Source organism: Styela clava, chromosome 1, assembly GCF_964204865.1.
Source record: "Styela clava chromosome 1, kaStyClav1.hap1.2, whole genome shotgun sequence".
NCBI classification, from domain to species: Eukaryota; Metazoa; Chordata; class Ascidiacea; order Stolidobranchia; family Styelidae; genus Styela; species Styela clava.
In genome coordinates, this window is record NC_135250.1 from 26473786 (window position 1) to 26534733 (window position 60948).

Below are 60948 nucleotides of genomic sequence, written 5' to 3' on the forward strand. Positions count from 1 at the left end.
ATTCCATTGAACCCTATTTGTGCGTGCGGCCTTTGACGAATTATTAATATTTTGAAATTTGTTATACAGGGTGTCCATAGAGGCTTTTTACAATTCAAAAATTATTTTAAAGTGAAATGATGAGGTATCGTACTGAGGGTTGTTTTATGTTAATCGACATTTGATAAAATTTTTATTGACAGTAGAATTTATTGTTTCAGATAAAATTTCTTAGTTAGAATGTCTTATGTTCAATGATTGAAGAATATGAACCAAACTCCCATAAAATGTCTACTTCTCAATAAAATTGTGTATTGTGTATTCTGGTTCATTGAGACAAAATCACATGTTGAGTTCCTGCAAAACTACAGACTTAAGTATGGAAAGAGACCCACCATCACGTTTATGGCATAAGAAATTTATGGGGACAAGGAGAGTATTCGATACGATACGATAAGGGCGATCAAAAATATCCGAAGAAAACGTCGAGCGTGTAACGCAAGCCTTTTAGCGTTCTACTATGAATTCCATCCATACCGCTGCCAGACTATTGAAACTACAACGTTCAACAGTGTACAAAGCCCTATAAAAGAATTCAAGAATTTGCACGCTGCAAAGAGTTTCTGAGAATGAAGCATTCCTAAAGCGAATCTGTTTCAGTGGTGAGGCAAATTTTCATGTTTCTGGAAAGTTAAATAAACACAATGTAAGAATTTCGGGATCGGAATCCCCCATGCGAGTAGAGAACGCCAGCGAGTCCAAAAGTTAATGTTTGATGTGGAATCATGTGCAATGGAATAATTTGGCATTTTTTTAACAAGGCAACCATCAACCTTTCAACCTACCACTATATACCAACAAGATGGTGCACCACTACACTGGGGACTGCATGTTCGTGAATTTCTCAACGAAACTTTTCCCGACCGATGGATCAGAAGGGATGGGCCGATTCCATGACCACCACGTTTACCAGACATCACTCCCTGGGCTTCTTTCTTTGGGGTTACGTAAAATATATTGTGTATCGAGCAAAAGTACGGTACATGACAAACCTAAAACAAAGAATTCCCAATGCCATTGCCATCGTTGATAAGCTATGCTACAACGAACATGGCAGGAAATTGAGTACCGTCTAGATGTGCTTTGTGCAACTAAAGGTGCCCGTATAGAAGTGTATTAAATAAGGTAGTGATATTTTTAAGTAAACGTTTATAAGTGTATTAAATGAGTCAATAAAAACTTTATGAAATACTGATCAACATAAAACAACCCTCATTGCGATATCTCATCATTTCACTTTGTAATAATAATTTTTAATTGTAAAAAGACTTCATTTGCACCCTGAATATCGATAATCTGCTTCATATCCCACAAAAGACACACACGGAAAAATATTTATGGATTTTAATTTAATGGTAGTTACAAATATTGAAGTCCCAAAACAAGTAATTGGAAAATTATTGCAAAATTATATATGTAAGTGGTACATTAATAAAGATATTATTATAAAACAATAAATTACAAAAGCACATATATTATCCCAATAACGAATCGGAATCAATATCACATTATTGTCCTTCAAACAGATATGAATGATTTAACCGTTATTTCACATATAAATCCAAGATAATTTCGGGTTGCAATGAACAATTGGTTTGTACATAATATGTACGGTCGTTTCACGCATTATCTACTTAGCATTACACCACCAAAACTATAGTTTCGCATCTTGAAGTGAAAGATTTAGTCATACGTTGACGATTTCACAGCATATATAAACGGACATTAATTAAAATGTGAATTATATAATCCATTTTATTTAGAGCTGATTTCCAGCAAAGATTTTACGAACACAAATAAAATTTCATTAATGTTTACCCATTTAAAAAACATAAAAATTATTAAAATAAAAATTATTAAAATACATATATCGCCTTTTCATTTTTCATAATGTCTTTCTTGAATTTTATTTTAAAGCTGATTTCCAGCAAAGAGATTACGAACACAAATAAAATTGTAATAACTTCAAACTCTTTTGAAAAAACATGCGCAATATATTTATTAAATTATATATTTTTCCTAATTATTTTTTTATGTTTTACATAGACTGTGTCTCTTGAAATATACGAACCCCCAAACTTTGACCGTCATAAAAAACTAACATTTAATAGAATAATATTGGGCGCGTTTAGAATTGTCGTTATCAGCAGCATGGTGAACTATATGAGAGAGCGCACAATAATCCGATCGACAAAGTTTAAAGTTTACAGAACAAAAATTTTCTTAAATTTCGAATATTTTCTTCCGATAAAATTGAGTTTTCTAGTAATAAAAATAATCAAAAAAACTAGTAAATAATATTCGAATAAGTAATATTGATTTTCGACAAAATCTACAAGTAAAAACTTATAAAACTAAAAATAAATTGAAGTAAAACCTTATACAAAACTCAATAAGAATAACAGCAAATCTAAGTTTGATGTTTTTAATCAGAAGAATTAACAAACTTCGATTTATAATAAGACGATTATCTTATCATATTAAATTCAAGCATTGTATTCTTTGTAAGCTAACTCCACGTTGGTTTGAATTCTTGTTAAAGGAAGTGGTTGCTCATAGCCAACCGTTTCTTGAAGGGTATTTGATCCCGGCATTTGAAGGTGGTGGCTGGGATTCGGTGCTATCAAAGTATTGCAACAATAAGATGAAGTTAAATGCAAAGGTGATTGCATTAATATATTGTGTTCGAATGTTATTATATTTTCTAAATTATTGAGAACTATATTGAACTATATGAGATAGCGCACTATAATTCGATCATCAAAGTTTAAGTTTACAGAACAAAAATTTTCTTAAATTTCGAATTTTTTCTTCCGATAAAATTGAGTTTTCTAGTAATAAAACTAATCAAAAAAACTAGAAACGAGAATATCGGTTGGAAACCGAAGACTTATCGATCGATAGTTAGAGGATCCCCCAAAACAGAAACTGCAGTTTCGATTCATCCGCTCTTGTAACTTGGGCACTGCGCATCGCACACACACACTCGGCGGGTTTCAAAATTCTCTCGCTTTACAAAAATCTAGATCACTATATCAATAATTGATTGATAACTCGCTGATTATACGACATAATTCGCCCAAAATCAATAGGCTTCTGGTCCGAGATAAGATGAATGCACATGCAAAATCTGGAGCAGATTCAATCTCGCTTTCGTGAGATATCGCGTGCATCTAACAGACACACACACATACACACAGACAGACATACATACAGACAAATACCTATCAATATACTTACCGATCTTAAGATCGATAAGTAATAATATTCGTATAAGTAATATTCGTTTTCGACAAAATCTACAAGTAAAAACCTCTTAAAAAATTAAAAATAAATTGAAGTAAAACCTTATACAAAACTCAATAAGAATGACAGCAAATCTAAGTTTGATGTTTTTAATCAGAAAAATTAACAAACTTCGATTTATAATAAGACGATTATCTTATCATATTAAATTCAAGCATTGTATTCTTCATAAGCTGATTCCACGATGGTTTGAATTCTTGTCAAAGGAAGTGGTTGCTCATAGACAACCGTTTCTTGAAGGGTATTTGATCCTGGCATTTGAAGGTGGTGGCTGGGATTCGGTGCTATCAAAATATTGCAACAATAAAATGAGGTTAAAATACATGCAAAGGTGATTGCATTAATATATTGTGTTCGAATGTTATTATATATTCTAAATTATTTTGTTTACCTCCTTATCTTTAATCGTTTCTCTAGGAAAATTATTTATTATCTACAATTACATATTATCAATGTTCTGAAAAAAATATGTATATCTTGCAGGAAGTTCAAAATCCGTTTTTGACATACAGTTTTGCTTTAAGTAAAGTATATGCGTAAGAAACCATTATAGAAGCCGTGGAATAATTTTCATAAGATTTCTTACCTTCATTGGATACGTTTTCGTAGTTGTGGTCCTTTGCAATTGCAGATCTAAATAGGAAAATTTAGTATTAAACAATAAATTTCTCATGTAAATCAAACTTAAAAATCTACAATTTTTCAAGCAATTTATTTTTGCAGCAAAAAATATATAAATTATTCGCCAAACTGGACATACATTAACTAAATTTAGTAATATAATTATTCAATTGTCCTAACTAAAGTAACTAAAATAACTTTAATTCGATTTAGTTGTCTGGTAATTTGATTGAAACAGTATGCCGCCCCATAGTCAAGTTCACTTTTCATAATTGATTATTGGCTTGATAAACAAACTTACTCTTTCAATTTGTTTATCTTCTGTTTCATTCGACAAATACATATTGTTGCAATGACGAGAAGCAGAAGAGGAATGATAAACCCGATGACAAAACTCAGGATATCAAAGTTGAATGACGTTTTTGCTAATATGAACGTGCAAAATAAAAAGTTGAGGAATAAATAAAAATATATAACGTTTTACAATACAAGCTAGTCTGATAATTTAGTTTCAAAAGACTGAGTTTTAATCCATTCAAATCATATTGCTGCTGAAGTTTAAATAGTTGGAATTTTTTTGAAATAGAAAAGTTTGACCGGATTAAAAGTAATTAATTATATCAAACGGTAATTAATGGTACAAAATATTGGAGTTTGTTTCTTACTTTTAGAATCTCTAATGCAAGAACCAATTGCTTCAACAGGTGGACTATTGAAATAAAAAATTAAGAAGGAGGAGTGAAAGAATTATTTCCTGTTGATCCTTTGAACCATTCATCAACGGAAAAGCGGGATTTTGCAACACATTTGTGTTTATTTGAATGGTCGTTATTTTCAGTTTCTGGTGTCCTTTTACTTCTTTAAAAATAGTTTTAATTTAGAACCATGGCATAATCATAGTTAAGTTTAGTCAAATATATATCAGGTTTTGATATTATTGTATATAAGTTTTACTTCTCTGACAAATGAAGTTGTTTATGACAACTTTGATCAATCAATCAATCAATACGTCAGTTGAATTTCAAACAAAAACGAAGAATTCGTGCAACAAACCTGTCTGACAAATATAATTTAACTCTTCGTTACAACTATTGTCTACCCATCGATAAGTTTCTCTTCCTACTGACATTTTTTATATTTTGCCTTTTTTATTTTTTGGTAAAGTAAGTTGTCATATCTGATGTGCTCACATATATATATTGATACATTTTGCTGGGCTGTTGTTATTGTTGTTGGAACAAAAATCCTGTTTCTCTTTCGGCTTGATAATCGCCAGTATTTGAATATCAGAGGCTCCCATAAAGCTACTGCTATCATACCATTGGCTCCGCGGTTGGCGCGTTTGATTACCATGTGCGGGTTTGGATCCCGTTACTATGTGTGAGAGGATTGCTACGTATCGTCATAGATAACCACTGGACGGTTACGACTTCGTCCGCCATCAAGTTCATGAATGTGGCACGAATAACTGGCTAACTAACCTTACACCCTGTATAAACTGATCACCGGACAGGAGCAAGTCACATGTTTATTTTTTCTTTTTCGGGATATTATGTCCTTGTATAAATATTATTGCATGGTATCGTTCACCTGGCTGCAAAAACTTACTACATCTAGTATTTCAATTTTGTTTAGTACTACTTTCGTGCCAATTCTCAGCGGCAAAGTTAAAGCATGAACTGAGTAAAAGATTTGATTCATTTCTGTTTCAAAAATTTAGTTTACCTTCAGGTTTTCCAACGCAAAAGCCGTTTGCATACACTGTCTCGCTTTCTCCTTCGCATCTTAGAACTTCTATCGATACAGTGCAGTTTCGATTTGGTATCGGAATAAAAAAGTGCGGAGTTGAAACTAACTCGTTTTCAGTTACAATTTCTAAGTTTGATGTATTTGTGTTTTCTCTGGTCGCAATTCTTCTACAGAAGCCCGTCATCTGTGATAATGTAGTTTTTTGATCGAATTCCTCCAGTGTGAAACATAAACTATAGATGTTAAAACACACCGAATATACCAAGCTACACAACGGCCCACAACGACTAAACTTTAAATCAAATAGAGAGTGCACTTTTACATTTGTGAAAACGCGTTTAATAGTTGAGAACAAATGAATACATAACAAAACGGGCTCTAGTCCCATCTAATGTTTTGCTCAGTGCTAATTAGACTCAAAATAGTGTTTAAATATAAAACAACAGACCAATGCTCAAATATTTGGAAACGAGGGTCAAGGGTGATATAAAAGTGGTCTTCATTTTCATATAGAAGAAATCCCACAAATCTGTAAAAATATTTGGGTGAAATACGAACCCGATAAGACTTGGATGAAATTTGAAAATAAAAATAGAAGTAGAGTTATACCACGATTCATAGGGTTCGTGTCCACTAATTGTCTCCTTACCTCCCATTTTGTAGCAGTTTCCGGTATAATATTGTTCTTCCATGCCCATTCGATAGAACAGTTCTTCAACAGCCGCGCAGAAAACGCAGAATCTGTTTTTCCGATTGTTCTTGCAGTTGCATTAGCTGAATACTCATAGCCTTCAACCTGAACCTGGTGTGCAATTTCAAGTCAACAAAGTCGTTTAAAACGGGTACTCCTGTAGTATGTGAACCAAGATGGTGGACACTATATGTACCAGGATAGGGTTAGGCCATAATGTTGGCTACAAATACAACGAGAGTCACTTGACTAGTATTCGAACTCATAGTAGAACTAAAATGAGGTAAATTGGAATCAATTTATAGCCTAATTATAACCTGGTGCATATACTACGTTTATGCGACCAAAGTTTGGTAATTTTACCAGACGAGTTTCCGGTTATAATTATTAATGAGTAGAGGCCTATGGACCCCGAGTTTCGAGTCGAGTCAATTAGTGAGTTTGTTGAGGATTAGCCCGAGTCATTTAAATTAGATAACGCGAATCAATTCGAGTCCAACTCTAGTCGAATCAATCTCTCGAGCTTTCCTAATACTTGAAAAAATCGCTTTATTTTTATTTGTGCATTCAGAAAGAGTTATTACGAGTTTTGAGCGTATCACGTTTTTTTTTCTATGTTTATTATTATTAATTACGTAGGGTGTATATGAAATATAGTCTTTCCCCCGTTGACCGTTTTGAAAACATATTGATACTTTTTTACCCGGTAGTTTCCGAAATCATAGGGGGGGCATGCAATGGGACTAATTCAAAAGAAAAACGAAGCAACGACGTACTGTTACAATGTATTCCGTCCCAGACTCTAATCCTAAAACTTCGGTAGTTTCTGTTGATGTGGATTGGGACTTGAGAGATACAATTGCAGTCCCCGATTTTGTGGCAGAATTTACCGCTACAATTCTAAATGAAACAATGTTTTTGACAATTAATTGAGGACTTTCGCATTAAAACGATTTGAACTAAAAAAGGTCCCTTACAACTTTTTCTACGTGACCCAAATTAAAAAAAAAAATGTAAAATATTCCGACCCAAAAATATACTTAAATACTGAAGATTGCTGCAAAAATTAGCTGCTAAATTACTATTAAAAACATTAATTCTTAGATAACATTTATTTTATCAGAAATTATCTATGGCAGAGCAGCTAAGTAAAGCTTTGACTCATTTTCAACACAATTGCGCAGCATCACACCAAGAATTTAATGAATAGGATAAAATATGTTAAACGTATATAAATTCCAATTTTTTTTCAAAAACTCAACTTGTCCCCAGATAGAAACAAATAGCAAAGCTGCCGATTATCTCAGAAAAAAAAACAGAAGAATCAGAAAAATTAGGAAGCATTTACTTGTGTAGAAATCCTGTTGCGAATTTACTTGGTCTCCATCTGACAACCAAACTTCTGCTACATGCAGAATTGTTAAGTGAGATGATTGTTGGATTTCCGTCCACTATAAACAAATCCAATTGCGAATACAATGAGTGTGGTTTTTAGCCAAAGAAAGTGATTACTCTAACGAACCGGTGGGCACCCAGGATCTCTGATCATAGTTGAAGCTTGCACTTATGCAACCGGTTACCACCCATAGAAACTTGCGGATTGCAGCGTGATTTAGTGAGCGGGTTACCTAAACTTCCAGTTCATTCAAGCGCTACGCGTTCATTGGACACTTTTGTGTAAGTGATATACTCAAGCTAATAATAGTTAAAATATTGTTCATCAAAATCCAAAGACTTCCCCAGTTATTGAAGTATCGAGACGAAAAACGAATTTTTTGAGTATTGACACACAGACAGACAGAACGACCGATAATAAGGTGTCTTATAGCGGAGATACAATTACAAGTAACGCAACTCTTAGCTAACCCACACCTCCATCGAATTCAGTTTTATCATTTATAATTGTTAAAATAATGAGACAACTCAGACCTTTAGGTCTATTTAAGTTGTATAGCATGTTAAAAAATATAATCAATTCTCGATTCGAGCATGTTGTCACCGAGCAATATGTTACATTGAACGGTTTTTGTAGTGTTGAAATTGAATGTATGTACCCTTTTACCTTTAAATAACGAAGGTACAGTAATATTGGATTTGGTGGAAGTACAATGATATATCCCTGCATCCGAGATGGAGGCTTTCTTCAAGTACAATGTCGAACTCCTTTTAGTTATAATTTGATATATTCCATTTTCTGCAACTCCTTCCGTAATAGGTTCCAGAGGAGAGTTTTTATACCATTTCACTGTAGCATCGGAGCATTTGTTAACTTGACACACTTTTTTGGTGCTCGAGGGAGCATTGCCTTTGGTGATTCGCTGTTTTATATTATCTTAAATGAAAAAAATTGTTTAAGTCATGACTTGAAGTCTTAAACTTGTCGAAAAACATCAGTTTACTTGAACATTGTGATCGCTTATAACAACTTGTCAGTTCGACTGGACAAATATTCAAAATATTTAATTGAATAGTTGAAAGCAATTTTGCAGCATTTTAAACGAAACACAATTTGTATGTCTCTTCGAAGTTTTTCAGAAATATTTTGCTCTATTTGTGAGCTTTTCTCTGATAACCAGACGATTTAGTGTGTAGAGTCAACTCGACTCGGTTCATCAAATCTTCGAGTGTAGTACCGTATTGAGGACCACAAGGCGCACAGAGTTATAAGGCGCACTGTCAATAAATTGCTAAGGTTGGGGTTTGATTCATATACCGGGCTATAAGGCGCAACGGGTACTGTTACTGGTTTTGACTGTAGGCATTCTGACATAAGCACAATCTCATCCAGTGGTTCCCAACCTTTCTACCCTAGCGGACCGGTAAAATTAAATAAAAATACTCTTGCGGACCGGCAAAAATTGAAATGAGTGGAACAGAAAATAATAACTGTGCAATCACTATGCTTTTAGAGAAAAAGGGTACACTTAAAAACATTTCACATGAGGAAAAACTATCAAATAATGTGCCGGCCAAAATTGAAATGGGTGGAACATAAAATATTAACATATATTTGCGCCAAAAATGCAGTGCTGGGCACCCAGTATGCGTAAAAAGGGCACACATATCACATAAAAAACATGTATATACATGCCAAATCATGTATAGAAAAACAAGGCAAACGAGGCATCAAAAATTGTTTTGCAACACGTAGCTCTGCAGCCGCTCACAGTCAATTTATTTGCTTTGTTTGAATTAAAGCTACAAGTAACTGTTTGAAAATTCGGACAACAGCTTGATTGCTCGATTACTTAGCGATGGGTATTTGTTATCAAGAGAGCTCAAGAATGAATTGTGAATTTGATTTTTAAACCTGGACAGTAGAGTACAGGTTTCATCGGGTTCATCATATCAATCCCTCTGCAGTTGATCGACGCCCCAAACAAAATGAATTTATATTACAATGATAAAGTCGTTGCTAACTTGGCACCAGGCTCAAAATTCTGCTGTACATCACCCGGGAAATATCGCAGCGGCACCCGCGTTTGTTGCGCGTCTCGTTACCACCTGCAGGGTCGCAACAAGTTCATATCTCGCTGGGTGTCATGGTGAAGCTCTCGAGTATTACACTGTTCTTGACAGTTTGCTGGTTTGAACAAAGAAATATTCATAACTTTTTATTTGGATGGAAATAATTATCAAGAAAAGCACGCAGAACGGAAAAATCACGCATGCTGATTTTTAGGTTTCTGAATCTTGCGAGATTTGACGGAGCGCTTTTGCGATAAATCGGAACCGAAAAAGCAAAAAATGTGATAACCACCTGATCTAATCCACGCATTATCCTTATGAGGTGAACGATCGACTTTATTATATTGAATATACTTGAAATGCACCTTATGGTCCGTAAAATACGGTTTCTATAATTCCAAACCAAGTCGAGTCCTTTGACCTTAACGTACTTAAAAATTATGAGCGAGGGTGTGAATTAGATCGTGATTTATTGCATCAGTTAAAAACGGTGCCCACATTATTGTTTTATAAACAAACCGCCGTTTTGCGTTTTCGTCGAATAAAATACAAAAACCAAAAAAAGATCGAGTTTTTTTTTAATTAGTTTTGTAGGGTTTAAAACCATACTCCTTTAACCATTGCGTCATATTATATAACGCGATCCGCTTCATGGTCCATAAAATACGTTAGTAAATTTTTTAAACAGAAACAAAGAATGTTTTCAACAAACCTGTTTGACAAATGTAATTTAACTTCTCGTGACAACTGCTGTCTACCCATCGATAAGTTGTTCTTCCTACCAACATACAATCTTCGTCTCCACCAGCATTGTTCGGCTGATTGGATTTCCTTAAAATTGTAATCACAAACGTTAAACAAATAAACGTTTAGCGCAAACGTGACCTATATATATTCCATGCAATGACCTGAAATGACCTGTTAGGTTCATTGGTTTGCTTTGAATAAATTTTACCAAATAAATTTCATCAAAAAACGATGAAAGTAAAAATGCAGGAATTCCGTGTTATTTCGTTATTGATTAATTGAATGTTTATATTACATTGAAACAATAATATGGTTGTTTACCTCGCCTTAGACATTGTATGAAGTATCAAATACATGTTGAATTTCAAGTCAATATTTTCTGTAGAGTAATCAGAGTAATTGACCGTCTATATTTATTTGCTTAGTTTGCACAATTTATTTGATCCCTTTTTCCCTATTATTCAGCCATTTCAAACCACTGTCAATTGAATTTTAAAAACTACCAACCAGTTTTGATATCCTTCTTCGTCTCTCATTATCACATCAGTGCCATCCTGCCATTTCCAATCTCCTTCCTTACGTATATCATTTCCTCCTATGATGTAGGGATGTGTGTAGTTGATTCTAAAATAAAATTGATTCAATTAGTTGTGGAACTCTGGACAGACAATATAAAAATCCCGGTTTTCTGACGATGTTTTACGTGACATGTTAAAAAAAATTCCTAAATGCCCCTATTCAACGTTTTCCAACTGTGGAAGAATTCTTTCTCAGTTGAAAATTCTGTTGCGTTTGGGAGGAAACATTATTTTGTATTTTGGCTATAGTTTCACAGCGATTGTTTTATTATTTAGCATTGTGTTCACATTTATGAACACATTATATTCAAACTTCACAAAAGCTAGTGTGTGACTTGTGCATATTGCCCTCTTGATAGAGGAAACGGAGTTTTAGTGTATTCTGAGAAAGGAAAAAATGAATCAAAAACATGCTGAGGGAGGAATTTCTCGAATAAGGTTTGGAACCACGGCATTAAATTTTTACCTTTACGTTCTGAAGCCAACAAAAGTTAATCGAGACAATATTTTCTGTTACCCTATGGTTGAAACTTACTCTATAGTTTCATTGATAACGTCTGTAATTTCTTGTCTATCGACTTTCGCCAAGTAACCTCCTAATGATTCGCAAAAGTATTTTGCTTCGTGGTAAGCTTTTTTTAGTGTCGAATTGTCGTTATGTTTGAAGAATTTCAACTCAAAATCGCCGACACATCTTGTCCGCCACGGTTCTAAATCAAAATTATTACTTTTATTATTTCAGTTTCATTTTGTTAAAGAATATTGTGCATGACGCAAAATATGATGATTTTTTATGCTGAATTGTTGTTGGCGTTGTCCTTGTTGATGTGGAAAATCGATTTAAAATGCTTTGAGTATGAGAGTGTGAGAGTATGAGAGATAAAAGAAGTCACATTTGACCCCATTTTTAGAAGCTTATGGATTCCGATATCCCACCCATGCCTTATATATATTTTAATTCATGGAAACACTGACAAACTTTGTCATGTCCATATATTTAGGCATTTCTATAAACTTGCTGTATGCCCAAAATGTACAATACTGACGCTCCAGAAGGTAAGGAGGTAACTAATTATGTTCGCCTATTTTACATCAAGTTGTGTAACGAGGCTGAAACCTATGGAAGGAGATATATTTATTTGGATAAGACCGACGGTCCCTGAACTCGTAAAATAACTAAGTTAGGAAAAATCGGAATAATATTGTAGACTAACCCTGACTTAGTACACATACTACGGGAGTACCCAAATTCGAAATCTCCACACACAAACTTTGTCGAATTTAACCATCGATTTCAATACCTAATATATTTGAACAATGCCCTCCTCTATATCAGCATCACAATTGAATTTCAAACTAAAAAAACTTCTCACCTTGTGCGGAACATCGCGTGACTGAAATCGTTGCGATAATCAAGGGTAATATTCCTGTGAAGTACATTTTCAATATAGCTCAGTCAACCTGTAATCGTATTACATGCTCTAACTACTTCTAAATCTTGAAACAAAAAATTTCAAAAAATAATTTATTTTTCGTTTCTATTATACAACTGTTTTAGATACGCCGAGCATTGTTTATTGTCCACAATTTTTTGTTCAACGTAATACCAATGAAAGGCTAGGCAAACCTCAAAGGCGGGAAATTTTGTGCAGCATTGTTTTTGCTGCAGATCTGGCTATCGATTACCCGGTAAGCGAACAATTTTGCGTGGTTAACAGAAGTTCGTTCACTGATATTACCATCACTGATAACTGACTATTTGCTTCTAGTAGGACTGTCCTTTCGGCCATTTGTTTATACACAAAAAAATAGATTTGCAATTCAATACAGTTGTGTTATGTAAGCCAGACGATAATACAATATTCAATTAATTATGAATTCAGCATTTTATCAATTGGCTTACATCTCATTGCGCATTTGAGTCTAAACCTTATTCCTTACATACTAGATTTTAAAATGTGAACATACTCGATAAATTTTTCAAAACATGTTATAAAGGTTTCAGATAAATCGACATTTTATTATTATTATAAAATAATGGTTTTAAATCTTTCAGAATTTGAAGACTTGGTCAATGGCAAACATAAATGCAAATTTGCGAACAGTTGCTCAATTACGATTAAATTATCAGACATTGTATAAGAACGAATTAACATTAACACCATAATAACAAGTTGATTAAACGGAAAAACATTGCTGAATGTGAAGAGATTGCACTCTTTCTCAAGACGCAGGATAATAAAAAGAAAGGAAAAACATTTTGATGGAAGCACACATACTACGCTCCGGTGTCCCTCATCTAGGTTCACATATTTCGGGAGTACCCAAAACTTTGCATAAATATCATCACCGTGAAGATCATTATGACTTTGCGCGATAAAAACAAGTAGCTAACTAATTTATAATGTCCAAATTTACTGATTTTATGCGGATACCCACGGCTGCCAAAAAATGAAGTAGCCTACTCCACGCGTCAGAAACCTTCAGCATCATTTGAAAAGTCATTTGGAATTCTTACCGTCAAACTCAAACCTATTTGGAGCCACACATCTACTCTAATGTCAATTTATATTAAAACTTTCGGAAAACAGTTTATGATGCAGTATTCTAGTTTCGATTCATAGTGCTATAATGTGTAATTGGTGAGTATTGACGGCTTTATGCCCTAAATTCATTGAATCCCCACTGCTTCTAACATTACAGTGCTGTAGCCACTTTGATTTACGGGAGCAAGAGATCCGAGAACCAGAGCTACAGGTTGCCGATCGCTGACCTACTCGATCATATAATGATCCTGTTGAACTCTAAGCAGTCAAAAAATAACCATTCATAAAATGTTATTTACGTTTCGAAACTCTGCTTTTGCGTTTTGGGTAAAGTATTTTATTTATAGCGCCCACGTCTTCGTCTTCCAAATGCGTCTGCTAGAATTCGGTCAGGGGAATTTTATTCTCATCACAATGAACTGGAATATGAGAAGTCATCAAAACAGCATACAGTGTAGTATTGCCGCAGCTTACTCATGTCCGGCATTGCCGATTCCTGACTTACACGAAATGTTATACACAATAAACAAAAATCTTGCAATTCTGTCGTTTATAATCAATGAAGCTGCTCGCTCAATCGAAAGACACTTTGTTTGCCTAATCGAAAACATTCAATTTGCATCAATGTTAAAAATTCTCTGATATTGTAAAGATGCGATTGCGTTATGAAATATTTGAGATCAAACAAAATGAATTATTAATAAAAATTGATTGCTGATTTTGTGTACTTAAAACTCTTATATTACTTTTTTCCGTCTTTATTCCGTTTCTTGGACGGGTTCACTTTTTCTCCCAACGTTCCCAAGTATTAGGGGCGACGGAAATAAAGTACTCGGAATTCAAGAGGTGCTGGGAATAACAGCCTGAATCTTGCGTGTTCCATTTCTGAAATGCTTATCCCAGGTAGCTCTATAATAAAATTCTCACACTAATATTTCAATGCACTATTAAAAATTACATATTTACATGTTTTTATTTTTTATTTTTTCTAGGATAAGGAGGGCAAAAGATTATAATATAAAGCGTAGACTGATGTTCCCATATTGGGCTTCTTGTGTTTGGATAATAATCCCGGATTTTCACATTTATTCCGGGTAGGAATAATGCCAATAAGATTCCCTCAACATCAAGTCCCTGCATCTGACACTTAAAACTGGCCATATGATTAAGACCCCGGCCTTCGAGATAAAAAATGATATTTTATTCTCATATTAATCAGAGGTGCGATGGCAACAAGTGTATTAACGCCTTGCACTACGCACCAGCCGCCGAATATATAAGTTTTGAATTGTACATATTGTATTCAACGTTGGCTCTGCCATATATATATAATACTGGAATATTTAATACTGTTGCTTCAAAGCCTTCTGTGAATATATATTTTGTGGGTGCATAATTGCACAGCGTAAACAGTATGCAGGTTTACCAGAAAAAATCCTGAATTCGACCGCTATATTATGTCTGTTATATTCAGTATATAGTGATTGTTTATATATATATATGATAAAAAAATACGCAATATGCGATACAATCATTATATACTGAATATAAGAGACATAATATAGCGGTCGAATTCAGGATTTTTTCTGGTAAACCTATATATATATATATATATATATATATATTCGTTCTCATTTTCTACGATGTAAGTGATGTCGATGACTTGACTTGTTTAGATAGCGATTATTTTGCTATAAACACGCATGAAGCTGGTTGTTTCGGCACACACAAAATCATGAGCCTTCCAGACAAATTGTCCATTTTCTAAACCAGGGGTCACCATCCGGCATCCGGCCCGCGACTGCATTTTATCCGGCCCGCGGCGTCATTTTATCCGGTCCGCAATAACACGCAAAAATGGCTAAATTTTTTTCCAAGGAAGATTTTCACGAGCATCGTCGTCCTTGTTTATTTTGTAACATTGGCCAATCGGCAAGATGCAGAAAAGTGACGTAATAATAGGACTTTCCGCATCCGCTCAGACGCTTTTGTCACCCTGACAGATTTTCAGTCGTGGTTGTAAACAAAACTTCGTTTTTGCGACTTTGAATGCTACCAGTACGTAACGTTTTCTGCGATACACTTGTACACTTGTGGCGCTTGCTTTCGACGAAACTGTTTGTTTTTCGTGCTAAAATAAACGTCGAATGTGCATTTTGTGCTAACAGTACTGTAATCCCTCGCGTACTGCTCCAATTTCAAAAGCCACACTAACTTTTGTACTGCTTTAATGCGGATATTCATGTAGGTATGTTACAAAAAAATTGAAGTTCATCCGATTTAAATAAAAACTAACGGAGATATCGGAATTTTAGCAACGCCTGACAGCCAATTTTTTCCATAATGTTTGTATTACTTTTTTGATAAGAACTGTACTAAATATGGAAAAATAACACATATCAATCACTAACCTTTCGATGTGCGTCACATCTATGGTATATTGAGATAATTTCAGGATTTTATTCTGGCAACGGTCATTGACACCGCCGAAAGATCGTCGCAAATAAACGCTGGAGTTGTGCATGATAGTTTGACAGTGGTTCATTGTGGGTAATAATTAACGATGTTCTGATTGTACGAACTTCATAAAAATTGGTAAGTATCAAGTTAGACAAGAAATACACACGTCCATATAAATTTCATTGGTGTCCATAGACAATATCAATAATTTGCACTACGTATAACTGGAGCGTAATTTTTAAAAGCGTCGAATGTTGGGAAATTTATGCGCTAATGAAAAAATTCAAATACCAGATAATAGTTGTTTATTTTATCTAAATTATGTCAAAATTTCATAGAATTCCAAGCTACAGCAGGCAGTCGTTTTTATGAGCGGTATTTCAACACGGCGTAACGGTACATAGCAGACGTGATGCGTACATTTTTTGCCGCGGATTTTGTAACATTTCTAATTCATGACAGCAACGTTTTGATAACAGCTAAACTCAGGATAGCTGTCTAGATATAGAAATCTTGTTAATTTTTTTTTTTCCTCAGGATTTTCTCGATCTATATTCTGCGATATTCCCAACATTTGTGAATTTATTGTATTGCATTGACAATAATATTCATCCGGCCCGTTTCAACACAGTTTGAGTCATACCTGGCCCGCGGTCAAGAAAGTTTGGTGACCCCTGTTCTAAACATATCATTGAAATGTGTGTTGCAGGCATACACTTTTCCGGAATTCCCTAGCATCTACAGTGCGTCAATAGGCATACACACAATGCAGGAGCAAAATTTCGAATTCATTGTTTTTTTGTTTCTGTGCATTTCAAAATGCATTATTACACTGGTATTTGAATGACGCCAGATAACTACGTGCCTTTCTTTCATTCTATTATAGCAGGGGTCACCAAACATTTTTGACCTCGGGCCGGCTATGACTCAAATTGTGTTGAAACGGGCCGGATGAATATTTTTGTCAATGCAATACAATAAATACACAAATGTTGGGAATATCGCAGAATATAGATCGAGAACATCCTAGGAAAAAAATTAACAAGATTTCTATATCTAGACAACCATCCTGAGTTTAGCTGTTATCAAAACGTTGCTGTCATAAATTAGAAATGTTACAAAATCCTCGGCAAAAAATGTACGCATCACGTCTGCTAAGTACCGTTATGCCGTGTTGAAATACCGCTCATAAAAACGACTGCCTGCTGTAGCTTGGAATTCTATGAAATTTTGACATAATTTAGATAAAATAAACAACTATTATCTGGTATTTGAATTTTTTCATTAGCGCATAAATTTCCCAACATTCGACGCTTTTAAAAATTACGCTCCAGTTATACGTAGTGCAAATTATTGATATTGTCTATGGACACCAATAAAATTAATATGGACGTGTGTATTTCTTGTCTAACTTGATACTTACCAATTTTTATGAAGTTCGTACAATCAGAACATCGTTAATTATTACCCACAATGAACCACTGTCAAACTATCATGCACAACTCCAGCGTTTATTTGCGACGATCTTTCGGCGGTGTCAAAGACCGTTGCCAGAATAAAATCCTGAAATTATCTCAATATACCATAGATGTGACGCACATCGAAAGATTAGTGATTGATATGTGTTATTTTTCCATATTTAGTACAGTTCTTATAAAAAAAGTAATACAATCATTATGGAAAAAATTGGCTGTTGGGTGGTACTAAAATTCCGATATCTCCGTTATTTCTTGACCGTTTATTCCAAACTTGGTATTGTTTTCTATTTTTACTCAGATCTTTCCAGTGGAGCAGTTTTTATTTAAATCGGATGAACTTCAATTTTTTCGTAACATACCTACATGAATATCCGCATTAAAGCAGTACAAAAGTTAGTGTGGCTTTTGAAATTGGAGCAGTACGCGAGGGATTACAGTACTGTTAGCACAAAATGCACATTCGACGTTTATTTTAGCACGAAAAACAAACAGTTTCGTCGAAAGCAAGCGCCACGAGTGTACAAGTGTACCGCAGAAAAAGTTACGTACTGGTAGCATTCAAAGTCGCAAAAACGAAGTTTTGTTTACAACCACGACTGAAAATCTGACAGGGTGACAAAAGTGTCTGAGCGGATGCGGAAAGGCCTATTATTACGTCACTTTTCTGCATCCTGCCGATTGGCCAATGCTACGAAATAAACAAGGACGACGATGCTCGTGAAAATCTTCCTTGGAAAAAAATTTAGCCATTTTTGCGTGTTATTGCGGACCGGATAAAATGACGCCGCGGGCCGGATGAAATGACGTCGCGCCCCATCTGTGACGATAATGTCATATATATATATATAAATATGTATATAGAATCTATTAAGACGTTGTGATAGACCTTTCACGAAAAAGGTCTTATGATGCCACAAAACAAATTTAAATTTTTTGAACTATGAAAAATTATTTACACACAAGATACATACGCTAATCACTTAAGTAGATTCCGTAGTAAGTTGAATTTAAAGTACTTTGGGAGAGGGTGGAGGATTCGTTGTTGCTTAAATAAATTTGTGTATCTGCATATTGATATGTTCTTAACCCAAAAATCACAAAATTAATTCGGTAAAACTGTTCTACAAGTTTAATTAAAATATTTTTCCCTAAAGTTAACAATTAAAGTTGCTTAATTTTTTTAGAGATTCATTTATGTTCAATTTTTGACTTCTTCAAACTTCTTGAAACGACTAAAATGTGAATAATAATTTGAAATTCAAAGCTGAGGCTCAGTTCCGGACTTACCAATAGGCATGGTAGGCTGAAGGTATTTCCAAAACTCAGGGGAAATTAGAAACTCACGTGGAAAAATCAGGTGCGCGATGGCAGGCATCTTGTTAACGCTCAGTACAACATTCGTATTATTGAAAATAATTCAATAATAAGGAATAAACCCTAAAAATTATATTCAAATGCTTTAAATTTCTATAATCTCCACACAATCGTCAACATCCAAGCGCCAATTTCTTGCCCCAATATAATGTTTTACTAATTATTATTATCTATAATTTTTTTCAGCATTTAAAGTTAGTTAATTCTCCGAATATTATAAACTATCTACTGTCAACTATCGTTTAATCTTGAAACGAAATCACCAAAAGCTATTTATTTACGTTCAACGTAAAATATATTTAAATATAAAATTGAATTTAAATTATTTAAAGTATATCCACGAAAAGTAATAGTAATAGACGGATCACGATACATACAAATGAAAATATCTGCTCTTATAAACGGGGTCCAAATCAAAATTCATTTTACCATATTTACAAAAAATATTTATCATTCTGCTCACATTTCATGTGCTAAACGGTCTATAATCAAAGCTCGATGATGGCCATGCGACTGCAGGCGATATTTTTCAAGGTATTTGATGAAATTTATATGTGAAAGCCGCTCTTTCTGGTAAATCCTACTGTCATTATCATTCATCAAAAAATTTTAATTGTTATACGACATATTGTCTGAATATATGTACATTTTTTATACATAGAAATGTAAAATACAATAAACAGTAAGATGTCACACTTAATGGAAAAGATGGAATTTTTATTATTATGAGCTATCAAAAGTAACTGTGTGCTCGAACTCAATGATATGAACTGCTACCTTCAAGCCTTTTCTTTTTGAAACAGGCAAATAATTTATATTATGACGAATAAAATGAAACGAGAATGACAACGGGACTGCTTTGTCATAATTCAAGAATGTCTAATCAGTCACTTCATTTCATAAATATTGCCATTTTGATTGTTGTCACCCTGTTGGTAAGTTGCTATTTGTTCTATTTTTAAAACTGGGTCAGTGGACACTTTTACCATATTGCAAATTGCATTCTTTCAGTTTATCAATATTGTCAATGTCACCGACTTGGTGGTATAATAACTCAAACATGTTACATTCTACTGAATATCATCTAAAAAAGATTCAATGCATGGTGTTAAATAAATATTATAAATTATGTTCAAACATTGCTGCAAAGTTCTTTTTATATCTTGCTCGCGTACATGTTACCAAGTATGTCATAATCTTGTATGAACATTGTAAAGGAACGTTATATTTAGTAATATCAGTATATTCAGTTTATTTGAGCCCAAATTGAAACTAGGTTGTTTTTTTGAATTGGGTTGTAGACAGTTATTATTATTAGAATAAATTATTTTTAGAATGGAAATGAACTGTAGATGGATTTACGCTGATCGAATTTGGAAATCTGGTAGTCTACGAACAGCGCGATGACACCCTGTCAGTAACGATACTTCTTGCTCATGTATGTCAGTAATACTGCAAGGACCATTCATACTTGTACTACGTTGATAAGTGTATTACTCGTCATCCATACTTTATACCTATACAACACAACTCATACTCCCAAGAATGAAATTTTTGTAATATTAGCAAGCAATAAATCATTTCCTAAGACTGAAGAATATTCCGGAAACATGATTTCACCCGCACGATTGAAAACGAGCGCATTCAATTTAGGAGTTAAAAATCTAGTTTATTAATTGAGTCGGCGTGCAACAGACTCGATTCACTGCAAGTTGTTTGAAGCTATCAGTATCATTTGTGTTCTTTGGATTTTTATCTCAATTGCTGAGACGATTCAAGGTAGGAATATGTTCAAAAATAGAAGCTTTTCATAGGATAACATTATTTTTATTTTTATTTATAATTCAGATGGAGTCTGTGTAAGAAAGCTGGTGAACGGGAAACTAGTTTCTGTTTGTGATTGGTGATTGCAAGGCAAGACAATATAAATTTTGCTAAATATTTTTTATTACCTATATGAAAAGATTGAACCAGCTATTGTATTAAAGAAGTTATTTTATACTAAGTACTACTAGTATATATCATTTTTTATATTTCCACAAAGTTAATTTTTGATTTCATTCACAGAAAGACGACGGATCAGGTAGATACTTTTCCTAATGTTTTTTGTTCCAAAATTAATTTGCTGTTCCAAATATTTAGGTAATATAATAATATGCTATGAAACAAAGATTATATGCTCTGGTATATATACCCTATCTATTTTACATTATTTTATCTTTTTTACTATTCAATTTATCCGCGTAGTACGTAAAATGTACAAACGCATATATATCATTTTGACACTATTTCTTGTGACCAGAGGAGGGCCACAAGGGCACACCGGGCAGTACGCGGTAGAGGGCAGCAAATATATTAGTTTGATCCTATAAATGTGTACATACATGTGAGTTTGTTTCTCAGTTTGATGATTCAATGAATAATTCAAACATTTCACTATTCCCTTAATTTATATATTCTCAAGTATACCCCAAGATATTTTCAAAATTTATGGTATCAGAATCATTATTAACAGATACCCCCTCCCAGGAAGCAGTAAAGTTTTTGCACGCTTCTGCCTGGAACATACCTTTGAACTAATCTTTTGCTATACTTGAAAAGCAAAAAGTTCTCCATTCAAAATTAATCTTGAACTAGATGTATATTCAGCCAGTATCTATTAAATGTTTTTCAATTCACATGTTTTTATCGAAGGAATCGCAAAACAGATAAGATTGAATCTTGAAAAACGTCATCGCGGTATTGTATTTTTAGTTATAGTAGTTTAATTCAAACAAATGACTTTTTATTCAAGTCAATGATACAAGGTTTCAATATCTTTATCCCCATGTATATTTGCATCGTTTATTTATAACCCAATGCTGAACCAGAATTTTAAACCTAGATAATTCTCACCTTCAGGCAATTCCACTCACGAACATTTGCAACCATACATATATTTGGGTGCAAATGTGATGTCCCCGTTCAAAGTCAGTGTGTATGGATATTATAGCCCAAAAAATAGGAGAATCATATTTCTTAAAAACTATATACTATTAAATTTGATGGAGTATTCGGATATTTGAAGATCCTCCTTGAGCTGCGGTCATGCAGAAATTGATCCCTGACTTTCATTTATACATATATATATATATATTGAAAGGATGCTGTGGCCGGAATAAATCTTTCTCTTTTTATAATTTAGTGGTCGGACAAAATTACATAAGTTTTTATTTTAAATTAATTTTTATGAAATTTTCTATTTTGATCCAAATTATTATTTTGTCAAATCACAGAATATGAAAAACTAAAAGATACACATTTTTCAGAACATTGCGAGATAGAATACCAAAATAATTGTTTTCGAGTAAAAATAACCAGAACCAACTCTGAATTTGAAGAAGGCAAAGCGATCTGCGATCAATTAGGGATGAAGTTAGCAAATATTTCTGACGTTACACACCTAAACATGCTGCGAGAGTACTTTCGATCAAAGATGAATCCTGAGTCGAGTCTTCTACTGTGGACAGGAATGTCATATGCTGTAAGACTGTATTTGTGGATTGAATGTTTACTAGAACCAAACACTTCACCTACGTGTTATTATGGCTTCTAAAATACTTTTACCAGCAATTTCTTTTTAAACTTTGAATTGGGTTGCGCGGGACTAACTCCACATTTTTCTCTATGCCTTTATGCTAGGGGATCCGTATGCGTATACTGCAAGGATGCTGTATCTGAAATAAACATGCTTATTATATCCAATTAAAGAGTTCAGCTGCACACTAACACAAATGTATTCCTGTAACGTTTCGTCCGGCCAAAGTCAGCCAACCTCATACGTTGTAAACAGCTTGTACGAGGAAGTCTGAAATACAGAAATACATGTGTGTTAGTGTACAGCTGGACTCTTTAATTGGATAGAATTTCTTTTTCGTTTGTTATATTTTATACGGTGGACAAGAGTTGACTGAAATGGCATCCAACCCTCCTCAAGACGAAGTATGAGAAATACATAATTCAATATTGTCGTATAGTTGAGGTAGTTTATATATATTGAAAACAAATTAGTTCCGAACGAGGTATCTTAGACTTACTGAGGAGAGAAAGTAATTCACTTCATAGTAAAATCACGAGCGGTCACTGAAATACCAAGCGCTATAAGTCAAAAAATACACAAAATTAGTGAATTTAAAACAAATGAAATTTTTCTTACTCGCGGCTCATTTTAGTATGCTCAATTATTTCGTTATTTAATTTTAAATCTATATTCAACTTTGAATTGCATTTGAACTTTATTTGATTGCACTTTAAATTGTATATGGTCTCTTTCATATAACAACTTCCACACCCATCACCCAACAAGGCTCTGAATTTAAGCAAGTTTTCATTATTATTTTTTTATGTATTATAGCATGGAAAAGTAATTTCGATAACCGGAATAACCATCTCTTTACCTTCCGAAGTGTGGTATCCGTCGTCCCACAATCTTGGAAGAATAAAATTGCTGGTTCTCAAAGATTCTGCTGATATATATCAAGGCCTTACAACCGGGTCTCCGGCTGCTGAAAACTATGGTGTCCTGTGTGAAATAGCAATACATACGACAATAGGTTAATATATGATAATTTAATTTATTCGATTGTATGTATTTGTAACTTGGTGTTATAAAAAAATATTATTGAACATTTGTTACTTGGTAAATTATATTGTTACCGAATGATTCATTGAATAAAAAATAGTTTATGGAATATAGAATATACTAATTTTACTTTTACCGCTTCTTAAATACAACTTTAAAGTCAGGTGGCTGATAACAAGACCTCCAGATCACCTCCAGTATGAAATTAGAGAAAGGGTCTTGTTATGATGGCATCACTGTTTCACAATTTCCTAGATGATAAATGGACTATTCGTGCCAGTTGTTTTACATGCGTTATCGAAAAACTGAAAGAAAGCGAATCCCTTAATTTGATTTGATGAATTTAGTATCGGAATCTTTCTGATCGAAACTTTTTGGAATTTTCATAATATTTGGAATCGTGAAGAGTTGCCAAAATATCTGAAAAGATGAATTCGACGAAACCAGTGCATATGCAAAACGATCGCACCAATAAGATCAATTTTATCGCGTATCGCTTTCGCAAATGCAAACAGGACAGATAGAAATAGACCAATGCTTATAACTAAGAAATTTTAGAATGTTACAATTCTATTACGTTGTAATGCGGTATTCGCAATATTGGAAAATAAACAAGTTTTTGTACTAAGCTTATATGGTTAGTTGTATTTTTGTCGAGTTCATTTATGACTTAAGAATGGAAAAGCTATTGTTTCTCTACTGCCACCTGCTGCGGTACATCTCGGAAAAGAATAAAACAGAGATAGCAGGCAAAGTGTCGCAAATTTCCTTCCTAAGAAACTGATTTTCCAGCTAAAATTAATTTTTTGTTGCGAAAATTATTAATTCCACAGCATTCCACGGTAGTCGAACCTCTAAAACGTAATAATAATTGCATTCGACGTAAACGCGCAAATACGTTATCATATAACGCTTTTAACTCAGCTACATCACAAATACTGCAATTTATTTAAGTAATGTAGATAATAGATTGAACACACATCAGAATTTATTTCATTATGATCTGGAATAATCCCTCAAGAGTAATTTCAATTAGACTTGCTTAAAACTCAACATTTGAAAGGGTCTTTTATTGTTTCCATTGGTAACTGAGCATAACAAGCAATTTTTGCGATCCACAATATTCAAAATAGCTTTAACATAACATTTTTTTATCTGCCCCGAAGGCTCTAATCTCCTCAACTTATTAAATGAACAAAATGCGCAGCCCGGATTTTATCATTTTTTGCAACATGTTCACTAATATCCAAATCCCGCAGTTGTTTTTTGTTTGATTTATGGAGTGTAGCTAAGTCGGTCATTTGACACAGAAGATAAGCCAAATTAACGAACCTATAACGCAGTTTGTCTTGGCAGTCGGAAAATTGGGTTGCGGAGTCATGCAGTAGTAGCAGGTTGGGCAATCATTATATTAAATGGAATGTTTCGTTATGCCTATATGTTGAAAGGATTATCAAAGGGCGGGGAATAGTCGGCTGGTAAACTAATTTGAGATTTTGAGTATTAATTTCATAATTAGCGAGAAAGTAATCCCGCCCTCCAGAAAAAAAAGTGTTTAATCAAAATGATAAAAAATCACAAAAAATAGATTTTGACAAATAGTATATATATCAATAACAATGACAGACTAAAAACAAATTAAAAAACGCATATAATTGAACAAAAAATTTGAAAATAAAACAGTAAACAAAGCGTTGCTTGACTGTGATAACACTGTGGATCTCTGAGAATTTTAATAAATTTCGATATCGAAACAAACCTAAACTTACATATAATGCAATATCAACTAAATGTTGAAATCACATCAAATATCATACGAAGGTGTTCTTTTGGATTGCAAAAAAATATGGTTAAACAAACAACAGAGGTCTAATAGTAATTTAACAAAAATAAAAGTTGTACCTTCTTTTGCTACTTTCTTCATATTTAAATACTGCAAATTTAAAATTAAATGATTGTAGTAACAATTTAGTGATATCAATTTATAGGTCCATATGGATTTCCAACACTTATAGCCAAATCTATTTATTTAGTATAAACATTGCACAATCATATAAAGTGAATTTCAATTGCTAACTCCCTATCTTTCCCCTATGCCTTTATGCTAGTTGATCCGTATGCTTAGACTGCAAGGATGCTGTATCTGGAATAAACATGGTTATTCTATCCAATTAAAGAGTCCAGCTGCACCATAACGAAAATGTATATCTGTAACGTTTCGTCAACTTCAATTGCTGGAATTTCGAGATAGATTGATTTCATCATTATTTGAAGAGATAGATTGATAAAATACCTAATTTATTTTGAACTTTGAATGTTACAAAAAATGCAATACACAAAGACAAGAACGAAAAATTACAAAACACAGAAAAACGTTTTTTTCACGCAAATACAGCAAGAAAAACCCCAACAACAGAAACTTAGCAAAACGATGTACACTTCTTGTCCAACAAGCTGTGTGAAAGAAATTTTGGATAAACGATATAAATATTTATTTAATAATAATAGTTCATGGCTCAGATATAAAGATTGTAATTGATTGAAAAAATTGAATACAGTCAGAAGATGACAATCATCTAATCGTCACTCAGGTAATGTCGTTAAAGTCCAAGCAGTCAGTTACTTCCTACTTGTTCCTAGAAGACTTTCTGGAGCCTTTGCATCAAACTTGACTTCTGTTCCAGTCTCTTCTCTACTTTGAGTTGTAGTATTGTCATTGTCTTCTATAACAACGTCTTTTCCTAGAGTGCATTATTTAAATTAGTGACAAAATAAGCATAAGCACAACTTATCTTCAAATCAAAAATTGTATGTAATCCGACTAGAACTCAGAAATTGGAAACTAACAAAGTCCAAAAACTACTGATTGAACAGTGCCATATATCGGTTATGTATCTACATAGAAAGAGCTGTTGGATGGCAGAATATACTTATATACAAAACTTATTGAAACCGAACTTCTTGCTAAAAATCTAATTAAAGTGCAATTTTGACACAAATAAACACTACTATTGATCAACAGGATAAAAGGTCCTTAATCCCATTTTCACTTAGTGGCCATTTTGAATTGAATACAGATACAGTACATAAGGCAATAACCAAATATTGACAGTCGACAAAGCTGAATGGGGTACTTTCCATGTTCCGAGTTTGACAAGGAGTGAAGAAGAGAAAAAAAATTGAGTAATTTCTTACAGATGCCAGGCCGTACAAAATATTTGTTAGCAGGTATACCATGCTGGAATTTGTGTAATGTGTGTCTACAATTTCTTGTGTTTATACCTACCATCTCACCTAAGGTGTACTAAATTAATTAGAAAGTGCCTAACTAAAGAAATTTCAACTCTTTCAAAAATAGCAGTTCTGTAGATACCAGTGTCTGCATGCACAGAGTCTTGTTTGGCGTCAATTTGTAAAACACCTCATAAAGAAATAAATTTTTCCTAATGCTATGAGATCTTCATTTTTATTTTTTTGTATTTCACCCTGTATATAATCTTTTTGGAATTCCAAAAAGCAACTTTTACCGGGAAATAGTTATTTTTGTAAAGTTTTGGCATATTTTCACCGGTGAAGGTCCAAGTGAGGCTTCAGTCAAACAAAGAACAAGTGAATACCTTATTAACTTATCTTCACGTTTAATTAAATAGAAATACAACGTTTAATAATTCTATCGCGATAAGGTATTTGTGATAGTTCGATTTTTCTTGTTGGAGACGGATTTGGGATTTTTTCACCCGCATGCAAGGTTACATACTATGCAAGGTATACCAAACTATTTCTATCCCAAAACCCAAATTGACATTTTTCTCACAGGCTGGATTCATCCAATTGATATTGAAATTACTAAAGATGACAAACAGCCTCCAAAGAGTGTAAAACAAGCATGGGTGAATCCCTCTGGAGCTAATTGCTTCAAATTGAAAATTGATAAACAGGAAACATCACTAACTGAAAATTCTACTATTTTGACCATGGAAAACCTGGACATACTTGCACAGCACAACTGTCCTGCGGATTTGATAAAAAAATTACGACAACAAATGCATCACCAAAATATTCAACATGAGTGAGTCAACAATTCGCTAAACTTTATATTAGATTGCTTATTTTATAAAAAATACCATCAAGTAAACAACTTTGTTTGATATTAGTGTAGTATTGACTGGTTTGGTAGAGCATACCTAATATGGCAGTGGTTGGCAAACTATATGTACTTACAGGCCAAATATCCATTCTTCCATGAACAACCACCATATTAACTTGCAATTTATGGCGCACTCGCACCTCCTATTGCTGTGTTAGACGCCTTCAACAATGAGAGGTGTATGAGTCCTTTTTCATATATTTTATCAAACAAAGCATTGTTTTCATTCACTTATTAACATTGTGAAGGAGGATGTTTTTTCTGTGTCCTGGCCAAAGCAGCCACTTCGTTGCCCCGCTGTACTATATTAAGTTAGCTGACACAATTTTTGAAATACCGGTACTTGAATTAAGCAACAAAAAAAGTATTGTCAAAAGACCCTTTGAAGTTGATATATAAGATATTTTAATTAAAAATATTAAGGGACCTTTTCACTCAGATTTCACAGCAATAAAGGATTTATTTTTTGTTCTAAATTGATGAATTTGAATACAAAATTATAACCAACAATGGATACATGGATATTTGAATTTTAAAGACTTTTATTGTGACACAGAACAATTTTTTAAAATAAGTTGTATTATATTTATACAGGCAGAATAACAAACTACTCTAAAACACCCTCTGGATATATTCAGCAATTTTTATTAGAAAAAAAGAATGGGAAAATAAAAATCATTGCAGTTGAAAAATGTGCAACTCAAGGCAGTACGTGTCGCATTTGCTGGAGTGTAATCAAAAAATCGCATTCGGTGTTGTTTCGTCATGAAAATAACCAGAAAATTTGTTGAAATCTTGTTACATCACTGATATCAATGAATTGTGTGGTGTCACGGCTCGCTAGAGGCACTTAGCGAAGTGGAATAATGTACTTGTTTAGTCCAAATTGTTCACTGGCTTCTTATCTTTTTGGTGAGAATGTATGCTATCAATATAATACCTACGGTAATTATGATAACTAAATATTGATGTTATAGCCCAATAATATAATTCCTTTGGATAATTTTTTTCAACCAGTCTAAACAGTACTCCAAAAAAAGCTTATAAGCCAGAAAAGCTGGTAATTACTTTCCTGTACTCCACATTTAGTAATCAATCAATTTGCAGTTATGAAAAAAAATAATCTCAAAACGCCATTTTCAATCATGTGAGCAATGAGCATTTCCCAATTTTAATGGATTTTTGTTCGAGAATCATATGGATGTTTGAAAGCAATATCACCGTTATGAAGAGTTTGAAATCTTACACTTAATGTAGACATAAAAAAAACTTTTGCATGTTTCAATGATTATATTGGTGTTTTTTTGCATGTCTTATCTTGATACATTACAAGTAACGATAAATGTATTTGCACAGTTTTTGTTTTGTAATGTTTTGTAATAATTTTGTCGCCCTCGAAGCCGAAACCCTTGGAACACCCCGGAATAGAATATATATATAGAAAATATGTCTGTCCAGATTGAAGAGTTCAACAATTCTCATGAATGTAATTATTACCCACTAGATTTTAACCTGCAAACCGACGTATGGTAATCAGAGGTGCGATGTCGATCATTTTCCCAATGCTTAGCACGATGCGCCCCATTGCCATTATGTGTTCAGAGCACAATACATTTTTTTGAAACCAGTATATTTCTAAAATATACACTGAACAGTCTTCACTGGAACCTGTATAAGTGATTTGTATGACTTAAGTGATTGGGGCATAATTTGAACTAACTATACATCACAGGTTCAAGATTTCAAGTACAAATTTCCACAGGTCAGATCCCACCACTTCGCACACAGTGTAAATTTGAAGCCTTGTTTAGAAATAAGACATGACAACACCTAAAACACAAAGAAAAAAAAAGGAAAAAAAATGGCATTTTTCGTAATTTGTTCTGTTTTATATTCTGTTTTATTGATTCATGTATTTGGCTGACTAATTGAGTCTAAAAGTTTGAAACAATGTATATATTTATACTTCTTTCATTATCCAGTGTATACATGGGTCCATCTTGACAGCAACATTATTCCCAAACAAATCACATGAAATTAGTAATTGACTAGGCGCGGCTGCTTCATTTGTAATATATTTCACAAACTGCTTAACTTCGCGAAAATCAGGAAGTCGTCATCAATTAAAAACTCAAATTGATGATGTCGAAAAGGAATTCCGTTAGGGTGAACGCAATTAATTGTTATAGCTATCCCATCATTTTTGTGTGCGAAAATGATATCAAAGCCAGTTTTAAGATAGCCTATATTGTATTTTAAAATAAATGTTTCTCAATAACCGACTCCTATTGTTGAAAACTATTCGAAACACATTTTCAGGTTTTGTGTGAACACGACTGTCAATCAAGTATGTGGGACAGAACTGTTCAAAAACTGTGAACAGTAGTCAGGGCTATTGGAACTAAACATACTTTGGCTGGTCAAGGGCTGGGTGGTTATTACTTCCCATTCAGATTTACCGTCTGGGAGATGAAGGACATCAACTGCAATTTTTTGTTGAAGGCAATCACTTTTGCACCAAGAATCCGTTTGTACAGTAATTGGAAATTTTGCTGGTATTTCAGATTTTATAAATAACAATGGAGTGATTGCTGTGTAACCGGGAGGCCATTTCAACGAATCTATTTCTAGTTTTCCATCTACTAATATTGGTAAATTAAAAGAACCTGGGGGAAATGTGACCAAACAGTCACAGATCTCAATGTCTCCCCATCTGGACCAATTTGGGCCCGAAATTCTTTTTCAATTAGAAAAAATGAAAGAAAAAAAAATATACAGGATAGTTTTCTATCTCAACGATGACTTAATTATACAACAACCTAATGTTACAGTCAAATATGAAAGAGTATTGAGTAAGTCATTCAATCTTTGTTTAACTTGAAGATAAAATGGCTAACATAACAATGAAGTTCTACTTCGCGAAATCTTTTTACGTAGTTACTGGCCGAGAATAACAATGTTTTCAGCACTTGATTTATTGAACAAATAAACAGGAATGACATTTGTGACCGCAGTCATGAAAAGTGTTTTGAAATTGTCAATTTCATTCACCTATATTGGCTAAGCGATAATGGCCCATCATGCTCAGCGTTATGCTTTCCACCTCTGATTACACTTCGTGGGCTTGCAGGTGCGAATCCTGCGGGAGATGATTATGTGCAGTGGTTTTCAAACTGTGGGTGACGTGAAGATTTTCCGGGGTCGCCTAATAATAATACAAATATAAAATAAACAACAAAATTCACCAAATAAAATTCTCTCTAAAACTCTTAGGTTTTGCTTAGTTAAACGTATGTTGTCCATCTTCCTTATTCTCTATTTATTTTATATAATTTTGGCACCTTCCAGGACATACAACATAACGTGACATTGAGAAACACTGCTCTAACCGACACATTGCCAAATTTTCTGAAGGAGGCTCTGTTATCCGGGTGATTGTGTTTTTACCACAAGTGCAGTGAGTATGGCAATTAGAGCGGTAGTATTTTATTCCGTTAACAATGCAAAATAATGTATACATTACGTACATTCCTTTATATCATTGGTTCTCAAACTGGGGTCCGCGAAGCGATTTTAGGGGGACCGCGAGACAACTCGGCACAAAAGCACTGTGATTCGAAGTAAAATGTTGATGTCACGCTTTTAGAATGTTTCTCCAAAGCACGACACCGTCTACAGAAGACAATATTACATAACAAACGTTGGCGAACGTGGCCAGTACCGTAAACCAGAGCGTATTGTTTACGAAAGGCAATAGGGTAGTTTGAACATGCCCCACCCCCCCCCCCCCCCTCCCATTAAAAATAAATTTAGATATACCGATTCATATGTGAAATTTGATTTTGCTGTGATAAGTTCTGGAGGAAAAATAACCACTGTGGCACCGTACAATCCCGATCTCGCTAAGATGGCACTAAAATAGCGCATTCCATTTTCAACAGCTTACAAATATGAGGCAGCCTTTTCTACATTACTCGCTATTAAAACAAAATGTTGTTGAAACAGAATAAACGTGAGACACGATATGAGAGTTGCAATATCCAAGGAGAACCCAATGTAGAAAAACTAGGGGGAGCCAAGCAGGCGCACCCATCTCATTAAACTGCCATAATGTCATTCAGTAGATGAATGCTTGATATATATACCTCGTTGCTAGTTGCTTTCATTTCTTTAGTGGACCGCGAGCCATCAGAAAAATTGAAAGGGAACCGTTATGCATAATTTTTCAAAAAGTTTGAGACCACTGCTTTATATGATTAGAATACATGTTAAGTCTTTGCACTAAATTCGATACGTTCTGAGAAACTTGATTTGCTATAACCCATGGTTGATTCCACCAAGCATCCTCGGCAAATTATGGACATTTCCCCGGGCATCGACTTCCTTGTTTACTTTGTGACATTGGCCAATCAGCAAGATACAAAAAGTGACGTAACAATGCTCCATTTTCGCATCCCCTCAGACACTTTTCTCACTCAGACAGATTTTCAGTCGCGGTCGTAAACATTACCTCGTTTTTGCATTTTTGAACTCTATTTGTTAGTTTTTAGTTTGGTTTCAGAGATTTAAATATAAATCAGATAATTCAATGATCACTCTTGCAGTAATGAAAAATCAGTTTAGAAAGGGCTGTGATGAACTAGGCCAAAATTCTTCACCGGTACTTTTAAAAAACAGATTGTTGTGTGCGATGAAACATAATCATGGTTTGAAACACATACCCCATTTTACAGGCGCCAACTCGCAAAACCCCTCATAAAATAGGCCCCGAAAATTTTGCAATGATAAAGTATAGGATAAATTTTTCGGGGGTCAGAGGTCGGGGAAAGGTCCATAGGCCTAAATAGCAGAATCATTCTCATAAATATATACTTCTTGCACGATGACAACAATTATCTGAATCTGAATCGGTAAATAGGACCAATTTGGACGTTACTTTTCGAGTCGATAACATTTGGTTGTCTAATATGATCTTGATTTATGTAATATTTTTCATCCTAGATTTACTTTATATAAGCAAAAAATAATATATACATAAATCACACAAAATAAAAACATGTGGTACATTTGATTAAAGTCGAAATATTATTAGTTTGATTTATACATCATTCGGCTGATCAAAACCTGCATAGTTTCTAGTGCCAGCTTCCCAAAATGCTTTATAGGTAATGTTCTTCGGAAAATTAATTTGCATACCAATGTAAATGCAAAAGTGTGATATTGTGCTGAAACTGATGATCATTTTTGATATTGAACTCAGAAGATCTGCAATGCCATTTTGATTTCTATAATTATCTTAAAAATTCAGAAACACTACATGACGTTCCATATGAGTGAGGCCCTTGTTTACAAAAAAAAAATTTATGACAAATTTGCGTATTGCCGCTGACAATTCTCTCGCCGAAACATGATAAATTCATGAAACTTTTGGAATCTCCATCAGTATAAGTGTCACAGAAATAAGAGTGAGTAAAATCACTTCAGTGGCCCTGCAATACAGGATTATTGTTTATAACTTTTATGCCATGACCTTGGATGACATTCACAGCTGCGCTTGATGGCTCCGTTGAGGCTGAAATAATAATAAAAATTAATTTACACGTCAGTATTTAAACTTGATTTTACTGTTCTTATTTATGTTGCAAAGACGTTTTCATTAATGGGAGGCAATATTTCAATATCTCCCTATTTACATTTGGTAATTTCAAAGTTATACAAAGCAATGGTAATGGCTGTAATCACTTCCGGATTTACCATTAGGCCAGGTAGGCTGAAGCCTAGGGGCCTCGACATTCAATTTCTAACTGTTATTTGTAATCGCTTTAAATTTTAAAGGCTTGTACAAGAAGTTAACCGGTTTAGAATTTTTCTAAATATTTTCCAATCGGATTACCAATTCCTATCGCAAATATGTTCCGTTTACAAGGTTAAAAATTATATACTAACTTAATTATATATCAACTTACCAATATTTATTACTAATACAATATAAAAAAATATATATAATATAAATATACTAATTTAAACTAATTTTTCACCCTGATAATGCCTTGATTTTTTGAAAAAAATCATAAAATATGGATATATAGCTATACTATATCATCGAAGCTACAGCGGATTTAAAAATAATTAATTTTTCCAAATTAGCTGTCATGACATTTTATTGCAGCCTTGGGTTCAATTCAATTTCTTTACCAAATAGATTCGGGTTAACCGGAGGCCTTTTAACATCTTCTGCTGCTGGTGATTAGGGCAGTGATTCTCAAACTTGGGGTAATTTGGCAATGGGCGTTCAGGCGCGCATTGATTTACCAATTTCTTTTGTAATCCACGTACTTTTCACTAGTCTGCGGAAAAGCTAGTCATGTCGCGCGGTGAGTATGAACCATCATAACAGCAATACTTCGGTTTACAAATTGTATGCTAAAATACCGAGTATATCATCTTAAAATTGTACCGGAAGATAAAAAAAAATGATAACGACATGTCTGTGACAGTGAAATTTCTCAGTTTAATTCTCAAATTGACTCAACCAAAGCAGATATATATTGTCTTCAGCTGACAACAGGAATATCCCATCCTTTTCAAGAATACGTTAACACTTTTGATTCAATTACCTTCAACTTATTGTGAATAATGATTCTCTGAGATAACATTTACCAAAAAAAATATCGAAACGAACCTATTTTTCCGAATATTTCAAAAAAAAGTCTCGAATCGCTACTGGTACAGTACCGGTATTCCAGTACTGTAATATTCGAATTTGAAGTATTTCGATTACCGGTGCCGTACTCCAAATTTCGTTCATGATTCCTACTTAGATTAAATCTGTTTATTTTAGATTCTGTATTTTTAAGATATTGTTGGCAAAAATTGGATATATTGCTCTCTTTTATTTTTACAAAAGGCAATTGATCCTTTGGTACTTCGATATAGGGTACGACATTGAAAAGTTTGGGCACCATTGGATTAAGGAAAATCCGATGCCACGTTAGGAAACTGGTGTATTAAACCGTAACCTTAACGCTTTGCATGCCGAACAAAAAGATCTGAATAAGTAACATGACCATTCGGCTACTTACTAATTGCATTTTTATCAAGAGGGTATGACACATTAGCTATCTCTTCAACTGGTAGAGGTGATTCTTCTACTTTTTGTCTGAATATTAGAGTGATTCTGTCTTTACCAACGATTTTTTCCATTAGAAAACCTTGCATGTAATACCATTCCTCCACAAAATCACGATTAAGTGTTGTTTGCCATTCACCGATTGTCTTTTCAGGTTCAAGACATTTAAGTACAAAATCAGCAGTTTTTCCCAATTTTAGTTTGAACGATGGAATGGTGAGTGAAGATAGTATGTAGTTAGCCTTTATTAATTTTTTTTCACATTTCTGCTTGATTGGTTCGTAATCCAAACAAGTCACACACCTGAAGTTGTCATTCTTGTCAAAGTACACCATGTTGAGCATTCGGAAGGACATCTGGCTGGGAAGGAAATTATATGGCATATAAATGACTAAAGCATAGGGAGTGAAATGATCACACTTAAACTCGACTGTACTGTTTTCAGTCAAAACACTGGAGCATACTTTGTCCCACTTATTGTCCTCAAAGAACATTACATCGACAGATATGGGTTTTTCAACAATGAGATGGGGTAAAGTAAGTTTACAGATAACAGGCTCATTGAAATTTTTTTGCGATGAACGAAAGTCCAATATGGGTGTAATGCAAAAGTATTCATCAGGGAGAAATAGAAAATCCTCAGTGCAATCGGATATTTCAATCTTTGTCCCATTCTTGACTGCACCTTCAGGAAAAATGAGTGAGCAATTTCCCACTCGAATAGCGCCTCCTTCTACTCCAATTGTTTTGCCTGAAAAAGAAAATGAAAAAAATCAAATATTATTGTACAATGGCAACTTCTATGAAAATTAGGTACTGTTATGCCAATTGGATAAAGATGACTGACGCATCGTAAAAACCAATATAAGCACGCTTGCATCCCACCCCTGATAATCTCAAACTGGTTTGCATGTATGAATTCCTTTGGGGTTAATTATGTGGATTGCTGGACTTCTGCTATAGTGGGTTATTTCATGAGACCAATGGTCAGTCACGACTTCCTCCAAATATCAAGCCCGTGCTTCTGAAACAAATGACCGGTTAACTATTCACTAGACATGGACTAGTAATCATACGTAAGGACATGGTTTTCCATGTGATTAGACCATCTAGACTAGAGTAGGGTTGCCTCGATTTCGTGAAATATCGCGTTGCATATGAAAGTGTCTAACAGACAATGACCTATCAACATACTTACCGATCGAGATCAAACTACGAGATTTACAAATATACAAAATAATAAAACTGATATCCATTTACTAATAAATACCACGTTTTTATTCAAAATTACTGCTAAACATAGATTAGTAACAATTTAAAACGAGCAGGGGAAATTCCTTGCTATCGACTAGATAAAAAAAAAAAAAAAAAATTTTCCACACATTTTAAGGGAAGGGCTCATGTTAAATCATAAATAAAATTCGGAGGAGGTCTTATTTTCGAGGAAATACGGTAGCTGTAACAATTGTAGAATAATTTGTTTGAAGCTATAACTTTATTTTTTGAAAAGTGTGTTGCAAGTATTTTTTTATTTCCTTAGTGTGCCGCGAGCAAAAAAAGTTTGGAAACCACTGGTTTAGTCACTAGTGCTAAAGATTAAGCAACAATTTCGCTTCTTCCGTTTTGTTCTGTATTTATTCTGTTCTCAAGAGAAAGTGGGCACAGCTTGTGCCTTTGAATACACCGTATATTTCTACCATAATACTAAACAGCCTAAGTGTTTTGGTGGCAAAATTGGCCAATGTGGCCCATTGAAATTTTGTCAGGGATTTTGTCTTTCCAAATATGATAACCCTAACCTAGAGCAGTGCAGCAGTGGCTCTCGAACGGATGCCGGTGGCCCCTTAAGGAGGCCACGAAGATGTTCAATTAGGGGGGGGGGGGATAGGGGGGGCAACAGCACAAGGCTAATAATTGATCATAAAGCGAATTTGATTGCGGCCTTTTTTTAAATAAAATTCTCCGTTTGGGCGTTTACCGCAACTTGCCTAGATAGATTACGGTGTTTGCGTTTGCTATCGCAGGGTTTATTCACTTTCTTGTGCGTGATTTGTTTAATCATAATGAAATTTGGAATCCACCAATCAAAATAGTTTGCCGGTAGGCCGCATATCCTGTAGAAGAGTGTAGACAGACGGGCAGTCACACTAAATCGCAACATAACCTTTGTTGTCCTATTGTAGACACAAAAACTCATTTGTAAATTCCGAATGCTCAAAATACAAAAATCGAACGACAGTTACGTCGGCCTTGGCTTTACCAAAGTAAATCGAGATGATATAGAATGTGCCCAATGCTTGCATTGCACTATGCAACGAGCAATGAATCATTAAGTCCGTCTAAACTCCAAAACCGCGGCGACAAAAATTATCCCCCGGTGAAATACGTTGACATTAGAGACGTATCGGATAAATTTTCGGTATCGGTATCGCAAAATGAAGACCGATATTTCCAATATATTTCAGCTTTTTAATCGGACCCAGAATATTTTGAAAAATTAATTAAATACGGATGTGGGAATTTAAATTGTGTTCGTTGTTTTAGCCTCGTTAACTATGAGACATACTCTTTCCCACCCCCGTGAGTACAAACGGGAATAGGATACAGACCTAATTTTAGCTATTTATCATCCCAACTAGCTCAACTATTTTCGCTGCCAAATTTTTATATTAACATTTTTTTAATATTACATGGTTTAAATGAAATAATATTTCAATCCAATATTAGTGGATTTTCCAATGTGTGGAGTACAAAATACGACATTATATATACTGGCACCAAAACCGGGACGCCGCGGATCGGACACGCCAACCTTGGTTCAGTTCCAGTAGATTACGAGCATCAAAATTAGCTGTAAATCGTATTAAAATATCCTTTATTTGTCTTTTCTTCAAAAAACAGAAATCGTTCAACTCATCAGAAAACTTGCACTTTGTTTCCGGCATTTTTATGATTCAATGACAGTACAATTTAATGTTAATTAACGCACGGTTCATGCTTCATATCATATCTACGATATACCAATTTTTCTCTCTATCTGAACCAGTGAAGTGAGACACAAATTAGTGGTAAATCGGCAAACAATAAAATGCAATTTTGTAATAGTATCAAATAGAAAAATTATTTATGACTGTCATATTTATTTATGACTGTCTATCACCGGGACGGCCTGCCAAACCGGAACATATGGTAAACCTACTTATTATGTAATATATCTGTTTTCCAATCTAAAATAATGTGTACCGTGAATAATGTTCAGAGACTATTGTTTTAACCCGCCTGCCTGAACACTCGAGGTAATAATTACATAGTATCGTAATATCGGTATCGTAAAATGTTTTTTTAATATCAGTTATGGGTATAGGTGGGTTTTCAGTTGGTATCGGATCGGTATCAGTATCGGAGACTAAAGTGGTATTGGTATGTGTCTAGTTGACTTCGTTTCTTTGGCTGCCAAGATTTGACAAGAAATCAACATTGGATAAGTTCGGGTTTCTGTCGGAGAAAACCCCGCTCTTGAACGCAGCTAGGGAGTGGTATATCAGATTCTTACCCACTACGTAGCAAAAAAAGCGGGTTTGCTTTTTGATTCCATAGAAAGTCGTAAAAACATATACAATCTAACATGTTTAATTTTTTTGGAATGGCGAACGGGGGTTCACGAGTGCAAAAAGGCACCGTAAGGGGGCCACGAGCCAAAAATAGATAAACTTATCTTCCCCCTGAGATAAACTAAAATCCCATCCTGTTACAGGTATTTTTAAATGCGGAAACATTTATTATTCAAAATGTTCAGTCAATGTGACACCGCGTTAGTTGTGTGAAAGTTACAACAAAACTCCAACCTACTTGTTTGGATGTCAGTTTTAGAAACAAGCTTGTTGTGGAGACCATCAGACGTATCAATTACCGAAACAGAATATTTGTCTCCGGGATCGATGCCATTTAAAATGGCCGAACCTTCCGTAGTTGTTGTTGTAATTTCATGACCACTCGATAGAGATTTCGCGACAACTTTTATATTTCTTGAAGATTCATTCACCAACTGGACACAGATTGATGACTCTAAAATATATGAGATTAGAGATGAGAAACGAAAAAATAGGCCGATTCAGATCGAGAGAATATATTTGCGGCCATAGCTCTCGTCATGCATTTTTCTCATGATGTTTGATTGTTTTAGAAATATTTGTGGTTAAGGTTATATTTTCAGTCAAATTTAATGTTGTTAGATTTCTTTACCAGAAATCTGAAAACGAAAAAAAGATCTCAACGCTGTAATAAAACGATATGGTACCAGAAACTGACGTTACAATATACCAATTTCTAGTCGCAAAGAACTCTCGGTAAACTAGTATGAAGTAATACTTCGGCTAGGTTTATTTCCTGAGAATGGGAATCAGTTTTGTCCCCGAGTTTATAAATTCGCTAATGATTTTAATAGCATTCGTGAAGCTTTACGAACGTCTGGAAAATCAGGTCTACACGGGAATGGATGAACCTTGGTAAATCGCTTCCCTGTGGGTTTAGAGTCATCAAATAGGATAAATACGAATATTCTATCCAATTAAAACAGTGGTTCCCAACCAATGGAATTTCGATACCAAAGGGTTTATTGCAGGGTAGGCTAGGAGTTTCATCGCGGAGAATATCATACATCCTGCAAAAACGTTATGATTCCGTTATTCTATTTACCATGACAAAGAAACGATAATATGAAAATGAAGTTATGAAAGCGGCTTTTCAGCTCTTCTTCATATAAAAACAAAGGCACGAAATTGAATGAAGGTCGAGGATCATATGAGATTAGCTTTGGCAAAAACTAAACCACGAATTACGCAGTTGGCTACGCGGTTTCAATGACAGCCATCACAGCTGCAGCTTGATGAATGATTAAATTACACAATATTCACTTTGCCACTCATTTTATTGATAAGTATATAAATTGAGGCAGGGGGTCGCGAAGTATGTGTAAACCACGAAAGAGCGTCGCGAGTCAAAAAAGGTTGGAAACCACTGTTCTACACCTTACTAAAGTGTACCTAATCAATTAGGAAGTGCTTAACTAAAGATTTCAATTCTTCCAAAAATTGCAGTTGATACCTGTGTCTGCATGCACAGAGTCTTGTTAGGCGTTCATTTGTAAAACACCTCATGAAGAAATAAATATTTCCTAAAGCTATGAGATCTTTGTTTTTTTGTATTCACATAGAAAAACCTAACGACATATTTATGAGAATCTTACCAGAATTTTTTTCATCCACTGAAACGGTCAAACTGGTTCCGGTATAACTTCTACTACGTTGTTTCACATCACTCTGCCCTGAAATATATAAATTTTAGATTGAGATATTTATATCAACGAAACACCACATATAATTATACATCGATATTGCCACATTGTAAACACAAATTGTGAAGTGTAATCCAACAAGGATCTGGACAAGTGTCCATTAAGTTTTTGAAAGATATGGGTATAGTCCTAGTTAAGAGTGCCAGAACTCAAGCTCTCTCATTTGCGACATAAAAAAGTTCTAGCAAATTGACCACTGGGACATCAAAAAAAAAATTAATTAAAGACTGAAAGACAAATGTTATTTCAAACGTTTGTCAAATTTTCTTTGTCGTAATTCCGTCTGTAAAAAATCATATAAAGATGAAACATCTTTTATGCCTTGTTAATGATCTTGAATATTTATTACTTCGTATTTTATACTGCATACCTATATTTGAGAATCTTACCCAAATATTTTGCATCCCCTGAATTGGTAAAACTGATTTCTTTCACAGTATCGTCACTGCTTTCAGTGGAACTTCTACAATGTTGTCGGATGTCACTCTGCCCTGAAATATATTTGTGATAATGATATTTATGAATTTGTATTTTTACATATGTATGTGTACACTACACATATTCAATAATTATCACAGTCACATTCTCAACATTCCAAGTAAGATCTCTGGATCCAGCTATTAATACGCCAGATTCTTCTAAGTTTTTGAAATATCTAGGTATGTTCCTGGTTGAGGGTAACCACGATGTTTCAACCGAAACTCTTACGACATATGAACATAAATAGTGCTAACATATTGACAATCATGAAAAGAATAATTGATGGGTAAAGAATGAATGAAGGTCAGTCAAAGTTCTATAAAAAGCCATATATGTGAAATACTTTTACAGCGCTATAGTGCTATTCACCTCCAATACTCTCCAAATCTTTTCGAGAAAATGGTGTCCAGCTAAGTGTTGTGGAGCGGAGCGATATGGCATCAGATTTGGAACGTTTACGGTTTCCCAAAATGCTTGTTGTCTTGTACGTTTTGACATCCAGTGCCTAAATATAAGTGAAATATAATATTAAAACCTGGTAATATGAAGATATATACGTGTTTGTGTGATTGGTGCATTAAACGTAGCTGTAGCTTGTGCAACCGTATGACTTGCATAAAGTAGCTTGTGCGAAGAATGAGAGGGATTGATATTCGGGTTATTGCCAAAATTCTTATTGTCGCGACTTGACCTATTCCACATTTACAAGCATACATCTACAACAATCACTTTTTAATTTTTTTTTTTATCTCGCCAATAATTTTTCTAAATTGAGAAAATTTAAAATTTTATTTTGATGAATAAGATTTTCTAATTGAATTTAACTGCATTACACCCCACAGACCCTTTTTCATTCAACTTCAAATATATATATATACCTTTCCGTATACATTGCTGGATCTTGCAGTATCAATTTGTAGACGATAACCAGCATCTAAGGTATTTTTTACATCTATGTTGATTTTGGCTTCCAAAGGAACATTTTGTAAAAATCTGCAAATCTGATCAATTTGATTATTTGACAATTCATTTTTTATTTTGATATCTGGACAGCAGTCAGATAACAATTTGGTGTTACCTAGTTCGATGCAGCAGAGAATCCAATCTAGGGTTATTTTGCTGTTCTCGTATATGTACTCTTTGATAATTCCAGCATGAGCTTTGATGAAATTCTCAACAACTGTCTTTGTTTTTGTCAAATTGGAACTAGAATTTTGGGTTAATTTTGAAATCAGAACTGAACTAGTATGTTTAGATGTAGCGAGTCGAAGTAAACCTGCTACTAGTAGCATTGTGAAAGTATTATTTGCCATGTCCATACTATTTTCACTAAAATGGGCCTTGAATTCGTCATCCTTTAAATAAAAGGTCATGTGAATGGCAGTTAAGCACATGTGATAGAGTTCCATGCAGTTCTTTATCTTTTCATCTGGCTCTGCAGAAGCTTCGTATATGGTTGACTCATCCTTCTTTTCCTTTCGCTTTTTATTTTTCTGACTTTTGGTTAATGGCTTCACCTTGTAGAGCAGTTGTTTTGGTTTCTTCTGTTCGGCATCAGACATTATCATTTTTAGTTTATCATCTTGGTCTTTTAAATGCCGATTCAAATATTTTGACATAACTTCATTGAACACAAAACCTGTTGAAAATTTATCAAAGCAAAACTCTTTGTTCTGATTATCTTTAATTAGTTGTAGAATTATTTCGCAGAATCCAGGGTTGGTTAAAAATGTTTTGGTTGGAGTCAAGAATTTTGAATCAGGATTTTTTTTCAGAACAGTTTGAATCTTTTTCTGTATGCCCTCTTCATCAAATCCCAGTAGGGTGAGGTATTTGAATGGTTTTGTTCTAGCATGTAACTCCGATTGCATGGTTGTAACTATTGTTTGGCAATGTGGAAAAATTTGGCGATTATCTATCAAAAAATATTGAAATAATTCATTAGGAGATATTTTGTCTTCATACCCGCAAAATTTCTTGTTGCTTAGTTGTTGATTGACATGAAAAGTAAAATTGTCAATAGCTATCATTATTTTCCCGGAGTTTTGTTTCATCCAAACTATTAGAAGTTTCATTTCATCATCTGACAGCTCTTTCATGAAGCTGTGAAGTATATCTTTCATATCCATTTTCTCACTAATATGCTTGATTTCGTTAAAATCCATGTAAAGTCCCAAAATATCTTCATCAAGTGTTTGGAGTGCGCTTTTGCACACAGCTGTCTTTCCTGATAATGGAACGCCATATACCAAAAATGTTTGCCCATGTTTGATACTGCGGGTTATTTGTTGGATATTGAATTTGGTTGATACTTTTGTGACAGATTCTGAAGATTTCTCAGCTGTTTCAACAGGAATGAATTGATCGATAAGAAAAGTGTCTGCAGCTTTCTTCAGAGTTGTTTTTTTCAAGTAACCCAAACCTGAAACATAAAAGTAAAGCTTTACCATACAGTTGGGTTAGTTGTGCTTTATGTAAAAACTTTACAAAACAATATTAAAATCAAATATTCGACTGAATAAAATAAAAAAATTTTGAGATAGATATGTAATTATATTGTACAGTATTAGTTTGTATCGTAGGACAAGACACACTTTTGCAAAAAATATATTTGTGAGATATGGAGTATTCGCGAAAACATAGTTACCTACATATTATCGATCTTCGTGGTACAATTAAACAGGCAAGTTGATGGAAACAATCAGCAATTTTAAAAAAGTTAGCTTTGCAATAATCACATGTGTCAGTAGCGACTAATAAACTGAACCCAGAATGAAATAAAATAAGCCCAATAAGGTGATTCCACAAATTAGATCTAGAAAAACGACTTAAATAGGCTGAAAATATGGTTCGAACCTTTGTGCTCTAGAAAGATTACTTGAATTAGTCTTTGCACAATTAGTGATTTACTTGAGTAATTCACAAGATTAGAAATAAAAAATTAACTCAAAATGAAAAGATTCTTTTGATAGTACATATCGAAAGACAGTTAAACATATCCTACCTTGCCTAAATGTAGTTGTGGTCGTTCCACTCTCACCACCGTCATTTTTTGCACATACAGATATTTTGAAATTGACATATAATCCCTTTATCATTAGATGTGGTTTATGAACAAATTTCATTTCTTCTTTCTTGTTATCTGTGGTTATTTTGAATATGTATTCTTTAGCTTCCTTTACAGCGTCACATTTTATTTCAGTCTCATTTGTTTCCTTCATCACATATCTCAAGTTTTTAGGTATTTCTGGAACTGTAAAATAAAGTAATGAACCATTTTCAATTAATCTATTGAATAATTTTGTAACACAGGCCCAGGGATGGCCAATACCGAATAGTTCACTATTTCGAATACATTCGAAATTATTTTTTTCGAATATGAAATTTCGAATACTTCGAAAATGAAATCCTGAAATTGAAGCTTATCTAAATGTATGTAGGAATTTCCATACAATAAGCAATGGAATAACTGCTATCTACAAGTTAAAACCTAGCTATATTACCAGGCATTTCATATTTGCAGATTATTGCAGTATATATTTTATATACCATAAGTCATGTTAACAGAATTAAATTGATAGGCAATAGTGGTATCGATGATGGATTTGAATATTTGTGCAACACAAAATCATCCTTGTAAAACGCCCATACTTTTAACTACCAACCATTATCCAAATTATTTGCCAAAAAGCGGGATAAAGTAGGAGTTATTTTTCCGACTCGTGACAATTTTTTCGTGAGTACAAAAATACGAATCAAAAATTAATTCTATTCGGGAACTTTACCACACAATTTAAGTTTGCAGATCGCCGTTGTATGTTTGAGTAATAATACTTTTATTATTTTATAAATATGAAAATAGGAATCAAAAACTATTTATAATCGGGTAGTTTACAATACATTCTAAGTCTACAGATCGCCGTTGTATTTTGTAGATACGAAAATAGGAATCAAAAATTAATATTAATCGCGAGTTTGCCACCCAATTTATGTCCACAGATTGCCGTGATATTGTGCCGAATATAATTAGTTTTTGATTTTTATTTTCGTACTCACGAAAAAATTGTCACAAGTCGGAAAAATAGTTTATACTTTATCCCGCTTTTTGGGAACTAATTTGGATAATGGTTGCCATTGGTTTGTATTTAAAAGTATGGACTTTTTACTAGGATGATTTTGTGCTGCGCAAAATATTCGAATCCATGACCGATACCACTATTTAAAATGCCTTACCGTGTTAATTTAATTCTATTATCATAACTCAAATGTTGGTGAATCGGGCAGTTTACCACACATTTTAAGGCCACAGATCTCCGTTGCATTTTAGAATTATAATAGTTGTATTATTTTGTAAATACGAATCCGAAATTAATTATAATTGGGCAGTTTACCACGTATTTCATGTCCACAAATACCTGTGGTATTTGGTATTAATACTTTCATTATTTTATCACTATGAAAATAGGAATCAATATTTAATAATATCGGTCAGTTTAACACACATTTTATGTCCACAGATTGTCGATACAACCATGAGTTACGTTGAACAGAATTAAATTAATACGGCATGACATTTTAAATGCTGGTAGCAGTCATGGATTGGATTATTTTGCGCAACAAAAAATCATCCTGGTAAAGGATCGATACTTTTAACTATCGTTATCAAAATTATTTGCCAGAAATTATTTTCTAATAAATCGACTTGTTTTTCCAACTTTGACAATTTATTGGATATCGTAACAATGACGGCTATAAATACCGTATTTTCCGGCTAATAAGTCCTCATGTCAAATAGGACGATGTCTATTTTTAGCACTCAAAAAAGTTTTTTTCCATATAGACCTCCAATAAGACGGGTAGAAAAATTGTGTCCCTGTTGTTCAGTTATGCTGATATGCGCTAATAATTTTATATGTTTAGAACCAGATCATGTTAGTTTGGTAGAATCATACTCACAGAATTAACTATTTTTAACAATTGAGCGGTAAATTCAAGTAAGCGGCAATCATTTTGGACAACCTATTAACCCGAACGTTGAAATAATTTTGGAATGTGTACTACACTGTATGTGCACGGGTTATTTCGCAGCTGTGTTTTCCTGTCCCTGTCGTGTTCTGCTGAATCGGCAAAACGAAAAGGTCGCAAATCACTTTTTCTCGGTGGCTGTGTTTCTCTTTAAAGTAACGATAACCGGCCTGCGATTAAATATCATGATTGGCAGACCCTAAGACTCAAATATAAGGTTACATAAATCATGCTTGAGGAGACTCATGCGAATAATAAGCATGCCACATGGAAATAAAATAAACATACTTTCTCAAATGTGTCGCAACACTATACGACGTACGGTCGCACAGAATATAAACAATCAAAGTGCCGATTCTATTTCATCGTCATTACAATACGTGAGACAGCGTAAAAAGTCGTTTGAAGATTCCCGTAAAACGAAACACCACGTTTACGGCGAAAAGTGGCTACTATTCGGAATTATTCGAAAATCAGCCGAAAAGGTATTCGAATACTTTGATATTCGAATACATTCGAATATTCGATTCGTTTTGGACATTACACAGCCAGGAAATTAAAAATTTTTACAACATAATATCTTAGTCTACTTCACGGTCGTGGGATTGCATGAATTTAGGTTATTTTAATGTTGGAAACTTAAATATTCTGATTCTTATATAGAGAGTGAAATTCTGAACACCAACTGCTATCATACCTTTCATTACCCGTGTAAGTTTGCAGGTGGGTGCAAATTTTTTTGGAGATAATTATGTCCAAGAGGATTGCTATCTCTTTGCCATTGTAAGGTGGTCCACAAACAAGTCTAAGCATCTGAAATTAATAACTGATTAACTATCCCCAAGCCCGATTGGTTACCAGGACCATGCCACCACATTGTTAGGCATCCTTATTGATTTGCCTCTTTTTTTTGAATAAATAGAAAAATCTCATCCTATCTTTCTGGTTTTGTTACCTTTTCTTTCTATATAAGCATAAGAGATATATACTTTTATATGAGTCAATTTCAGTATTACTTATTATCGTTAATTAATTATCAAAATGAAAAACAAATATTTTAAAAACTGAGAATTGAAGAGAAGTTTCAGAACATCGACCTTCATTATTATCTTACCTGTCATGAATGTATGCACCAAAGAATATTTCCCGACACCAGCTGAGTTTTTAGCACGGACCCTAACTTCATATTTTGAACTTAGAGATGTGTCAACAATTATAGAGCATTCAGAAGTTTGCAAACTGCAACTTTCAAATCCACATCTGGTAACTTCAATCATGTACATGTCGGCGCTGATCACTTTGACCCAATGCATTTTATACTTATTGTTGACTTCAATGTGGGAGTTAACATTGGCTACTTCGGCTGGATCTGAAATCAAAAAGTATTTTTTGAACAAATGTTTTATGAATTATATACAACCTACAAAAATACAGATAACTGTTCAAACAAGAAAAACATGATAACTAATATCATCCAGTTTTAGTTAGGATAATAATTACCACAAACCATCATATTAATCATGAAACTATACGAGCTCATGAGTGGGGTTGCTTCGTTTTTTATTTCAACAATCGTGATATCAGAAATAACTCCAAAAGCAACTCGCATACTAAGGCTGAGGCTACTAATTTAAATTCATATATGTGCAAAATATTCATTAAATTACCTTCATGAAATTCCATTCAAAATAAAACTTATGGGTTAAAAAAATTATATGGAATGTAGTTGATATTCTAATGTGACAAGAAAGCTGTCAGAAATAATCCTAGTCCACCTAATTTAAATACAATCGTATTTAAATTTTTTATGGTATATAAAAAAAAATTGTTTCAATTCCGTAGTTGATTTGCTGCAAAAAACAAACAGAATCCGGAAAAACAAACAACCGATTCAAGAAATTTCAGTTAAATATTAATATTATTTATTATTTTCAGTAACCAGGTTGAGTACAATTATTATAGATACACTCACGCCACTTCAACACTGCTATAAAGCACAGTTTTAAAAAAAATTTCTCAAGTCTGTTTTAAACAATGCCCTAGACCAGGGGTTCTCAAACTTTTGGTGTTGCGGAGCCCTTGAAAGGTTGAATATTATTCGCGGAGCCCCAAAATAAATGTTAAAATTTTACTTTCAGATTAATATTCCTGAGCAAGTTAAAAGTACTTTACTTATTTTAAATGCTGAACCCTTTTTAATAGGGTTAACACAAGTCATAGATAAATCTAAATTTCAAACATAATATACTAAAGCTGTAAATTTGACACTTGACCAACATATTGATAAATTAGGGGGCGAATCTTTTCCCTTTTGACATTGAAAGACTTAGAAGGCCGCTAATAACGAGCGCGATATCATTTTGTTACAATCGCCGATTTTTTTCGTCAGCATGGCGTGTTTTTGAACCTTTAAACATCTTTACGCCGGTGTTTATTTTCCCTAAATCAAAAATTTCCCTCGGCATATACATGTATTGTTACACAATGACGACGTTAATTGCTTTTTGTTCTCGTGGGGAAGTATGAGTTTAATGTGAAAAACATGTTACCATATTATAGTCATCGGCGATGAAAGGCTAAAAATAATAATTAATAATGAGGTAAATCCGCAACTCAAATTTCTTAATTGAAAAACGCCTTCTAAAATATTAAAACTGAAACTTAAAATGAAAGATCACACGTTTCGTTTTCAGCAGACTCACCTCAGATTGAAAACGCTTTTATAGACATTGTAAATCATAAAATTTGGTGTTATGTTAGGTTTTCATCGTAGTAACTGCGAAATCGAAACACAGTCAATTGTGAGCGCGATCCGCGATGTACCTTTTTTCATTCTGAAACTACCGGCAGAGCCGAATGCAATAAAATAAATTTCAATTGTTCGTATTTTGCCCAAATATTGTGATTTTTTAAACGGCGATATCTTGCTTAAAAATAATCTCAAGTGCAAAAGAACAAATCAAGTTTGACAAATCCCATGATCGCAAAAATACGACTCCAATTTATTTATAGTTGGCAGTTTATCACATATTTTATGTTATTTTAGAATAGTATTTACATTTTAGTAATCCTAATAGTAATCTCGGACTAAACGTGAGTAACGATGAGACACGTTAAATGCTCGCATCGGTCATGGATTGAATATTTTACGCAACAGAAATCTCGTTATCCGTTTTTTTAATCGCAAAGAATGTTGCGCGGAAATTTCCGATTCCAATTTTGAACCACCTGCCTCTTAAGAAACCTGGCTGCGCTCCTGCTTATAAATAATGTCATTTTTTAATTCCGCCTCTTTACCATATTTCGAGGCTATTTGTTGTCAGATTTTATCAATGCTGTTATTGCTTCTTTGAACAGTTACAAAATTTTGAGTCAGTATTTTGAAGAGTTCGCGGAGCCCCTGGGTTTCTCTCGCGGAGCCCTGGGGCTCCGTACGGAGCACTTTGAGAACCTATGCCCTAGACAAACATTTACTAAATGCTTTAGTTGATATAGCATGAACAGAAGAACTCCAACGTTTCACCCAACTGGAAACCACTAGGCATGAAAAGTAAGCGGTTTGTCAACTGACAAGATTTCATTAAAAAGAATTCATTGACAAAATGTGAGACAAAAAACTCACATGTGAGAATTGGATCCGATTCCACTATTTCTTCCTCGGAAATCAAATCTTTACCACTGAATACTGACACGATATATTGTGTTCCAGGCTTCAAGTTTTCCATCTTACATCGAGCTGTGGACACAATCTGATTTGATTTCTCATTGCTCCATGTATCAGTTGCTACAACTGTGTATGCATTCGTTTTGTTTTCTGGTTCATCAAACATCACGTTTAAGCACGATTCAGGATTTTCATCATTGTGTTCAACTTTCAGATTTGAAGGTATCGACAACGATTGTCCTGAAAATGAAATCATACAGTTTTAATTCGAAGGAATCTTAAATGTCTATTAAAGTCCAATAAAAAAAGTTTACAACAAAAAACTACAACGTAGTTTTATTTGCATCCTCCCATTATGATTGTATTAAATCTTTCTGGTTGAGGAGAAATGGAAGGCAAAAATATGCCAGAAAAATAATAAATAGCTTGCTGATTTAAACTGTTTCATGTGGCCACCATCCAATTTACTGATTAAGTATTTCTATAACATATCTGCATTGGTAATCACAAATAGTTATTAATTATATCATTATGAACTTTTGCCGACATTCCTATTCTTCAAAGTATATTTTTCAATTGTATTCTTAAGCCATATGGGAAGGGTTTATGCCATGCGCGATGAGAAAACAGAACAAAATAGCGAAGCTACCTGTTGAAAATTCAAGTGTGGAGTAAGGACCACACCCTGCGGAGTTCCTTGCGGCCACGCTTAGAATGTATGTCATTCCCAAGGTCAAGTTGTTCAATACTATTCCATTTTCTTCTTTTTCTCTAAAATGGTGATCGTCATCAATTATATTTTTCCATTTGACATGGTATGAGATTGCACTGTATGCTGGTTTCCAATCAATCCCGAAAATGTTTCTTGTGAGGTTTTTGCAGGACAAATCTTTTACCTCTGGCGGAGCTAAATGCATGATGAAAAAGTTGGATATGTAACCTGTCACCAGATATTAAACTTTGAAAATAAAAGGCGCATAGTTATTCACACATCATGTCTCTTACTTTCAACTAATGCACCGATATTTTATTTTTTGAACTGTCATGTCACATATTATATTACATTATTATTATATACTAAACTATATCTAGCTAAATTAAACTATTTTTATTTTTAAGCAATTATTAGCAACACAATTAAATTATAAATTAATCCACATAGACTCACCTATTTGAACAAAATGTGGATGCCGGCAAGGTATACTTTCAATTTCATTTGCAATTGCAGAGACCATGATTTCATAAGAATGACCTGGTATAAGATCTGGAATGTTTGAAGACCAATCTGGAGTTTCAGTAGATTTCCATATTGCATACAACACACTTTTCACAGAAACTTTGTAAAGTTTTGGAGTGGGGTCGGGATCCTTGTACTGAATGATGAGAGTTTTTTTGTCTTGTGCACAATATCTTACTATTAAATTGCATGGTGATTTCGGACCTTTAACAAAAGAAAATGGATAAAATAAGTTTAGTGTTTGTGAATATCAGGCCACCACCTTCTATTGATACTTTGAAATTATGGGTATGATGATAAACAGTATCAGCTAAGGTCAGCTAAATGACATGACTGTCTCTTGTATTCAACTAACGGCAAGTGAGATTTAACTCGTTGATTGACTTAACTCGAGCCTCCGTTCTCCTGTGATCTGAGCCGACTCAAAAATCAGCATTTAGAGACTTCTACCAAAACTTGTTAAATAAAGATGAAAGTAGTGGCAATCACCTGCATGTATAGTCACAGTATTTGAATATTCGCCTGTGATATCTACGTTTACCGCTGCTACGCGGACTTCAATAGTTGAATTTATATTAGCAAACGTATAAATTGGAGATGTTGTTTCAATTTTATGTCTGTTAAGAACATCTGTAATATGCCACCATTCAATTACATAATATGTGGGTGGAACCTCTGGTGTTTTCCATGTTAATTTTGCAATTTTTCCATCGTTTTCGAGTTGTAGGCCAATGATTCGGTCAGGATCTAATAAAGCAACGTAAAAACAAAGTTAAAAAATTGTGCAAACTACAAACTATGTTTGAGTAGTAATTTGTACAAGGACAAACACAGATAAGAATGTTGAAACAACTGATATGATAAAACAAGCGTGGAATGCTCAAACATGCATAGACAAAAGAGTCATTGTTCAAAATACGTCATTCGTTTGAGTATGTGTTGACATGAAACTCACAGGGCGTCTCTCTGAGACATTTAAAAAACTTTAAAAGTAATGAAAGTAAACAGCAGCTACATCTTCCACTACGGACAATTTAAGAGTAATAAGAACACTAGTTAACCAACAACAATACAATATAAACATAAAACACCAAGGCCTCAGAGAAGTTTAAAATATGTTCTTATCAAACCTACCTAAAATTGATAGACATAGTTAATGTAAATGTAGCTTCATATTATACTCTATGCTTGGGATTGAAAGATTATTTTATTACATAGAGTTTTTGCGTAATATTGGCGAAAGGAATTAGTAATACATTAGGCGTTTTTTTATAAAGAAGCTCAGGTACTTACAAACTGCAAGTGAAGCAGGATTATTAGGCATTACTACTGGGGTGCATGGGTAGTTATCAATAATAGTATGCATCCAACTTTAAATTCTGAGATTGTATTTCAGATATTGTACATAAACTACAAGTGGGCAGTGGTTCACTAAATTTATCATTGGTCAAAGTATTTTTGGCAAAAACATGAAACCGTGAGCATATGCACTAAATTTTCTCAGTTACTTTTGCCTTTATTTGTAAAACTATTGGCCGGACATAGACCATTTGTCATTTACTGTAACCCAATAAAATATGACTGCTTCATGAAAAAATATTTAATGACTGAATATTTTGTTCAACTGCCAAATTATTTGTTAAAGTATCATTTGAAACAACGATATCAGAGGTAAACATTTCTGATGTATATTGGATGGTTTGGAGCGAGAACAAATGCATTAGAGTCATATAACTTTGTTGACTTATATAGATTACCAAGTTTTTTTTTGGCTACTGTAACAATATGCATGGTTAGTATGTTTTCCTTTAACTTGTAGAGTTTGTAATCAAGGTTTATAACTAATTTTAGGACGAGCACAAAAAATGAGTTTGGTAGCTAAGGTTAGTCCATAATAAAGATTATATAAACTTCCTTCTTTCACTATAAAATTTACTCACATGTATAGAAGGTTTCAATTGGTTGTTGACTTCCCATATTTTGACCCAACAACAATTATGCAGCTTTAAACTTTAACTTAAAATAAGTATCTGAAAGATTTTACAAAGCAATGTTATTGAACTATTAGGATAAAGAATAATTAACTGTGTGATGAAGATTAATTTGATTATTAAAATACAAGAACGAGTGAATTCAAATAGCATAGTAAACCAGTGTAATCAAATTTTTTCACTACGAATGCCAAGATCAAATTGTTTAGCTAAATACTACTAAGATAAATAACAATTAACATAAACATTCAGCACAAAAAATGAAAAAGAGTTACATTACTGTTATTTGATTGCTACCGTAATCCGAATATGAATATTCCAGTAGCATAAAGACAGCAGATTTGAAACACCATTGATAAAAATGTGATATTGAACCGAATCTTAAGCAATAAAAATTAGGTATATATTGAAAGCTATTATAATTCATCATTCATACATATATCAACAAAAGTTGCACTTTTGTGAAATGTGTGCAGTCAATCAATATTACAAGCAGCTAGTTTTGTAAGAATACTAAGCCAAGGTACATGACCCCCAAAGATACATTTAGATTTTCCAAAAGTGTACAATATATATTCCTTCCATAACTTATAATCTGCCCTTAAAATACTTTTCATCGAAGGAAGTCACATTTTCACCCCAGTAGAACTAAATTACCATAGAACTACTTTAACTACAACTACAATGAACCCAATCTACTTTCAAATTCCACATGATTTATTTTGTCCAATCACAGCATCAAAGCCAGATGATCTTAGCTGTCACAAATAAAAGAAAATTTTAGGGGTACACAGTAAAATCTATAAATTGTCCAAAGGGTGACAATGAACGGGAAACGTTTGGGAAACCAGGCACTAGAATAACTTTTAAATCCACTCATGATAAATTTAATTCTTCGAGTAAATATGAGCATGAGCAAAATTAGACTTTGATTAATTTCAGTCAATACCTGCAGAAAGGAATTTGTTAGGAATTTCACATAATGAAATTTCTAATAACAAATTAAAGGAGAAATGTAAAATCCCCAGAATTTTCACTATTTCAATAAATTGCTAATAAGAACTATGATATTTGGAATATATCTTGAACTTTTGGAATGAATCATAAAATTTATCAATGTGTATACAGGGTGTTAAAAAAGTAACGCAACATTAACAGAAGTTAATATGAAATGCTACTTGAAACATTTACCGACTAACACCTTTTAACAGTATCAAATTACGGTGAACTTCCAGTTAAACATTTCGCGACTGACGTTTCTTAACAGTTACTTTCTCACATTGCCAGGACGAAAAATTGTACCTTATTTTTGGGTAACTTTTTTAACACCCTGTATTTGTAAATTATTTACTTAGTGCATGAATTAACAAAGTTAAAATGGAAAATCAACGATACTGAAGAAATTTTATAACAGCAGCTATAAATCATTTTTGCAAGTTAAAATGGTAATTCGAACTCTCTAAATTTGATCTGCAACAACAATTAGATATCTATGAGATCTAATAGATATATATCATAAAAAATAGTTTAAAGCGGGTTGATTCATATTTGACAGAAACTTCTGTGTGTTCACAATTTTTGATCTTTGCTGCGTCGTAGATCCTGAAAACAAAAAAATAGTTAAATATTTCTTACGATGGAGTATATTTAATTTCCTATTTTGATAGAGAATTTCATTAGATTTTGTTAGCAATTACCTAGAGTAACCAAAATGTTTAATTTGAAACCTTAATTTCTGTGGTGTATTTGGTCCATGTTATGGTGACTTAACTCGTGACAGAATTTGAATCAGAATTGAAAAAAAAAGTTCCAAAACCTAACTTTTAATTTTTGTAATAACACCTCAATTTGTATTTTGTTTTCGAATTATGACTCAAGTCTTGATGCATGTCTGAGGTTAAAATATTTATTTGTTTTTCTCTTCACTAGTCATTAAATGAGCTTGGACTTTGAACTGTAAAATTGATTCCAATTCAAAATCCCCAACTTTTTGACTCAACTTATTTAAAATCATTTGCTTTTATTAACATTTGACTCGGGGTTTAAATTATTATGAATCAGTCTCTAGACTGGGAATTTTTAATCCTGAAAAGAATGTATTTTGCAGGGTCATTTTTTGTCATATAAAATTGTTATGCTCCTTACTCGAGTTCACACTAGCTAACTAATTGTATAAATCAGAGTCTCCCAATCTTTTTTGACACATTCCTTCCTCTTTGGATTCCACTCCTACTATGCATAAATCAGCGTTGTGCATGAACTTGCATTCGTTATTCAATCTTTAACAGAACAATTGCTTGTGATATATCATAAATGCAAGTCATATTCTGGTTTTTATACAATTGGAATGATTCATAATGTTCTTTACAATCAAAAAACAAAGTAATTTCCATCTCTAGAAAAAAATTAATTTTTTCTTGGAGAGGAATTCTATTCCAATTGGGAAACGTTCAATGTGACAATGTGATTAGTACATTTTCTTAGATGGCGTCATATGTTACTTACATTCAAATTGTGGGTTTCTTCTTTGTGGAATTCCATACACCGGCTGACTAACTCTTTCATCGCCCATTTGAGATATTACAAATACAGCGTAGTTTTGTCCAGGTTGAAGTCCAGAGAGAATGCAGAACTTTTGCTTAGTTGTCATCACTTTATCGTCTCCTGCTGCTGGATGAGCCACAATTCGATACTGTTTGTCGGCCGTGTCTGGGTCCTCAATCATAATTTGGAAGCTACGTTTTGGGTCTGCCATATTGTGGGTCACACGTACCCTTGTTGGTGGTGAGGGATCTGTAAATGATACAATTTTGAATAAAATTGGGCAACGCCATGTTTGGTATCCGTAAATTATACACAATAAAAATAGTAGTAGAGTATTTCAACAAATATACAGAATTTCATTGAAAATAATTCAAATTTATAATGATAATCTAGCACTAAGGCTTCAGATTTAACTATGATGGTATTATAGGCTAAAATCTGGAGTTCAAATTTCATGTCCATTACTTAACACGGGATGTAATGAGTTGAGTAGGTAGGTATTGCTGGAAAAATTCAAATTTTTGAAAAATAGAGTGGATCTTCACTCATCAGTAGCTTCTTGTGCAAAAGCCTTGTTCAAAAAAAAAAGAATATATGGTAATTACAAAGTTCATAGAACGCAGGATTCTGATTCGGTTAATATAAATTTTTGAGTTTATCGAAACATAAATCCTTGCAACCTGAACGCAATGTTACGAAAATAAGGAGCAAATAATATAAAAGCATTCAATATTGTTGCAAACCTGTTTTAACCTCAACTTCGTCAGAAAATGCACCACATCCTGCTTCATTTTCTGCAGCAACTTTAATCTGGTAAGTGCTCGAAGCAGTGACGCCTGTGATTGTCAAACTGTTATCAGTGGTGAGTTGTTCTTGCTTTGGCTGGCCATTAATTTTAATGTTAACCCTGTATCTCGTAGGCTTGATAATAAGATTTTCCCAATTAATGTTGAGCCGGCCATTGATCTTTTCAGCAGCTATGCCATCCGGTTTTTCAGGGTCTGTTAATAGAAAAAAAAATTATTTAAAAAAAAAATTGGAGATTGAGAATGAAGCATACAGAATGATAATGAAAATGATATAAGAATTAATTGTCAATGTAAATAGGCTTAGGAAATAGAGTTCTCAACAATTTTCCAAATATTCAACGAACAAGTTGGGGATCACTTAATTAAGCAACAATTTGACATAAAGTCAAATTTTCAAAAACAAATCTCCTCGTGAACATATTCAAGCTTCTAAATCCCAACCAAATTTTTTTCACTAGCTTGAAACAGTCGAGTTAGTTAGTTTTAAACTCACTCAGGTCAACCTAACACTGCTACAAAGCATTATTTTTTAAATATTTTACACTTTTGCTCCATAACAAGGCTGTATACAAGTAAATGTTTTTTTTTAACTTTGGTAAAATCTGGATTTTTTTTTACTTCAAGCCATTTATTTTCAGGCCACAGTTGTGGTTATTGAGATGGCGTAAAAAATAACTTATACAAAATTCATATTTAGCACGCAACACTATATTATAAAATATTACTTACACGTCTGAACCAAGGTTGGGCAGATTGCTCTTTTGCTATGCTGACCATTACGTTCCGCGACAACACATATCTCATAGGTTTCTCCAGGTGTCAGATGTTTCAATACTGCATGAAATGTTTTTGTCTCAGTGTCTACTGGTTCGTTGATGTCAGTTAAAGGATGAGCAAAAACTTTGAAACTTTGGCCCAGTTGGTCCTCTGCATCGAATGACACAATAAAGGTATCATGAGGAGAACTTTGCATTGGCTGTGCTCTGACTTGTTCAGGAGCCTTTGGCTCTGAAATGAGAAAATCACAATAGTCAATAAATTCAAAGCTTACCAAGTTTAAGGTAAGTATAGGTATCTAAATTTTGCTGCCATGTTCTAATTCCTTCCTTATCAGTTTTTAATAATTTTTTTTTCATGTTGTGTTGGACCCAATCTTGGGCGTCGCTGCTCGATAACCAGAATTGGTTTTATTGCGCCTCTCATCAAATTGCAATTGTTATTCTATTTTGAATTATATATAAACATGATGTTACCAAATTATGACACATGGCACTACACAAGCAGTATAGAGATGTATAAGTTTCCAGATTCATTTTGAGTAAACAAATAATTGTTTTGGTGGCTTGAAAAGCTTAAAGGAATGCTATGAAATATCTATATTGAATGACGATGTGAAGTTCAATGATAATTTCTACTTGTGGTATTGGTGGTATTTGTATATAAATACTAATCTTTCGGACGTATTTAGTTTTAATATCATGAGACTAGGCTTCGAGCAAATTTTAATACAATCAAGGAATTGGACAAATTATGGACAAAACATTCAAAAAAGTTGGAAAATGACAATGTGTAGATGCATGAAAACTCATAGTTTTAGGATGTTTGAATTATTGAAAATATTGACCTGTTTTGATTTCAATAGTGTTTGAATATCCACTAATTCCTGCAGAATTTTTTCCAGCTACACGAACGTTGTATGTTTGCCCAGGCATTAAATTTGGCACCACCATGCTCGTGTCTGAGGCTTTGTACTTCTGTGGCTGCTCTTTTCTACAAGTTACTTCAACTTCATATTCAGTTGCACCCTCAGCCTCATTCCATTTTATTTTTTTAGGATCAACAGTTTCTCGGAGATTTGTTGGATTGGCTGGGTCTAATATGTAAAAATAAACATACAAAAATGATAGAAAAAGTTGCAATCTATATAGCCAACATGGAAAAAGGTTTAACTTCAAGTAATATGTTGAGTATTTTATTGTAAGCAGAAATCTTCAACCTGTTTCTGAAACATAATTGAATCCAACTTAAAATCTAAACTAATAAATCAACTTAACCTCAAAATTATGGCAACAATGAAATAAAAATGAAAATAAAATTGATTTTCATGCAACATACATGTAACAATGTCTCCTGGAGCGTAAGCTTCGTCACTAAAAATAACATCTGGTTCCCCTTCAGTTCTGGATTGTACATACACTTCATATGCATTTCCTGGTTTGAGACCACCAAATGTGTAGAAATTCTTACTACCTTCCTTAGATTCCGATGTATCTTCAGTTAAGTCACATATTGTAACTTTGTAGTGTTTAGAAACATTTCTCTCAAAGTTTACGACGATGGAATTACTTGGGGAACGCTCATTATGTTTTACAGTAACATTTTGCGGAGGCAAAGGTCCTGTATAAAAAATAAAGAAAACGAACATGAAAAGAAATATATAACTATAGTTTTTTATATAGTGTATAAAATTTCATAGTGATGAGGCGGGAAAATATTTAAGTCCATTAATCTGGAATAAATACCTGGTTGACTAGATATAGAGTGGTAATCGGATGGGAGGCTTTGGTTTGTCATATGAGTATGTTGTCTCATCGGCTTTTCTCCCCCCTAAGTTAAACATAAAATATCTTATTGAAAGCTCGAATTATATGGGGGATAAGTATAGTGAGCGAGAGTCGCTGTAGGGTGGTGCACATAACCGTTGGTTTGTTACGGCTACCTCCAACGAGAGGCTGGCGTGATTCACCATATGATGAAGTCGTCTTAGCGTCCCTCTATCACAGGGTAAATCCTATTCTTTTTCATGCAGTAGATGATGATGAGGGTTAACAATACTTTCACTCATCATATCTACTTTGTCATATATAACAACTTACTAGAATTTATTGTCAAAAAACTTGACGCGATTCCGCTTTCAGCTCTAACTTCTATGTTATATGTGCTTCCTGGCTCCATATTTTTTAACTCAAATTCATTTTTATCGGTTCGGTTAGGTCTGTTTCCACTGATTCCACTGACTTCATAATAAGAAGGTGGAGGATTCAGAGGTTCCCACTGTAGTGTTGCATTCCTCCCATCATTTTCAACTAGCCTTATTGCAGTAATGCTGTGAGCTTTTAAAAATAAATTTGCTGTATTTACATGCAATAGAATATTAAGGATAAATAGTGAGGTCAAAATCGAATATTTCAAATAAATCGAACAATTCAAATATTTTTATGTAAATACCCGTACATATGATAGTTGAATAGCTATGTTAGGACGGAAAGGCCTTATTGCAATTCAGTAACATAGCATTTCTCGAAAAAAAAAAATATTTCCCAAAATTATATAAAATAAAAACTTGGTTTTCATAACTTTAAAACATTTTTTTCTTTTTCCCTGACATAAGATGCAGTCATAATGGTGATTATTTTCTGTTTATAGTTTCAATAATTTATTGCTAACCTGTATTAATAGTATTTGGGCGGATTTGAGATTCTGCAGCAGCGAGTTCCGATTGTTCTTGATCCGATTCGTTCCTGATTTCCTCGACCAAAGCTGAATTTGGTTTCTCCGCATCTTCTTCGATCAGAGTTTCTCCTGCATCTGACATTACTGAATAAAAGAGGAATAAACGATAATCATTACCTAATAATTAATTGTCACAAACGCAATGTCTATGTAGCACAAGAACCTTATGCATTATGCAAATTATTAAGACTAAATTTCAATTTTTCAACTAAATGTACCAACAAGATTGTAATCTATCGGATAACTTGAAAAAAAGTCAAATACGGCACAGGTAATCACATATACCGGTAGTAGTGATTTTATATAGTTTTCAAAGAAATGTTAAAATTTAGTAATATTATAAGAATACTAGATCACTGCTTCTTAATAATAGATTTATACCAATTAAATTTAGTTTGGAGCAATGAAACTATGGGGACGTCGTAGTGATGTAAGTTTTTAATGACGTAGTCAGGTAGAGGTTAGGGACAACATGTGCGAAAATGTCTGTGCCACGCCAATTAGAAGTACTTACTGCGTTTAGTGAACATACACCGAAACAAGAATATAAGTTTTGCATGAGTTCAATATTGTGTTATTAAACTATTAAACAATCAAATAAAATAATACTGTACCTTGTGGATAACTTTCATTCAGATGATAAGTGAATTTTTGAAATAGATATTTAAGCCTAAAAACCAAAGCAGTAGATTATTCCAATTAAATATATACAATATAGCACAAGGCAAATAGTTGTTAGTCAGGCAGATGTACGGGGATTCAGGGCTCTAACTATTTTTTTCAGTTTGGGTTGTATTGCACATTTCGGTTGGGTAAACTCTTTGAAATGGACTTTCAAATACACAGCCAGAATTTTGTTTGAGTCATCATTTTCAATATTTATTTGTTGTCATAGAAAAGATAAAATTGCGTTGACAAAAATGGTTAACAATATCTAATTCTTTGTTTTAAATTATTTCTGTGAATTCCGGAAATGTCAGTTTAAAAATCGGCCCACTTATAATTATGCCTATTAGAAATGGATGTCTAAAGAAATATTTGCTGCTTTTGATAACTCTAAAATGCCACACAAACGTACAATTAAATTGATAGCAAAATTTAAAAGCATGTTAAAATGAAAATAATTCATTAATCCACAATCTAATTGCATGCATTTTAATGTATTTGAAAAAACAATAATGAATTTAATAAACACATCAAATGTCAAAATGTCACAAACTACAGCAGTCAGCAACATGCACATTATTGTTATTGGCAAGCATGTCTAACTAAAGTACTATCAACAATCTCACAAATTTAAGTAATAAAATTACAAATATGACACTCCATCATTTATTATGATCTAGATTAGGGTTTTCATGGTATTATGTACAAAATA

General features: G+C 33.6%; 4 protein-coding genes across 6 annotated transcripts; 1 reads left to right on the top strand and 3 right to left on the bottom strand.

Annotated features, from left to right (window-relative positions):
* Positions 1 to 1407: 1407 nt before the first annotated feature.
* On the bottom strand, positions 1408 to 12695 carry LOC144425647 (uncharacterized). The gene is made up of 12 exons (XM_078115086.1): positions 12573 to 12695; positions 11735 to 11909; positions 11129 to 11245; positions 10587 to 10705; positions 8469 to 8738; positions 7755 to 7857; positions 7183 to 7306; positions 6365 to 6517; positions 5692 to 5899; positions 4268 to 4391; positions 3932 to 3978; positions 1408 to 3629 (listed from the first exon to the last, which is right to left on the bottom strand). Exons 1-12 carry the CDS (start codon positions 12637 to 12639, stop codon positions 3496 to 3498), a joined length of 1641 nt encoding a protein of 546 aa, XP_077971212.1. The 5' UTR covers positions 12640 to 12695; the 3' UTR covers positions 1408 to 3495.
* An 8433-nt stretch (positions 12696 to 21128) lies between these two features.
* Positions 21129 to 23654, top strand: LOC144425523 (uncharacterized). Its single transcript, XM_078114883.1, has 4 exons — positions 21129 to 21140; positions 21752 to 21796; positions 22366 to 22580; positions 23451 to 23654. The coding sequence occupies exons 3-4, from the start codon at positions 22467 to 22469 to the stop codon at positions 23652 to 23654; spliced, it is 318 nt and encodes a 105-aa protein (XP_077971009.1). The 5' UTR covers positions 21129 to 21140; positions 21752 to 21796; positions 22366 to 22466.
* Positions 23655 to 25909: 2255 nt separating this feature from the next.
* On the bottom strand, positions 25910 to 52748 carry LOC120334973 (uncharacterized). 2 transcript variants are annotated; one of them, XM_078112975.1, is made up of 14 exons: positions 52654 to 52748; positions 51203 to 51460; positions 50645 to 50917; positions 50126 to 50383; positions 49435 to 49716; positions 46927 to 47181; positions 43792 to 44040; positions 41666 to 43209; positions 41157 to 41292; positions 40697 to 40798; positions 40200 to 40277; positions 38804 to 39019; positions 34908 to 35705; positions 31957 to 33397 (listed from the first exon to the last, which is right to left on the bottom strand). In XM_078112975.1, the coding sequence occupies exons 1-14, from the start codon at positions 52688 to 52690 to the stop codon at positions 33306 to 33308; spliced, it is 4578 nt and encodes a 1525-aa protein (XP_077969101.1). In that variant the 5' UTR covers positions 52691 to 52748; the 3' UTR covers positions 31957 to 33305. The 2 variants fall into 2 exon arrangements, with proteins under 2 accessions (XP_077969106.1, XP_077969101.1); XM_078112980.1 differs by lacking the exons at positions 31957 to 33397; positions 34908 to 35705; positions 38804 to 39019 and adding an exon at positions 25910 to 26419.
* A 53-nt stretch (positions 52749 to 52801) lies between these two features.
* On the bottom strand, positions 52802 to 60312 carry LOC120334974 (fibronectin type III domain-containing protein 3B-like). 2 transcript variants are annotated; one of them, XM_078112984.1, is made up of 9 exons: positions 60185 to 60312; positions 59505 to 59654; positions 58934 to 59170; positions 58173 to 58454; positions 57682 to 57930; positions 56787 to 57065; positions 55992 to 56249; positions 55210 to 55497; positions 52804 to 54306 (listed from the first exon to the last, which is right to left on the bottom strand). In XM_078112984.1, coding segments are annotated over exons 2-9 (1743 nt in total). In that variant the 5' UTR covers positions 59653 to 59654; positions 60185 to 60312; the 3' UTR covers positions 52804 to 54304. The 2 variants fall into 2 exon arrangements, with proteins under 2 accessions (XP_077969117.1, XP_077969110.1); XM_078112991.1 differs by lacking the exons at positions 59505 to 59654; positions 60185 to 60312 and adding an exon at positions 58580 to 58664 and having other exon boundaries at positions 52802 to 54306; positions 58934 to 59069.
* Positions 60313 to 60948: the final 636 nt, after the last annotated feature.

Coding starts and splice junctions, on each gene's coding strand:
- LOC144425647 (XM_078115086.1), bottom strand. CDS start 12,639: ATGTACTTCACAGGAATATTACCCTTGATTATCGCAACGATTTCAGTC. Junction 11,246..11,734: donor GTTATCAATGAAACTATAGA/GTAAGTTTCAAC, acceptor ATTTTATTTTAG/AATCAACTACACACATCCCT. Junction 4,392..5,691: donor TTGCGTTGGAAAACCTGAAG/GTAAACTAAATT, acceptor CGTTCATATTAG/CAAAAACGTCATTCAACTTT.
- LOC144425523 (XM_078114883.1), top strand. CDS start 22,467: ATGAAGTTAGCAAATATTTCTGACGTTACACACCTAAACATGCTGCGA. Junction 22,581..23,450: donor GGACAGGAATGTCATATGCT/GTAAGACTGTAT, acceptor TATGTATTATAG/CATGGAAAAGTAATTTCGAT.
- LOC120334973 (XM_078112975.1), bottom strand. CDS start 52,690: ATGGGAAGTCAACAACCAATTGAAACCTTCTATACAT. Junction 50,384..50,644: donor TCCACATTTTGTTCAAATAG/GTGAGTCTATGT, acceptor TCATGCATTTAG/CTCCGCCAGAGGTAAAAGAT. Junction 39,020..40,199: donor AGTGGATGAAAAAAATTCTG/GTAAGATTCTCA, acceptor CATATATTTTAG/AGTCATCAATCTGTGTCCAG.
- LOC120334974 (XM_078112984.1), bottom strand. CDS start 59,652: ATGTCAGATGCAGGAGAAACTCTGATCGAAGAAGATGCGGAGAAACCA. Junction 57,066..57,681: donor CACTATTGAAATCAAAACAG/GTCAATATTTTC, acceptor TTCTCATTTCAG/AGCCAAAGGCTCCTGAACAA. Junction 56,250..56,786: donor CCCAACCTTGGTTCAGACGT/GTAAGTAATATT, acceptor TTCTATTAACAG/ACCCTGAAAAACCGGATGGC.